We start from the raw sequence: 58187 nt of genomic DNA on the forward strand, positions 1-58187 counted from the left end.
GCTGGGCGCCCACTAAGGACACTGGTTCTGACTGGTGGCGTTGTGGGAGCTGTATGTCCCGGGTAGGAGAAAGGCCGGAGCCCCGCTGCGCCTGAGCAGGGAGACACCGAGCAGGGGACCACGAGCAGGGGGCATTGAGCTGGGGGACGCCCGGTAGGAGGACCCTGCGGCGCCGCCCCCAAAAGCAGCTCCTTCAAGGGAGAGTGCACGTCGCCCCTCGTCGGTCCTCAGTGCGGGGAGCGGGGTCCCCAACCCCGAATGGACGCGGCCCGGGAAGTGGGGCGGGGGCAGCAGGGGGCCCGGCCGGGCCTGGGGAGGGCCTCTGGCTTCGCCTGCCCCGCACAGTTTCCGGAGAGGTGGCTGCGCCCCACCCTCGTCGCATAGGGTAGGGGGAGGTTTCCCGCTGCCACTCCCTTTCGGCGCTCCCGGGCTCCCCCTTCGGTCCCCCACCCGCCCATCCGCGGGGCCGCAGCGCCCCCCGGTGGCCTCGCTGCGGAGGGGGCCGGTATAAAGCCCGCGGCCCCTCCCGCCGCCCCTCCCTCCTGCCCGCTCGGCGTCGGCTCTCGTCGGTCAAGACCCGGAGCCTCCTCGGGACGTGAACGGCGAGGGCGCCCAGCGCGCGCTCTCGGGGCCAGGTAAGCGCCCCTCGACCCCGGGACGGGGACCCACTAAGTGGGGGACCTGTGGTCCGGCCCTAGGACCCGGGGAGCCTGCCTGGAGCCGGGTTTGCTCGTTGGCAAGTCCGCGGGACGGGACCGAGCCGGAGCGCAGAGGACCCGGGTCCGCGGACCCCCGGGTGCGCTCCCCGGGCCGGCGCCCCGACGGGCTCCCCGGGCGGTAACCGGCCCTCGTTCGCCGCCCCCCTCCAGCCGCTCAGCCCGAGACCACAGCTCCTCCCGGCGGGGGGCCGGGGGGGCGAGTTGTGCACTGCCCCCACTTTGGCTGCCTCTGGGACAGAGTTGGGAGCAGGAGGCTTCCGCCCGACTCCTGGCTCAGCGCTAAGATGCCGCAGTTCGGTTGTCTGTTGGGGCCTCACCACCTCCCCAAGTCACCAAATAGCTGGAGGGGTGAGCGTTTGCAGTCAGACCCATGCGGGGTCCTGGTGTTATCTGTGGCCTGGAGGACACCTTCAGGGGTATGACGGCCTAAGTGACCCCTGGGAAGAGTCGTGTCCGTCCGTCGTTGTCGTCGTCGTCCCCTGTCCCCCCCCCCCTTTGATGTGGAAATGGGCACAGGTCTCCAGTGATGCTGGCCCCTGTCCCCTGGGCTGAGGGGGAGGGTGTTCCTCCTCCTGGAAAGAGTAGCCAGGATAGAATGAGCTTCTGGGGGAAACAGAGGAAGAGGGGGTCTTTGATACCCCAAGGGTAGAAACGGAGTGGGGAGTGGGGAGTGGGGATGGCTCACACACCCCTACCCTGAGGATCAACAACAACCCAGCCTTCCCGCAATTCCTCCGAGGCCGAGGCCGGAGGCACCCTTCACACCCCAGCTTCCCCTCTCAAAGTCTGCTGGGGAGACTAAGCAGGGGGCTGAGTGGTCCTAGCAGGGAATGAGGTGGGAGCCCAGCTGATCTCACCTGTGGTGGCTTCTCTGCTGGGCCCAGCCCCGCCCCACCCAGGACTCCTCACTTATCCCAGCAGAGCTGCAAGAGCCCAGCACTCTTAGGGCATGGGGAGGGGGGGTCAACCTCTGAGAGGCCTACTGACCCTAGTAACACAGTAACAACACACAAAACAGCAGAGTGTGGTGGCTCAGGTGTTCCCACCACTCCACCCGGTGCCCACCTGGAATATGGCCCCTGTCCCAGAAGAGCGGAACTTCACTTTTAGATGGATGCTCAAAAAGAATAGGGCTTGAGATTCATAGACTTCCCTCGTTTTTTCCTTTCAATATCGTTCTGACCATAAGACCATTTTACATTTGCTTAACATCGGAGGCCAGGAGGCCAGACAGGCATTTGGGGTTCCAGGAGGAAAGTTGTCTGCCTTGTTTCAGTCATTCAGAGGAAGGAGAGTGGGACCCGGGAGAGAGCCTGGGCCTCCATGCATAGGTGACTCAGAATCTCCTGGCCATACTGGAGGGGCTGGGTACCCGGGGCCCAGGTGTGTTCCCTTGGCTGGACATGGGTTTCAGTAGGCTTCTGGGCCACTCTGGCTGCTTTGAAGCTACCATGCTGTGCTGTTGAAAGTGACCTGGGAGGCCTGTGAAGACCACAGTTGGTGGGGGCAATTGTTGGCCTTGTCTGCAGAGGAAGCCACAGGGAAGGCAATATCCAGGGGGAAAGTAAGGCTTGATCCACTCACTGAGCCACCTGGTCTTGGTGGAGTGCAGGCCCCTGCCCTGGGCAGTGCACACCCACGCCAGTGGCGACTACATTGCCAGCCAGCACAGTTGGCTCTCTTGTGGAGGGAGTGGTGCCCACTGTCCTCTTTAGCCTCTGGTTTCTCATCTGTAGAATGAGGTCAGGATTAATGCAGGGCTGCTAGAGGTCTCCAGGTGCATGGAGTGTAGGTAGATCATATTTGCAGCCACAAAAGACTTTATCATGCTGGGAAAACCTCGCTCTTGTGATTGTTTTTAGAAAAACACAAATAGTTTGATTCCTTTTAAACAAGGCTCACATTTCCAATGGGTCAGTCCCTCCTTTGGCTTCTTTTGCAAAACCAGGGGGACCCTGGTATGGGGCACACCTGCAAAGAAGCAGGGTTTGTGGGATACAGCTCAGCGAACAGGCCCTGGGGGGCTGGCCCCCACCCGAGGGGCACACATTGGATTTAGGCCATATCATAGAGCAACATTCTCCACAGACAGGCTGGGAACCTAAAACATGTCAACACCCACGCCACACCAGTAGGTCAGCCTCATGGCAGCCCATTGTAGATACTGTGATGAGCAGAGGGAGGGTGGGGACCCCAGCTGTGAGGAGCCCCTACTCCCAGTAGAGCAGGATCTGGGTCAAAACTTCTGAAAAGTGTCAAGGCCTTCAAGGCTGTTGTCAGATGCCCACCAGAGAAGTGGAGAAGGACCCGGGTGTCTGTCACCAGGGACAGACAAAGGGCAGTGTTGCTGTCTTTTTTCTTCTTTGCCAGTTTCATAGATGAGGAATGGAACCTTCTTGGTTTGTGTGAATGTTCTTGGTTTTTGTGTGGTTCAACATTTTTGATCACTGACTGTAGTGTTGTTACTTGCCAGGTTATGATTTCCCCATTTGCTTCATGGGTGCTGATTTTTACTAATATGTATGTAAGAGTTTTTCCCCCTCAATTTTTAAAAATTGTGGTAAAATACACAATATAAAATTATATTCACCATTGTAAGTGTATAGTTCAATGGTATTAAGTACATTCATATTGTTGTGCCCATCACCACATCAGTCTTCACAATTCTTTTCATTTCACAAAGCTGAAATCTATCCCCATTAAACACTTAACTTCCCATTCTCTACCCAGCCGCTGGCAGCCACCATTCTACCTCCTAGCTCTATGATTTTTGAGTTACTAAATATCTCATGTAATTAGAATCTTACAGTATTTGTCTTTTTGTGACTGGTTTATTTTATAAATATAATTTCCTTAAGGTTCATCCATGTTGTAGCATGTGTCAGAATTTCTTTCCCTTTTAAGGCTGAATAATATTCCATTGTATGTATGTACCATATTATACTTATCCATTCATTCATCAATGGACACTTAGATTGCTTCCATGTTTTTCCCATTGTGAATAAAGCTGCTATGAATATGGGCATACAGATATCTCTTTGAGACCCTACTCTGAATTCTTTTGAGTGTATACCCAGAAGTGGGATTGCTGGATCATGTGGTAAATCCACTTTTATTTATTTAAGGTACCACCATACTGTTACCCACAGCAGTTCTACCATTTTACATTCCCACCAAACAACTCCAGTTTCCCCACATTCTTCTCAACACTTTTTATTTTCTGGGGTGTTTTTTTATAGTAACCATATTAATGAGTGTGATGTGGTATCTCATAATTTTGATTTGCATTTCCCTAATTAATATGTTGAGCATCTGTTTGTGTACTTATTGCCATTTGTGATTCTTCTTTAGGAAAATGTCTATTCAAGTCCTTAGCCCATTTTTTAATTGGGATGTTTGGGGGGGTTTTGTTTTTGATTTTTAGTTCTCTATATATTATGGATATTAATTCCTTACCAGAAAAATGATTTGCAAATATTGTCTCCTATTCTGTAGGTTGCTTTTTGACCCAAAATTTTCTTTTTAATTTTTATGAAATCCAGTTTGTGTATTTTTTTTTAGTTGCTTGTGCTCTTGGTGTCATATCCTAGAATTGTTGAATCTGATGCTGTGAAGATTTTGCCCTGTTCTACATTTTTATAGATTTAGATCTTACATTAGGTTGTGGGTCCATTTTTAGTTCATTTTTTATGTATGATGTTAGGTAAAGTTTCAACTTCATTCTTTCGCATATGGATATCCAGTTTTCCCAGCACTATTTGTTGAAAACTGTCTTTTCCTCCATTGAATAATCATGACACCCTTGTTGAAAATCATTTCCCTATATGTACGAGAGTTATTTCTGGACTCTCTATTCTATTCCATTGGTCTAGGTTATCTATCTTTATGTCATTACCACACTGTTTTGATTATTGTAGCTTTGTAGTATGTTTTGAAATCAGAAAGTATAAATTCTGCAGCTTTGTTCCTATCTTTTAGGATTATTTATGCTATTTGGGGTCTTTTGAGGCCCTTTATGAATTTTAGAGTGGATTTTTCTATTTCTGTAAAAATCAACATTGAAATTTTGGTAAATCTGTAAATCACTTTGGTAGTATTGACATCTTAATATTACATCTAATCCATGAACATTGGAATATGGTCCCATTTATTTATATCTTTAATGTCTCTCAGAAATGTTTTATAGTTTTCTGTTAATAAGTATTTCGCATCCTTGGTAAAGGTAATTCCTAAATATTTTATTCTTTTGATGCTAATGTAAATGGAATTATTTTCTTAATTTACGTTTTGCATTGTTCATTGTTAGTGTACAAAACTGCAACTGATTTTTGAGTGTTGACTTTGTATCCTTCTACTTTGCTGAATTTATTTATTCTAAGTTTCTTTTTGTGGGATCTTTAGGGTTTTCTACATGTAGGATCATAACATCTGTAAACAGATCATTTTAATTTATCCTGCCAATTTGAATGCCTTTCATTTCTTTTTCTTGACTAATTGCTCTGGCTAGGACTTCTAATACTATGTTGAGTAGAAGTGACAAAAGTGAGCATCTTTGCCTTGTTCCTGATCTTAGAGGAAAAGCTTTCAGTCTCTCACCATTGAGTATGGCGTATGTTATGGAATTTTCATATATGGCTTTTATTATATTGAGGTAGTTTCGTTCTACTTTTAGTTTGTTGAGTGTTTTTTATCATGAAAGGGTGTTGAATTTTATCAAAAGGTTTTTTCAGTATCAATTGACATGATTATGAGGGTTTTTTCCTTCATTCTGTTAATGTGGTATATTACATTGATAGGTTTTTATATGTTGAACCATCCTTGCATTCCAGAAATAAACCCCGCTTGGTAGTGATGTTTAACACTTTTGCTATCCTGCTGAATTCTGTTTGCTAATATTTTATTGAGGACTTCAGTACCAAAGTTCATAAGGGATATTACTTTGTAGTTTCCTTTTCTTGTAGTGTCTTTGTCTGGCTTTGGTATAAGGGTAATGTTGGCCTCCTAGAATGACTTGGGGAGTATTCCCTCCTCTTTGATTGAAGTTTGATGAATTGAAATGGAAAAGCTTGAGAAATATTGGTGTTAGTTTTTCTTTAAATGTTTGGTCAAATTCGCCAGTGAAGCCATCATGTTCAGGGCTTTTCTTTGTCAGGAGATTTTCATTTGCTGATTCAATCTCCTTACTACTTATAGGTCAGTTCAGAATTTCTATCTCTTCATGGTTTGATCTTTGTGGGTTTTGTGTTTCTAGGAATATGTCCATTTATCTAGGTTACTTGATTTGTTGGCTTACAATTATTTATAATACTCTTTTATAATCCTTTTCATTTCTGTAGAATCTGTAATAAAGCCCCTGCTGGGTTAGTGCCTCAGCTATTAGCTGAACACTGTGGACAAGTTACCTACACTTACTCTCAGTTCTCTCGTCTATGAAATGGTATTATAATAGTACCTATATCCAAGGACTGTTGTGAGTGCTAAATGATGTAGCATAGTGTCTGGTGGAGAGTAATCATAGAAGATATTTCATTGTCATTTCATCCTTTCTATTTTCTTCAAAGACTTTTGGGTCCATGTTTTGCACTCAGTTACTTCTCCTGAGATTTGATTTTTTGGGTTCCCTGAGTGAGGTAGGATTACCTTTATTTCTACTCATATTGTGAACCCTTGTCCTAGTCCTGCCACCATCTCATTTCCTCAATTTGTGTATGTTGCTATGCCTGTTACTGTGTGGTCCATTGCTCTATTCCAGAACCAAAACCACAAATGCTTAATTACTGTAATTTTATTGAATCATTTCACTTGATAGCATGTTTCCACATCACCCTTTATTTTTATTTTTCTGAGCTACATGTACTATGTGCTCTTAAAAAACAAATAGCCACAACAACCTTTCTCATATATTATTTTTTTATTCTTAAATTTGTGCATTTCTGTATTTGTACTTATTGATTGGACTTGCTAAAAATATTTCCATTTTATTGGCCTTTTAAAAGAATCAGCTCTTAGATATGTTTATTATTATACTCTGGGAATTTTTTTAATCAATTGGTTTATTTTTTTAATGTTTTTCTCTCTTGCTTTCCTGAGAGTCATCTTGTTGATTTTCTTTGTCCCTAGTTACTTCAACTACATGCCTAATTTGTCACTAATTTCTTATTTTATAAAAAGTATTTAAGGCTATATATTTTCCTCTGATTATAGCTTTGGTCTTCTCATGTTTGTTTTTATGTGTAACAATCTCATTGTCACTAATTCCTATGTAGTTTTTGCAAGAGAAAGTTTTTTAATCTAGAGTTTTGAAGGGCTTTGATAATTTTTTGTGTGTTTTATTAGTGACAAGGTTTTCACTGTGGCCCAGAGAATTTGATCTGTATACTTTCCAAATTAAAAAACATACACTAAATTTAAGCTTTCTTTGTGGCTTACTCTAGGGTTAAATTTTGTAAAAAAAAAAAAAAAAAAGTTAAAAAAAAAAATTTGAACAATATATATTCCCTACTTGTAGGTTTCAGAGACATAAATATATAATATGTATGTGTTTTATTCACATTATCCAAATCCTATTTCCTACTTGTTACTATCAAATTTTATAAAACATGACATTCAGATTCTCTTTTTTTGTTTGTGTAATCTGTCAATAACTTTAAAAGATGAGTTACTTTTCTACCATGATTTGAGTTTGTCGGTTTTTTATTCATTTTTTCAGATTTTGCTTTATACAATTTTATGTTGTGAAATTTAGTACATAAATTTATAACTAGGCTGCAGCCTTTATCTATTCTTTGGCCCCATCCTCATTCTTCTGTCTTAAATTCTACCTACTCTCATACAACACCGCCCCTCTCTTTTCATTTGCATCCCCCTCTCCCCAGTTCATTTTCTTTGCACCATCTGTGACATGTTTAAAGTCTGACTCTCATAAACCTCATTGAGATAGGTTTCATTTTTTGACCCAACTTAGGAATGTTTGTCTTTAACAGGAGAGTTTAAACTATTCACGTTTATTGTCACAACTGATCTGTGTAATATTTCTGGCATTTAATTTTATGCTTCCTGACTCTTTTTCCCTTCATTTTCTATATTTTATGGTATTTCTCAAGTTTCTTTGCTTTTTTATTTATTTCTCTGTTAAAATTCCTTGCTGAATTTTTTTAAGTAATGGTATGTAAGTGGCATAGATCTGAACCCCTTTTCACCCCGAGACTTTTATTCTTGTACATGACAGATAAGTTGACTGGAAGATATTGTTGGTTCATTTTATTTTTCTCAGAATTCCAAGGTTATTATCTCACTGTTTTCTGTCTGCAATACTGTGGAGAAAAGTTTGATGCCTTTACTAATTACCTATTGCCAGATAATAAATTACCTCAAAACTTAGAGATTTAAAACAATAAGCATTTACTAACTCATAATTTATTCTGTTCAGGAATTTAGGAGTGGTTTGACTGGGTGATTCTAGCTCAGGGGCCCTCATCAGGTACAGTCACGATAGGTACAGGGTCATAGTCATCCAAAGTCTTGACTGGGACGGAGGGTCTGCTTCTAAGAAGGGTCACTTGCCCCAGCCGTTGGCTGGAGGCCTCATTTCCTCCACTTAAGGGCATCTGCAAAGGCTGCTTGAGAGTATTCATATTTAGCTGGCTTCCCCTTTAGCAAGCAATTCAAGAGAGCCAGGCAAAAGCCACAGTATCTTTCATGACTTACTCTTGGATGTCACACACCATCACTTCCAGGTTATTCTGTTGGTCATATAGGCCAGCGACGATTCAGTGTGTGAGAAGATTTCATAAGGACACGGATACCAGAAGCCAAGAATAATTGGGGGCCTCCTTGGGAGCTGTCTACCACAATGCCAAAACTATTTTTCCCTTTAGGTGTTTCTTGTCTTTTGTTGTTACTATTGTGTTATTCCCTAAGTAGATATTTTTGAAATTTTTCATTATCATGACACTGTAATGAAAAATTCTTTTTTTAATTCCTTTTTTGAATTAGAGCAAAGAGTACTATTTTCCACCAGTATACTTTATTATGTGGGCCACTTTTAACTCATTAAGTGTGCATTGTGTATGTGGGGGGGGTGTGGTTCGTGTGGGGGTGCACATGCACACACACGGAGAGCAGGGCCAATTGGGGGGCAGTCTTTCTGGCCTTTTGGTCCTCTTCTTTCCCCACCTGGAGCAGATGGGTCAGGGTGGGACCCACGGCACCCCCATTGGGGTCTCTCCACCATGGGGGCAGCAGGGTGAAGGGTAGTGGAGGACAGCTGTGCCCACATCCCGGTGTTCAGCCCTGAATGGCCCCCCTGACAAAGATCCCACAGTGGCCATTACCAGTGGCTGATGGATCCATTGGCTCTGACTGTCGCAGCCCAACTCCCTGTGGCCTCCAGTTTCTTCAGGGTCCTGGCATGCCCCTCACTCTACCTTCTCAGCCCCCACCTGAACTGGGTTGTCTCCAGCCCTCCTCTTAGAACCAGCTTCTGCCCAGCCAGTAGCCCCCTTTCTCCGGTTTTCTCAGCCTGGCACGTCTGGCACCTCCTGCAACCCTCCTGGATTCCCTGGTGCTTCCACTGAGCTGCTTTGATCTCGGCACCTGTCAAAGCCTACGACAGGGTCACAGCCATTACTTGCAGGATCATGGCCTCTCGTCCTAAACATGTCCCCGTGTCAGGGAGGCAGGATCATGTCCTGTTTACCCCCAACTGTGCCAGGACTAGCCCCTCTCACTGTAAACCCAGGTGTAATAACACCTGCCCCCGCAAAAGAGGTTTCCACAGCATTTAGGAGCATCACCAGGAAAACTGCACTAAAGTGCCCCTGATGCCTCTGCTTCCCCCAAAGCTCTCCAAGCACCACCTCTCACCCCCAGGCCTGCAAGGGCCTAGCCAGCTAGTGCTGCTCCCCACCAGCAGGGCCCCAAGTTCCTGGCAGGGCCGCATCTTCTTTGGTTCTGCCCTGTGTTCTGGAGCTTTGAAAGGTGGCAGGGTGGTGGTGAATTGTGTGAACCAGGTTGCAGGGGTCCCCACCAGAATAGCTGAGCCAAGCCCCTTCCTCACCTTCCCACAGAAAGTCCTCGTTCCTCTCACATCTGGTCCCCAAAGCCCAGCCAGCCAGCCCCAGCCTCCAGGTCCTCTCCCTGTCTGTGTGGCTACAGGGTGGGCCTGGGCACAGGGAGCAGCAAGTGGCAAAGAAACCTCAGATTTATGGAAATAGGGCAGAGCACAGTAACTGGCTCTGGGAAAGGTCCCCAACCCTGAACACCTACTCTCTGCCGGCCCCGCAGGCCTATCTGCACCTTGGCCCCTATATTCCACCCCCAGGCCATTCTTCCTAATCGATTGATGTGGGGCCATTTAGACAGCTGGAATCAAGGACCAAGGCCTATCCCCACCCCATCCTGGACCTCACTTCTCCCCTGATGCCCCTCCTCTCAGTCACCCCCAGCTGACCCCTCTGCCCTGCTCCCAGCACCCTCTCCATGATGTTTTGTCCTCAGGAATGGGTCACTGGCAGTTCAGTTCCTAAGGATCTGCCTGTCTTCCAGACCCAGGCTCCAGGGCAGGGACAGCGGTGAAAGTGCTCATCTTACCACCCAGAACTGAGCCCAAAACTCATGCCCACTAAATGTCTGTGGCCCCCACCCAGAGTCCCTGAGCCCAGATGCTGGCTGACGCATAGTGTGTGCCACCCCCACCATGGGAGGTGAGAACTATGGGGACCAGAGGGGCTCCTAGACACTCTCAGTGGAGTGTTGTCTGCAGCAGCTGCTCTTCCCTGTTGCAGGATGTCAGGGACCATGGGTACTGCCAAGATACTCCGAGGCTCCTGCTCCACCCTCCTGCTCTGGGGCCTCCTGGGGACCCTGCATGCCCAACAGCAGGAGGTCATCGCACCCGACACCTCTGAGCGAAATAGCTGCCCAGGTACAACCACGGGGTCTGGAGCTCCTGGGGTGAACAAAGGGGGCAGCAAGGACAGCTGGTTGGGAGCCAGGGCCCCTTGCGCAGGTGAGGCCAGTGTGGGGCAGAGCCCAGGACCACCCACGTGACGGGGCCCCAGGATGGCTTACCACAGGCCCTCCATGTGCAGCCCCGTGACTCCTCCTGTGTCCCCTAGAGAAAGCCGACTGCCCGGTCCATGTGTACTTTGTGCTGGACACCTCGGAGAGCGTCACCATGCAGTCCCCTACCGACAGCCTGCTCTATCACATGCAGCAGTTTGTGCCGCAGTTCATCAGCCAGCTGCAGGACGAGCTGTACCTGGACCAGGTGGCCCTGAGCTGGCGCTACGGCGGCCTGCACTTCTCCGACCAGGTGGAGGTGTTCAGCCCACCGGACAGTGACCGGGCCTCCTTCATCAAGGGCCTGCAGGGCATCCGCTCCTTCCGCCGCGGCACCTTCACCGACTGCGCGCTGGGCAACATGACCAGGGAGATCCGGAAGCTCGGGGCCAAAGATGTGGTCAACTTCGCAGTGGTCATCACCGACGGCCATGTCACTGGCAGCCCGTGCGGTGGCATCAAGCTGCAGGCTGAGCGGGCCCGGGAGGAAGGCATCCGGCTCTTCGCGGTGGCCCCCAACCGGAACCTGAATGAGCAGGGCCTGCGCGAAATCGCGAGCACACCCCAGGAGCTCTACCGCAGCAACTATGCCACCATGCGGCCAGACTCCACCGAGATTGACCAGGACACCATCAACCGCATCATCAAGGTCATGGTGAGCAGCCACAGTGCCCCATCCTCCTAGGGCTACCGTCCACCCATTTGGTGTGGGGCGGAGGGTGAGGTCTAGAGCCCTGGGATCACTGGGCATCAGCCTCAGTTTACCCCTCTGTGAATGAGGTGACTGAAGGGGGTAAGCTCTGGTCAGGGTCCTGCCTGCTCCAATGTCCTGAGTTCTCTTCTGCCAGATGCGAAGCTGCTCTGATTTCCAGCTCATGGCTAACCAGGGTTTCTCTCTGTCTTTTTCTGCAGAAACATGAGGCCTATGGAGAGGTGAGAGGCATTTCTGTCCATGCCAGCCCCGTCAGGTGTGCCCTGCAGCCTCTGAGGCGCTGACCCAGCAAAGATTACGCGCCTCGCCTTGCCAGCTCCCTGGCACTCCCTGGAGGCAAAGGAGAGAGACCCCTCTGCTCCATGTAGGGCCTGAGATTCTTGAGTTTGGGACAGAGGACTTCTGACCCAAACCAGACTGTTTAAACCCAGGAGGGCCCAGCCGGGCGTGGCTCAGCAGTTGAGCGTTGACCTAGAATCCAGGCAATCAGGGTTTGATTCCCAGTCAGGGCACATGCCCGGGTTGTAGGCTTGATCCCCAGTCGGGGGCATGCAGGAGGCAGCCGATCAGTGACTTTCATCATTGATGTTTCTGTCTCTCTCTCGCCCTCTCCTTTTCTCTCTCTGAAACCAATAAAGATACATTTTTTTAAAATAATTAAATAAATAAATAAATAAACCCAGGAGATTGGCATTAGGGTCATCCACTTTGCATAAGCCAAGTGGATGAGCATTGAGTCTGAGGGTGGCCCTCTGGACTGATAGACTCCGTCCACCTGAGCCAGGCCAAGAGAAGATGGACGGCCAGTTAGGTGTCCAGTGTAGAATCTGTAGCCCTTGGTCCCTGACATTTCCTTGTCACTGTGTATCCCAGCACCAGCTCACAGCCCAGGAGGGAGTGCTTTACACTCGGCTAGGCTCCTGCAAGCACACCCTCCCCAGAAAGGTGCTCACAACATAGTGATGTAAAAATGCAAGCACAAGGATGCCTAGCCAGCTGCTGTTTAATCCTTGCTTACTGTCAGTCATTGCTCAACCCAGCCTCGGTTTCCAAAAGTTGACTAGAACCTACGTAGAGCCCTGCCCTGGTGGGTGGCTCCTGAGTTTGGTCCTATCTCCAGCCCCGTGCTCAGGATGACCCACCCCCAGCAGGCCAGGGGCTTGGACAGCACCCTCCCTCCCTCTCAGCTGGGACTCATCATTCTGGCCTCATGCTGCACTTGCTTCTTGTTTCAGTGCTACAAGGTGAGCTGTCTGGAGATCCCCGGGCCCCCTGGCCCCAAGGGCTACCGCGGACAGAAGGTAAGATACGCAGGCCACCCTGGGCTCTGCCCTGCCAGGAAGGCCCCGACCCCTCTTGAACTATGAATCTAGGACCAACTAAACCTCAGTGGGCTCAACGCTTCTGACCCTGAAGGAACTCAAATTCCATTTTTATCTACTTCCTTTTAAATGGCATTTTGAGAAAAGTAGGGACACTTTTTAAATTAAGATTTGCCATTAAAATACTCATGAAGTAAACAAGTTGGTGTCATGGGCAGTGTGAGGGTGGGTGCCACCCAGGCCGGCGGGATCGGAGCCGCCCCTGCAGAGAGACCTGGCAGCCTCTCCACCTGGGGCTGTCTGTCAGAGCTCAGAGAAATGGTCAAAATGGACCCTGATCTGACAGAGGCCAGGATTCTCCGGGGCAGCTGACCCTACTCTAGGACATTCCCATGTGGTGTTGCCCTTGTCACCTAGGTGGGACCAGCAGCCAAACGATGCTGGCCCCAAAACTCTTACTCTCCCACCTCCCAGAAGCTAGTGACAGGGTCCCTGGTGGCCTACTCTACTCCTCTGTGCCTCAATTTACCCTTTTTCTATTGTCTGCTTTTAGGGAGCCAAGGGCAACATGGGTGAGCCTGGAGAGCCTGGACAAAAGGGACGACAGGTAAGTGTCCCCCCACCCCCTCTGGCAGCTCCTGCTCTCCAGGCTGAGATTCCATCAATGGCCCTTTGTTGTTCTTCCACAGGGGGATCCAGGTATTGAAGGTCCCATCGGATTCCCAGGACCCAAGGCAAGTTGCCCCTGGCCCTGGCGCAGTGGCTGGGGACTTGGGACAAGCCAAGAGCTGCGTGGTTCCAGGATGCCCACCGGATCAGGATGTCTCTGGCCCAGCCAGCCCTCCTTCCCCTCCCCTGACCCAAGGAAGTGAAGCACCTCAGTATCTTGAGTGTTGTCCCCAAACCAAGCGTCTAGCCTGAGCCCCGTTCATGCCTCTCCACCCGAGGCTGGTGACCCCACCCACTCTGGTGGGCTGCTGGGTCCCATGCATAGGCCCCACCATAATGCTGCTTTTCTTTCCTTCCAACCTCAGGGTGTTCCTGGTTTCAAAGGAGAGAAGGTGAGAATCCAACTCTGGGCAGCCAGACTCCACACAGCCTGAGTCTCGGCTCCTACTCCCCAGTGTCCTCAGCAAGCCTGTGGTTCCTGCTGGGGGCATGATGCGGCTTCATGCTGGTGGTGGCTTTGTTCTGAGGTCCTTCTGGCCTCGTGTTTGGCCGAAGGCAGACTTGGGCCCCTATGGCAGTGGGTCTGTGATGCTGGAGACCTGAGCTAACGGTTTCACTTTCCTTCTGCGCAGGGAGAATTTGGAGCTGACGGGCGTAAGGTAAGCCAGGTGGTGGGCTGGGTGAGCAGGGCACCCCACCTTCCTGCTGCTCCAAGGAGATGGCGATCGGGGCTAATGAGAATCCCTTCTTCCCTCTCCCTCCAGGGTGCCTCTGGCCTCGCCGGCAAGAACGGGACCGACGGACAGAAGGTAGTGCTCCTCAGACTGCATCATGGGCTGGGCATGAGGGTCATACACAGCAGCATCTCGAATATCGTAGGAATGAGCAGAACCTCCTCAGACCCTCAGATCCTTCCCTGGGGCCGCTGCCCACAATTTGAGGCTTCAGCAGTCCCAGTGTGTAGCTGTCCAGGAGATGTAGGACCAATAAGGGCACTCCAAGAGCAGGAATGGACATTTGCTTCTGAAAACCAAGGCCCAACCTTGCAGGAACTTCCCAGTCTGTTCTGCAGAACCCCAGATTGGCCTGAGTAGCGGTTCACACATGTACACACATGTACACAAACATTATGTGCACTCACACATGCAAATATCACACATGCACACACATACATGTGGCACACGTCACATGTGCACACAGGCATGCACACATGTGGAGGGAGCACTGTGGACACTCATGCTCACAGCCGCAGCCAGAGACTCTCCCACCTCCACAGAGATGCTACCTAACAGCCAATCCATTAAAACACATAGTCACATTTACACCTGTCATTGGTGCATTGTCCCCTAAATCTCGACCCTGACATATCTTCTGCTCCCCTATCCTCTTTCAGGGCAAGCTGGGGCGCATTGGACCTCCTGGCTGCAAGGGAGACCCCGGGAGTCGGGTAAGCATGGCCTTGACTCCTCCTCACATTAACGTTACACCCCTGTGGAGGCACCAGGCGCCAGACAGCGGTGGGGAAGCTGGGAGTCCCTGAACTTGGATTCTTCGTTCAGCCCTGCCCTACCTGTCCCTGACACCCCACCCAGCGATCAGCCTGGGTCCCTGACCACAGCTGGATGAAATGGCCTCTGGGGCAGCTGCTTCCCAGCGTCCTGATGGGCTCATCTCTGAGGTTTGTCTGATTGGCCTGTCCAGCTCTGTTGGATTCCAGCCACTGAGACCCAGGCAGAGCATCAAGTCCATACACTGGGGAGGCTGATCACCTCCCCCATGTGAGCTGGCCCTGGGCTAATGGGGAAACCCCAAGTGCAGCTCCCAGTAAGAGACCCAGGACAGCCTCTCTCCCCCTTCTCTCACAGGGCCTCGATGGCTACCCAGGGGACGCAGGCAGCCCTGGGGAACCCGGAGACCAAGGTGCCAAGGTAGGTAGCCTAGCCAAGGTGGTGGTGGCCAGACCAGACCAGTGTCACTGCCCTCCAAGCGGCCTTCTCCCTGCTGCAGTTCCTGGCCTCTGGCGGAGGCAACTGGGCCAAGAAGCACAGCAGAGGGGACCTGTCCCTGCAGACCAGGCAGTCAGGGGCAGGAGGCTTAGGGGTATCCTGCCTGGGAAGTTGTAGGGTGCCCTCATGGGGCTTCACCAGCTCGTGTCTAACTCAGGACCATGTGTCCTGGTTCAGGCAACTGTGAGGGGCCTAAATGGCCACAGAAACAAGCCCACCCTTTTTCCAGGCCTCCAGGGGACTCCTGTGGAAGGCTCTCAGGTGCCTGTGGGGGTTCTGCCTCTTAGGCCACCTGAGGTGTCACTTTACCTGCCTGCATCCCCTCCCCTGGCTGCCTAGGACACTGGAGGACCAGGAAGGGCAACCTTCTCCCAAGAAGCCAGCACCCTCAGACAAGGGCCGTGTCTGTGGGGCTGCATAGGGGCCCTGCCCCCCAAGAGTGTGCTCCACTGACATGGGAGGGGGAAGGCCGTTCTCCCAGCCCCTCCAGAGTCCTGTCCCAAGGCTGGCATCCAGGGGATATGAAGCTAATTTCTCCAAACCCTTCCAGGGGGACCCTGGCCGCCCAGGACGCAGAGGGCCTCCAGGAGATGACGGGGCCAAGGGAAGCAAGGCAAGTGCCCCTGAGGGTCCCTGTTGTCCTGCCCCAGCCACACACCAGCAGTGCCCACTGAACTCACAGAGTGGGAGGCAGGAGGGACAGCAGATGCCCTCATCAGCCCTGTGCCCTGAGCAGGCCCCCAGCCTGTCTTTTCCACTACCAGGTGACGGTACACCCACTCCCCAAGGCAAACATGGTCCCACCTGACCAAGTAAGGCCGAAACTGCTTAGGTGGCCCAGTTCATCCCACCTGGCTGAGCTGTTACCTCTCCACAGGGCTATCAAGGCAACAATGGAGCCCCAGGAAGTTCTGGAGTGAAAGGAGCCAAAGGCGGGCCTGGGCCCCGAGGACCCAAAGGCGAGGCTGTGAGTTCACACCCCTCAGACCCAAGTCCAGGGTCTAGAGCATTGTCTCCTCTGGCCCACCTGCCCAGCCCCTCCTGGCAGGTCACCCCTGAAGGCTGAACATAAGCCTGGGCACACACTCCATGGGTCCCAAACCTGGGCACACACTCCATGGATCCCATACAGCATCCTCAGCCTCCCCCCAAGACAACCCCGAGTGTCCTGCCTCGGGGCGGGAAGGGCCCAGTCCCAGGGCTGATCCTCCAGGGGGTGTATCCTCAGGCCTGACCTGGCCCACAAGTGAGCTGAGTGAGACCTCACCCACAGTGAGTCCAAGCCAGGGCCCAGTCATGTCACCTGAAACTCAGCCTGGACTGACAGCTGCCCAGGAGTCCTCCTTGGCTGGGACCAGACCGACCCAGCAGAGGATGAGGGTCTAGGCCAAGGTCCTCTTGAGGGGCCTCCAGACTCCAAAGCCAGAGTCCTCATGGGTAGAGTGAGCACCCTCAGGGCCCCCACCCACACACCCACTCTCTGCAGGGACGCAGGGGAGACCCTGGAACCAAGGGCAGCCCAGGAAGCGAGGGCCCCAAAGGCGAGAAGGTGAGTGTCCGTGTTGGGAAATGGGGCGCGGTCTCCATGTCTGACTCTGCACTGGGTTCTCACCCTGGTGCTGATGGTACCCGTGACAAGAGAGAACAGAAGTGACCCCAGGCGCTCTGTCAGTGGGGGCACTCCCTGCGCGGTCTGAGAAAGCACGAGGCAGCAGGTCACCCCACCTGCACTACCTGCTGAGGAACCTGGGTGGGGCTCGGCCGAGCCCACACGTGGCAGGCAAGCTGTGCAGCCTGCGAGCCGCTCCACCGCAGCATCCCGCCACAGACACGTGCTCCGGGAGCTGGTGCAGGATGTTTTGTCTTTGTGGCAGAATCAGAGTTTCCTGAAAGTGAAGGTGTGGGTGAAGGCCTGAAGGAGGGGCCTCCTCCTCTGGGAATGGGGTGATCCCTACCCATGCTGCTAAAGGCTAAGCCGGCAGGGCTGCTGTTTCAGGGTCACCCTCCACAATCTGGGGTCCTCTCCAGGGAATTTAATGCTCCCCTCCCTCACCTCCTCCCACACATGCACCAGATAATTGGGCCTCTCTTCTCACAGGGGGATCCTGGCCCTGAGGGGCCCCGGGGCCTGGCTGGGGAGGTTGGCGGCAAAGGAGCCAAGGTAAGTGAGTGGCAGGCGGCACCCAGCACCCTGGCTGGAGGGGGCTGAGCCTGGTTCCCCTTGCCCCCCCTGCCCTTCCCTCCCTGCAGACCCTGGCAGGGCCGTTGTTGTGGTCAGGGCTGAGGAACAAGGCCATGCCCAGGACCTCCTGGAGGGCACCAGTGCCCCCTCCCCACCCTTCAACTTCTGCAGTGCTGATGACAGGGTCTCTGAGGTGCCCTTTCTTTTCAGGGAGACCGAGGCCTGCCTGGACCCAGAGGCCCCCCTGGGGCTCTCGGGGAGCCCGGGAAGCAGGTCAGTGGCAAGACACCTGGGAGGGGCTTGCAGTTCTAGGACTCAGGCCCCTGTCAGCTCTTCAACCTCACTGTCTCACTCCCTTGCTCTATAGTGCCACTTGGGTCCTCTTGACCTCAGCAGGACACTGTCCCCATGGCAAATTCAGGCAGTAGAACAGGGGTTGAGTCCCTGTGCACCTCACATCCTGGTGGGGTGGTGAGCAGGAGGCAAGGGTAGAGCCTGGGAGCCCTAAAGGGGGTACATGGAAGAGGAGGAGCCTGGCAATGACCCTCAGGGCAGCAGGGGAGAAGCTCAGTGTTGCCTGGTAGTCAGAGCTGGACGCAGTCAGTCTCTGTGCCAACTCCCTGCTTTCTCTCTGCCCTCAGGGATCTCGGGGAGACCCCGGTGACGCTGGTCCCCGAGGAGACTCAGGACAGCCTGGCCCAAAGGTAGGCCCCCTCCCTCCTGGCTGGACTGGAGCGGAAAGGAGGGGGTTAGATTGTTTCCAGCTCAACAGTGAGGCTGCCTGGAGTGTGCCTGCCAGCCCGTGGTGTGGGAGGACGACAGGGGCCCAGGCAGCCCCTCCTGTCCTCACCCTGGGTTGTAACAGCCCTCCCCAAGACCCCGCCCCACCAGCCCAGCCACCCAGCCCCACTGGGCCTCTGTCCACGCTGACTGTTCACGTTTCCCACTGCACCTTCCCTGACCAGCCTTCCCTCTCCTCCAGGGAGACCCCGGCAGACCTGGATTCAGCTACCCAGGACCCCGAGGAGAGCCTGTAAGCCCTGGCATGGGATGGGAGCTCCCAGGGAGGGGCAGGAATGCCTGCAGAGTCTCACTGATTCCTTGGAGGGCGTCCATCCTGGGGCTAGGGTGCGGAGGGGGCTCAGGGTTCACAGGTCGGGTGCGGACACAGGTCCCCAGGAATTGTGTGGGATGCAGCACAGGCAGCATTCACCCAGACTGTGACAATTGAGACCATCATGAGGGAAGGGAGGGGGCAGCAGAAAACCTCCAGGTCCCCATCTATGTCCCAGGGTCAGCACATCAGCCCTCCGGGATCTGTGCTGAGTAACCCCCACCCGCGCTTTCTTCCAGGGGGAAAAAGGCGAGCCAGGCCCACGTGGCCCCGAGGTACGTAGGGGCCCCTCTGCAGCTGCCTTGGGTGGTCTGTGCCCTGTTCCCGTGGCTGGAGCGCCACGCCCCTCACCCCACGCGTGGCCGCCAGCAGCTGCCCCATGCTGCGTGCTGAGTGCGGTAGCCAGCCCGCCGAGTACTAGTCTCTCTCAAACCGAAAACCTCGATCCCCTGAAATGCCCTGTCCTGTTGCCATGCCACTGACCCCCAGAGCCAGGCACAGGTGTTTCTGGACAAAGTACATCCAGTGTCTCCCGCACACCCACTGGGGGTCTGGAGAAACTGGGAGGGGGCAAGCAGAGCTCTCCCACAGATATTCCCTCCACGGGGACTAACGTGTGTGTGTCCTGTGTCCCAGGGGGGTAGAGGCGACTTTGGAGTGAAAGGAGCACCTGGCCGGAAAGGAGAAAAGGGGGAGCCTGTAAGTGTCCTCCCCCCTCCTCCTCCCTCTCCCTCCTCCCTCTCCCACCCTCTTTATTTCCCCTCACCCTGGAAGGAAGGGAGGTGTGCAGGTGTCTGCTGAGCCAACCTGTGGGTTTTTTTCCGCAGGCAGATCCGGGTCCCCCTGGTGAGCCGGGCCCTCGAGGGCCAAGAGGATCCCCAGGACCCGAGGTAGGTCAGTGGACGGTCCATTCGGCCCTCGGGCCATATCCTCTGGGCCAGGCAGGCCAACACACACCCTGCACCACAGGGCTCTGCCCATGGTGGAAGCACGGGATCAGTGTGCAGGGACCCTGCCCAGCCTCACCCGTGACTGTGGTCACCTCTCACTGTCATCCTTCCTCCTCCAGGGAGAGCCCGGCCCCCCTGGAGACCCCGGCCTCACGGTAGGTGTCAGTTGGGGATGGAATCAGTGTCCTCCCTCCTAAAAGCGAAAAGCAAGGGCAACAAGGACAGTCAGGGGACGAGGTCAGCAGGAGTGGGGTCAGTGCAAGGTCAGGAGGCAAAGTCAGCAGGGGTGAGTTAGCATGAGGTGAGCAGGACCAGGTCAGAGGCAAGGGGAGCAGGGCCACAGACTCTCCCTACAGCAGCACCCTTAGGTCCCTCTTGGGTTTGCTGTCGTGGCTGGGCTGACCCACTGTGTTGCAGGAGTGCGACGTCATGACCTACGTGCGGGAGACATGCGGGTGCTGTGGTGAGTCTCAGGCCCCACACAGTGGCATTGCTGGGCTGTCCCAGGCTCTTGTCCAATGCTGGGGGCAGGGGGCGATCATCGTCAAAGTGATCATTTCCCACCGTGTGCCTGGCTTCGGGCCCCTGTGTTGCGGTGATCATTTCCCACTGTGCGCCTGGCTTCGGGCCCCTGTGGTGCGGTGATCATTTCCCACTGTGCGCCTGGCTTTGGGCCCCTGTGGTCTGGGGTGTATTCCTGGCTGGGGTCAGTGCACGCAGCCATCGCCCCTCTGCCCGCCCACAGACTGTGAGAAGCGGTGTGGCGCCCTGGACGTGGTGTTCGTCATCGACAGTTCTGAGAGCATCGGCTACACCAACTTCACCCTGGAGAAGAACTTCGTCATCAATGTGGTCAACAGGCTCGGGGCCATCGCCAAGGACCCCAAGTCCGAGACAGGTCAGCTACGCCGACCACAGGCAGGACGCCCTGAGATCCAGTTCTGGGAGGGATATTAGCTTGGCTGAGGGTCCCCAGGCCCCCACCTGAGGGTAGCGAGTGCGAGTGGTGACGGCCAGCCCCTCACCCCCACGCCTGGGCCCGCAGGGACCCGAGTCGGCGTCGTGCAGTACAGCCATGAGGGCACCTTCGAGGCCATCCAGCTGGACGATGAGCGCATCAACTCACTGTCCAGCTTCAAGGAGGCTGTCAAGAACCTCGAGTGGATTGCGGGCGGCACCTGGACGCCCTCAGCCCTCAAGTTCGCCTACAACCAGCTGATCAAGGAGAGCCGGCGCAAAAAGACCCGCGTGTTCGCAGTGGTCATCACGGATGGCCGACACGACCCCCGGGATGACGACCTCAACCTGCGGGCGCTGTGCAACCACGAGGTCACGGTGACAGCCATCGGCATCGGGGACATGTTTAATGAGAAACACGAGAGCGAGAACCTCAACTCCATTGCATGCGACAAGCCCCAGCAGGTGCGCAACATGACACTCTTCTCCGACCTAGTGGCCGAGAAGTTCATCGACGACATGGAGGACGTCCTGTGCCCAGGTGAGTGGCTACTGGGCCTCCCTCCTCCCCCTGCCTTCCCAGCCTTTGTCCCTGCAGGAGGAAAGAGGACATCGGGAGGGAATGGGCTGGGCATCAGTGGGCCATTGAGGGAGCCTGACCAGTACCCCTGGCCTTTTTTCCTCTCTCCTAGACCCCCAGATCGTGTGCCCGGACCTTCCTTGCCAAACAGGTAACACGGGGAGCCGCTAAGCAACCCCCCAGACTAGCAGTGACCAAGGCCCAGAGGAATTCGCAAGGAAGTGCACTGTGGGGGCCCCTCCTTAGTTAGACCATGGGTTTCTCTGCCCCGTAGGCCTCAGCATGTCTGAGAAGAGGGCTGGGAGGGGCCAGCCACCCCACCCACCTGGCACATGTAGGGAGGGAGTGCTATGGCCTGGCCCCGCGCTTGATGCCTAGGTGCTCGGGCCTTGTGGTTCCCCCTGCTGGCTCATCCATCTTCCCTCTGGGAGCAGGCTTCAGCTGTGTCTAGGGCACTGGCCCAATGTGGTGCGTTGTGTGCGAGACTAGGGCCCTGGGGGCACGCAGAGGCTGTCCCCCAGGGGTCCCAAAGAGACCCGGGAAAGGGTCAAAGGAGCATTGTCACTCCATGGGCATCATGCTGTTACCTCTGTAGCTACACAGTGACTAGGGCCACAGAGCCCAGGCAGGTGCCCAGGGGTTACAGGAGCTGAGGCCCCATTGGCAATCCATGCGTCCTGCCCACCTGGGTCTTGGAGCCATTGCTGGCCCCTCACACTGGGATGTGGGCACCTGCCTATCCACTCCAGGGAGTTCTGAGGTGGGGACTGGAGCTGGTTCTGGAAGGTGGGGCTGCCGTCGAGGGGGCAGGGCCGTGTTGGAGGTCAACAGAGGACACCCACATCTGCATGTGAAGTCAGTGTTCCTGGGCTTGTGCACAGGCTCTTCTCAGGGCAGCCAGGACCCACCTGGCAGATTCAAAGGTGCTGAAGTGCCTGAGGGAAGGAATGTGTTGAGTTGGGGGTCAGGGTTCCCACTTGTTCCGAAGAACTTCCAAGGAAATGTTTGTTGAAGTCCTTCCTGTGACCAAGTTTTGGGGTCATCCCAGATACTGCCTGGGCCTGGGGTCCCCATGGGGACGACTGTTTGTGGTGATCAGAACCAACCTGAAACCTGAGGTATTGCCCAAAAGTTCCCTCCCTCCCAGGATGAGGGGCTGGGGTCTGCACTGAGACCCAGCCAGCCCACAGACTGTGCCCCTGCCCCCAGGACACCCTAGTCCTCCTGGGGTAGGTCCCATAGTAAACGTGATCCTTCTAGGGTAGAAACCAGATGCCAGGCCCTGGTGCCCAGGCCCAGCAGTGGCCCAGCATCCCAGTGGTCCATGGAACAACTGTTGTTCCACGTTAGCTGAGGTTCTTTATAGCTGCTCCTGACCAAGCTGAGGGAGGTCTCTGCACTCCTAGTTGTGGAAGTCCTCTGTGAATGAATGGGCTTTGTCAGATGATCTGTCTGGGTCTGTTGATATGATCGTGAGGTTCTTCTTCAGCCTGTTGATGTGACAGATGCGATAATTGATTTTCGAATGTTGAACTAGCCTTGCAGACCAGGGGCAAACCTCACTTAGACATGGAGTACCTGATTGGATTGGATTTGCTAATATTCCGTTGATTTTTGCATCTTTGCTTATGAAAGATCTCGGGCTGCAGCTCCCTTTCTTGTGATGTCTTTGTCTGGTATCGGCGTTAGAGTAACACTGGCGCCTAGGAAGGTGCCTCACTTTCCCTGAGCCTCCAGGACCTGGCAGAGAAAAGAAATGGGCCCCTTGAAGTCCGTGTTCCCTCCCTGCCCTCTTTTGACTACCTCCCTACTACTAAACTCACAAACTCATCCTCCTCTAAAGTGATTAGAAATTTCCAAGTAAAACAGACATTGTGACCAGAGAAAAGAAAGCAGACGTGACTGTAGAATGTGCCGTGACACGCGGGAACTCCGACCTGCCACAGGCTGGACTGTGTCCTCGGCATTTCGGGGTGGCAAACAGGAGCTGGGTGGGGGGATGCTGCCACTTATGGCATGGCCTTGACCTTCTGGGCCAAACTGCCCTGTCCACCCAGAGGCCCAGCCTGATTGTGTCAGAACCACGAGTATGTCAAAGAGAAACAAAGATGGGCTCAGGGCAAAGGCAGGAAAAACAGATTTCATTCTGAGATTGTTACTGCAAGAGTGAGGAGGTCCAGGGCAACCTGAGCTCAACTTACCCCGGACAGAGGCAGGGACTGACTAAAGGCTGGTTGGTGCACAGAGGGCAAGGGGGCAGCAAGGAAGGGGAGGTCCACGTGACCAGGCCACCTGGCTGTGTTGACTGGCACGTACCCAGAGGAGGAACAGACTTCTCAGACCTTCAGGACAGGAAGCAGTGACACACGTTGAAGTCAGGTGCCCAGGAGAGAGAGCGAGAGTGCCCCTGCGTGTTTGCTGCTCCTGGGTCCCTGAGGGGACAGTCCTGGGAGGGGGAAAATTTGTGTCTCAAAGGACAGAGAAGGTTTTGTAACTGAAAGCTTTCTAAAGTAACTGTTCTGAGAGGGGTCTGGTCACCAGGTTTGGGCCGTAACAGACAGTAAATACTCGTGGCAGCGGGGAGGGTTTTAAAGAGCTAGGGTCATCCCAGGGCACGGCCTTGAGCGGTCAGCAGCCGTACTAGCGTCTGGTCAGGCCTCAGTGCAGCTGTTTGAGCTGAGAGTCTTGTAGTTCTTAAGGTCTGTGGGGACCAGAAGGCCTTCTGCTCCCATCTCCTCGGCATGTGCCCTGCTGGCCTCCAATGCTCCTGTTTAGCTCTGGCACTGTGGCGTCCCTGTCTCCTCGTTCCACCCTCCGCTGAGCTTCAGCCCCATTCCTGGCTTTGGTCCTAACTCATCTCTGAGGAGAGGCCCGAGGAGAGCAACTGGAGGCCCACTCACACTGATCAAGTCCCTTAAAGCCTTCTCTGGATGCCCCGCAGATGGACCGCGGCCTGGCGATGCGCCCCCGGTCACCTTCCTCCGCACGGAAGAGGGCCCGGACGCCTCCTTCCCCACGACCATCCCCCAGATCCAACAGTTGCTAAACGCCACGGAGCTCACGCAAGACCCGGCCGCCTACTCCAGGCTGGTGGCCGTGATGGTCTACACCGCTGAGCGGGCCAAGTTTGCCACGGGAGGCGAGCGGCAGGACTGGATGGAGCTGTTCATTGACACTTTTAAGCTGGTGCACAGGGACATTGTGGGCGACCCCGAGACTGTACTAGCGCTCTGCTGAAGCCATAGGGCTGCCAATGCTCAGGCCAGAGCTTCTCCAGCTGGGCCGCATTCGCTCCCTGGGCTGCCTGCCATGCACTGGGGGCTTATGACAGCAGGAATCTCTCAGTCTGGAGGTTAGACACCAAAATCAAGGTGTCAACAGAGCCACACTCCCTCCAGGGAGGGTCCTTCCTGCCTCTCCCAGCCTCTAGCTGCCTGCATGGTTACATGGCCTCTACTCTGTAGACTAAGCTCCCTCTGCCTCCCTTATAAGGACACAGGTGGCATTTAGGGCCAACCAAATAGCCCCAGGCGATCTTCCATCTCAAAGTCTGTCATTTAGGCCCATCTGCAAAGTCCTGTTTCACCGCATAAGGTCATATTCGCAGGCTTCGAGATTAGGACATAGGCATCTTTGGGGAGACAATATTCAGCGGACCCCTATCACCCTTCATCTAGCTGAGCTGTCTCACACATTTAGGGGAAGTAAGAGTCACCCGTTAGGGCAAACCTGCCAAAGCCGCTGGCCGACAGTCTGGGGAGGGACCACAGACACCACCTCCTCCTTTTGCCCAAGCCCTCAGGGAGCATCAAGGGCTCCCCATCTAAGACTGTGGAAGCATGCTCAGACACACACGTGCCTGCTCCCCCAGCAGCCAGATTAATTGGGCCCCTGTCACTGGTCCTGTCTGCACCCCCACCTGGTTCCCGGGAGCGGGGACTCACCTCCCTGCTGCCCAGGCTCCCTGACATGGGTGGGGGTCAGCGGAGGGAAGAAAGGGAAGAGCAGAGCCCCCTAAAAACCTCAACACTCCTGGTTCAGTTTCTGCCCTTGTGTCCAGTCATCCCTTATTGAGAAAAACACCCCCAAAACAGCCTCCTCCCCGCATGTCTGTCTGCTTGTAGGACTTGAGGTCAGGGTACTCAAAGAACTTGTGTGCATTTAAAGAAGAAGCTGCTCTTCATTTGCACTGCTACCAAAATAAGCTACATCATTAATAAGCTCCTTAAAGCACCCTGTCTGCTGGCTCCTGGCACCTCGTAGTGACACACCCGGCGAGGGGGGGAGTGTCCTTCAGATGCTGTGAGCACATCTTAAACATCCTATAAAAGCTGAAAAACAAAGAACGTGAATGCCTTGCTGTGGTTGAGTGATGTGCTGGGGTGGCTGCTGCTGGCTGGGGGCTGGTCCACAGCAGTCGCCTACCTGTGCAAGTGGGAGATGCTCCAGAGCCAAGTCCTGGGCTGAGGCCTTCAGGCATTGATGCTGCGAGTCAGGACTTCCTTCCTAATGAGATCCCCAAGCAGCCAGCCCCACGGGTGGGCAAACCTGGGCTGTGAACAGAGTCCTTTCTGGCCCATGTTGAGGAGGGGTGCCCATGGGGCTGAGGAGCTGGACGAGAGGGAGAGGATCAGCCCCATCCCCGCCCAGCCCCAGTGGCGCCTAGAGTTGAGGAAGGAGCCTGGCTGCATGTCTGTGGCAGGTGGTCCCACGTGTGTGGGGAGTAGGTTTTCAGGCTGTGTGTGGTGCCCATATCCCCCAGAGGCCCTGCCTCAGTCCTGGTTGTAGCCTTGCCCCCATGTTGTCCAGCATGTCCAGGGCTGGTCACTGCCCAGAAGAGGGCAAGGGTCTCAGGCAACAGTGAGTCAGCTAGGCTACTGTAGGGGTCTGGCCACAACTGTGCCCACTGCCCACCAAAGCCTTGTCCAGTCAGAGGGGACATGGGCTCATTCTCTTTCCAATGTTCTAAGGGCCAAGAGAGATGTGGCCTGGCCAGTGCCAAGCAGCCCTGGGACAGGGAACTGAGGGGGTCACAGCTGTAGGTGGGTCCTTGTGTCCAGGGGTCTTCAGGGCCAGGGTCTTCATGAGGTCTTTTTACATAATTACAAACATGATGACAGCCTCTGCACCCCTCTCTCCCACCCTCACTCCCCATGGACTGCCTTCTAGGGGCCTCCAATTCTTGGGCCAAGTGAAGGGGCTTTGCTGACCCCTTCCTGCCTGGGGGGCCTGGAGGAGGCACTGGGCAGAGGTAGGGTGGAAAAGGCCTTCCGTCCTCAGGTTTGGGGGCATTTCCTGGTGGGGGCACAACCAAGGGAGATAGTGAGGATCCGAGGATACAGTATGGGACTCTGGACCCCTGCTTAGGGGTTGTGGGGGTTCCCAACAATGGGTGACTTTAGGTATAGCCCCCCAAGCTCCAGCTGTCCGTGTTGCTCCAGTGGGCGGGCGCGTGAAAAGATTTGGTGCAGGGTATGGCAGAGTGGGCTCACCCCGAGAGGAGATACCACCCGGGTAGATTGTGGCACAGAGGGGCTTGGCCAGGGTGGGGCCAGGGTGGGGCCAGCGAGGGCCTCACCTGGGTCGCCCCTGCCCACCACCCCTATTTCCCCCCAGAGCTGTATGTGGCCCAGTGCACCCAGCGGCCCGTGGACATCGTGTTCCTGCTGGACGGCTCGGAGCGACTAGGTGAGCAGAACTTCCTCAAGGCCCGGCGCTTCGTGGAGGAGGTGTCCCGGCGGCTGACGCTGGCACGCAGGGACGATGACCCACTCAACGCACGTGTGGCCCTGCTGCAGTTCGGGGGCCCTCGCGAGCAGCAGGTGGCCTTCCCGCTGACCTCCAACCTGACGGTCATCCATGAGGCGCTGGAGAGTGCGCGCTACCTCAACTCCTTCTCACATGTGAGCTCAGGCATCGTGCACGCCATCAACCAGGTGGTGCTCGGCGCTCGGGCCGGGGCACGCCGCCACGCGGAGCTGTCCTTCGTGTTCCTCACGGACGGCGTCACAGGCAACGACAGCCTGGACGAGGCGGTGCACTCCATGCGCAAGCAGAACGTGGTGCCCACCGTGGTGGCTGTGGGCGACGATGTGGACATGGACATGCTCTCCAAGATCAGCCTGGGCGACACGGCTGCCATCTTCCGTGAGAAGAACTATGACAGCCTGGCCCAGCCCGGCTTCTTCGACAGGTTCATCCGCTGGATCTGCTAGCGCCCCCCACCCCACCCCGGCTCGCACCCCGAGCCCTGCAGGCTCTGTCCTCCTGTCCGTGGTGCTACTCACATCCCACCAAGAGAGATCCAGAGCGCTGCAGACTCGATCTCGCCAGGTGTGGGTTTAAAGTCAGGAGCGGAGCTCCCCCTCCCATCCCCAGCTCTTCCCAGGCGCCTGCAGCCCTGGGCACTGCTACCCTCTACCCCTCCTCTCTCTCCAGCTACGCCCTGCTCTCAACACCCTCCCTGGCCCCCAGAGGCATCCCAGGGCGTGCTCCAGACCCTCCTCAACAGGCCGTTTCCCCCTCAGCCCAGCGTCATCCCTGGACTCTCATCCACCTTCCAGCACCCTCCAAAGGCTCTCTGCCAGCCCTCCTGGCTATGCTGCCAGGTCCCCAGCCCCCATCAAACAGAGCTGTGATAGCAAGCCCTACATGTCCCTGTATACACAGACCCCAGTCCAATAAAGGCTTTGAACCACGTCCTGCTCCCCAGCTTCCATGTGTCTATACCCACCAGGGACCTGAGAGGCCAACTGGACTCTCAGACCGTTCATATGCCCGCCAGCATTTATCATACCCCCCCCACCCCCCACCCCACCCCTCCACACACACACACACACTTGCTCTGTGCATGGAGATGGTGCCTGGCCTGGCTGCCTCTCGTAAGAACAGGTGCTGTGTCCAGCACTGACTGTCCACATCATCCGCAAGTGCATAGACTGGACGGTCTTAACAACCTTAAAATAATCATTTTACCAGCAAAAATGGGTTTATTTGGGAATAGCAGCTTGGGACATGCAAACTGTGATAAACCCATAGGCAAATCCGGAGAACAAAGGAGGGGAGGGTTTCTTTGTAGAGGAAAAGGAAGAATTGGGAGGGGCAGTGAGGAGCAGAAGTCCGCTGGAGTAGGGTGAGAGTTCAAGTTGGAGGTAGCTTCGCATTGGCTGAGTGTGGTGGTCCCTCACTGGCTGGGCTGTTGCTGGACAAAGAGAAAACCTTCCTCCTTCCTGGGTAATAAATGGTCTTCCTGTTGGGTGCAGGACTTTGGTGGTTCCAGAACCAGGTACTTGGTGTACAGAGCACTTTCTTCTTGCAAGGAGCCGATCACCCAAAACCCAGCAGATGGGACCTGCATCCGCAGGGCTGAGAAACAGCCAGATGCGGAGGTGGGTCACAGGCATGGTCCCATTTATTCAAACAAGGAGAACTGGAATGTCATGTCCAGGGCTTGCTGGTGCCGGACAGGTCTACAGGAAAGCAGGGCTGTGGGGTCAGGGGTCAGGAAGATCTGTAACAGGCAGATGGCCACTTGGACATGCTTTGTGACAAATTGTTGAGCTGCTGGTCATTGTTTTGAGTACCTTTCTGAATGTATCTTGTATTTCACAATAGAACATTAAGAAAACATGAGAAAGAATCAGTGAATAAAACACATTGTGAGTGGTATCTCTCCAAATGCTGATGAGGATATTCGGGCTGTCTTGTTAAGTAGAAACTAGGCGTCAAACATGGCCTGCTCTCTGCGTGGTGAAGAGAGAGCTAATACGTAATGATGTGTGTTTGTGACAGAGATTATAGAGACAAACTAACTCAATGATTTCCAGAAGAGGCTAGGAAGGGGCCTGGCAGGGACCGGGGCAAGGCTTCTCCGCAGAACCTCTTCATGTAGCCCTGCTTTTTGAATTACGTAGCACAAGCTCCCCGTGCAGCAAGCCGGGTGGGTGCGGTCCTCCCGAGGCAGAGCTGGCCCTTACTCGCTCACTGCTGGAGGGGCCGCATGGCCGCCTTCCCTGGCCTCTCTTCTCCAGGAATCCCACAGTGCCCCACTGCCCAACTGTCCTCCTCCTGGAGACCCCGATTTAGGACTCTGCAACCCCTCCTTCTGGCCCCATCATCAGCTTGGCCCAGGGGACATCTGGATCTGAGCCCTTAGGTGGGACTGGGTCTTGTCTTGTTGCCCCCAGTCCCAGGGGTTCTCTACCACATCCCCTCCCTGGGTGTGGCTGCCCAGTCCCTGCAGGGGACACAGAAGAATACAGATGGGCTGTGGGCTTGGAGGTGGGGAGCCGCCTTCCCAGGACCCCAGTCACCTGGCCTCATCCCCAAGCCTCTATGTGAGAGAAGTCAGCACCTGGTACCTTGTTTTCCTGGGACCCTGGGCCCAATGCTTCACCCCTCATGGCCAGGACATGGGAAACTGGGCACATCACCGTTACCTCCCCAGGAACTCTGACACATCTGCTTCTCCTAACCCTCACCTGCCTTGCATGTCACTGGGACCCAGCCTGCAGATGCCTTCCTGCCACTCCCCACATCAGGAGTGATGCAACTGGAGGGGACCTGCTACTCCATGAGGGCTGTGCCCCATGCACAATCCCAAGGCCACTTCGTCGGGCACTCTGCACCAAGGCCCAGATGCTCTGAGTGACCAGTGACGGGGCTCAGGCCCTATCACATCTCACATGTGGGACTCTGAAGCCGGCATACCCCCTGATGCTGCCCCCATTTCCTCCCATCTCCCCAGCTCAGTCCCTTCCCACTCAATTCAGCCCTTTCCCCCAAACCCCAAACATACTACACAGGCAGTGATGTGATGTGACTTTACTAGAGGCCACAGGTGACAGTGGGTGGCACTGCCAACCTCAGGCTCCACCCCCAGTGCCCACTATCTGGGCCTCATGAGGACCACCTCCAGAGCCCATCCTGTCCTGTTGGGCAAGCCGGGCCCTCCTAGAAAGGGAGAGGGGGCACTGGGGGTGCTGAGTCCAGTAAGTTCCCCTCCCAGGCATCACTCCTGCCGCTGTTCCAGGCGGTCCAGCACCAGCGCGGCCTGGGTCTTGGCTTCCTGCAGGAGGCTGGAGATGCGCTGGTGGATCTGACAGACAAAAGGCTAGGTCAGCAACCTGCAACTTTGCCCATCCCTGCCGGCCCAGGCCCTCCTTGCCACCTCCCTGGGCCACCTCTGGCCCAAGCTCCCTGGCCTGTTCATGCAGATGATTGGGCCATCCTGGGCTTCCTCAGAGACCTCCTGGTGGAGATGGTAGAGGCTAGCTGTCTGTCCTGAGATTTTGGGACAGGCAGGCTCCAGGCCCCCCACCTTCCTGATCTTCCCACTTTAGCCATGACTGCCAAGGGTAGGGCTGTGTCCCCAAGGCCCAGAAGGGCAGTGTTCATGTGGTCAGTCTTTTAACTCAATACCCATGTGATGGACAGCGACTTCCCTGAGGATGACCAACCTCAGCCTGGCTGGACCAGGTAGATGGGGACAGGGCCTGGTCCCTGAAAAGGCCATAGGGCCCCCATTCTCAGCTGTGAAATCACTTTTTAACAATTATCACAAAATCACAGAAAGAAATCGTGCAGCTTAGTGGTAGCTGGGGCTGGGGCAGGGGAATGGGGTGTTAAGAGATGTTGGGGTTTTCTTTGGAGTGACAAGAATATTCCAGAGCAAGATAGAGGTGGTGATTACACAACATTGTAAGTATACTAAAGCCCTGAAATTTATATTTTAAAATAGTAAATTATATATTCTGTAAATTTTACTCAATAACAATGAAAGTATCCTGAATACTAAAACTAAGATAATTTCATAGGTGGGCAGCTGTTCTTTGAGGCTCAGTGTTGCTGGTGCCCAATGTCTGGCCTGCCAGTCTAGGGTAGCCCAGCCCTGGCAGCCCCACTGGGCAAGTAGGCACAGTGGACAGGCTCAGGGTGGCCAGGTCACAGCTCAATCAAGGGTGCAGGGGCTCCAATCCCTGCAGCTTTCTGGTCCCCAGCCAGGACTGGCCCAGATCCTGCCAGAACCCCATGGTAAGGGAAAAGGAAGTGCCGCCTGTCCCACAGAAGCCAGAGGACAACAGCTGCCCTCCAGTCAGGCCTCGTCCACCGGCAGGACGCTGAACAGACACTTCCCTTGAGGGCCTGCTGCCGGAGGCTCTAGCCTGAGTCTACAAACCATGGTCCTGAGGGCCACCTGTAGGCCCCTCCATGGGGCCCGGCCCTGAGTGCCTGCTGCTCACCTGGTCCTTGAACTTGTCATCACTGATGTCCTTCAGGTTGATGAGCACGTTGAAATACGCACCAAACATGCCTGTCTCCAGGGCCTTGGCCGCCACCTGCAAGGTCACAGGGACAGGGCTGTGGGACAGCCAGGCTCCCCCGTCCACTCTCAGTAAGGGGCCGAGAGTTGGGCAGCAGCAACTGGGATCCCAGCAAGTGCCTGCCCCTCTGAGCCCTTGCACCTCATCAAAAATGATGGCAAACTGATCGCCAAGGGTCCCGCAGAGGCAGCTGGGCAGCCCGTCTGAGGAGCCCAACCTCGTCCCACAGCAGGGAGTGGGCTCCGGCCTTGTCCACCCAGAGAACAGAGGTAACACCACAGCCTGACTCTCCACCTTCGCGCTTAGAAACCGACGCCCCTCTTATCTGAGCAAGACCCAGCCTCCTAGCACACCAGCTTCAGGGCAGGCTGGGCCCACTCCTGGGTCAAAACCCCAGTGTGGAGGTGACTGAGAATGGAGAGAACACAGTGGCCGGTCACTTGGTAGGAGCATGGCCCTCCCTGGGGGTTCCTGCCCCTGTGTCATCAGTGTGCACAGGCTCACCCTCAGCTGACCTGTTCAACAGCCCAGGCCCACATCTCACTGGCCTCACGGCTCCCTGACCACAAGCACCAAACACTGCTTGATGCCCAGGCCTGAGAGGAGCTGCCTGTAGGTGGGGCTCTTAACGAGTCCCAACAGGGTAGATGTTCACAGAATCCCAAAGGACAAGGGGATACTGGAGCATGGGCCGTGGCCCAAGAGGAAACCAGAATTGGTGGGAGCCACAGCCTTTGTGCCCAGGCAGCTCCCATTCTTGACAACTCATACTCAGCAGCTTTCCCAGCGAAGGAGGGGACACTTCTCTGCAGTCTCAAGACCAGACACTGAACACAGGTGTCTCTCTTATAAAGACCCTCTACACTGTGGGGTCTGAATTCAAGCTGCAGAAATCACAGACCCAAGCCTTCCACACGCGAGCTGTGGACCGCATGGTGTGTGCACACCTGTGAGCTGTCTTCAGCGTTTTCTAGAACCAGGAGGCCAGGAGGAGGGAGTGGGGAGAGGCCCCGAGAGGGAAGGAGGAGGAGACGGCACCAGGAGGGTCAGGGGTGGGTGGGCTCTGGAGACTCATGTGATTTTCTGCTTGTCTGCCCTGCAACCTTGAACAAGATCCTGAAGTCTCCATCTTCAAACGAGATGAACACACCAGCCCTGCTGGCTGAGGCTGGCCAAGACCACCTGGGTTGTGATCATGTCCAGGCCTCTCCCAGTAAACACCCATGAATCGCTGTGATCACCCAGTGACCCACCACCCGCCACATAGCCGCATCCCCAACAGCAGGAGGCCGGGGTCCACCATGTACCTGCAAGTCCGACCGGCAGGCCAAGTTCACATACAGGGCCAGCTCCTGCAGCGCCGGCCACAGGGAGGCCACCGTCTCAGCCAGGTCCAGGGGCACAGTCACCGCCTGTCTCAGCCCATTCTGCAGGGCGGCTGCTCTCCTGAAACCAAGGGGGTTCCAATGGTCAAAGTCCAGGTCATCCAGGAACCCTACCCTGGACCCCACCCCGACAGCTCCAAGCAGACAGGCCAGGGTGAGGACAACAGGAAGGTGATTCTTTAATCACAAACATATGCTCAGAGGGTAGATTAATTGTAAATGAGGCCCTTTCAAGGCTCCTGGATGTGCTCCCGCACCACACAGCCACACTGCACCCACCTGTCCTTCTCCTCAGGTGTGCTCCTAGGCAGCTTCATTGCTTCCTGCCGGAGCAAAGCGCAGAGACACTCAGGGTGAGGGCAGCGTGTCTGGGCCACACGGGAGCTGGGCAGGGCAGGGCAGGGCAGCCTTGTGGCAGCACCCATGTCACCATCCAGGTTGGCATTTCCACACAGCACAGACGTTACTTTGGGAATAGCACTTCCGCTGGGTTCACAGTTTAAAGTCCTCAGTGTTGGGGCCCCGCAGAGGAAGGTGACCTGGCTCAGGGACCCCACAGCAGGTACTAAGGGATGGGAGAGGAAGGGCTGGCAGTGCCCTCAGGAGTCAAAGGGGTCCGTGAGGTCTCTGGGCCCCACCCCTTGTTCGTGCACCCCTATGCTGTGTGCACCCCTATGCTGTGAGCCTGGCCATGCCCAGGCCCTGCCCTCCTGCAGAATTTCTGGACACGTTCAAGAACACACAGCTTTCTCTCCTGCGGAACCCTCTATCCCCTGACCCCATTCTGGACCCTCTGGGCACTCACCAGGCAGGCCCTGAAGGCCTGGGCATCCGCATCCACCAGCGCTGTCAGCTTGGCTGAGGCCGCGTGGAAGGGCGGGATCAGGCGCCGCATGGTCGCATCCATGTGCTCGAACTGGCGCCGCCCGTAAGTCATCAGGCCTGCCATGCAGGCTAGTGAGGCACCCTGCGGAGGGGCAAGCTGAGGGACTGGGCCCCCTGTCATCACCCCGTCCTTGTCTACAACCCGCACCGCCCCTGTCCCTACCCCTGTCCCTTCCTCCTACTGGAGCTCACCATGGCTGCACTGGCTGCTGCCACTGAGCCGCCCCCTGGGGTGGCCGAGCGGGCGCCCACCTCTCGGACAAAGGCATGCAGGGATTTGTCCACCAAGCTCTGCTCAGGCTCGCTGTCGGGGACCAGGTATCTGTGGGACTCAGAAGGGACAGGGATGGAGTCCTGGGTCATGTGGGGACAGGGACAGGGGTCCTGGGTCATAACTACAGACTGGCTCAGAAGGAAGGTCTGGCTCAGACCATGGTCCCTAACTCCACTTTGTCCCCCTTTGCCCTAACCTCACCAACACGAGAAAGAGGGCACAGTCCCAGTTTGCAGAGCAGCCACAGCCTGGGAGGAGCTGTGACCACCCTGGAGCCCCCTGAGGACAGAGAAGGACCTTGTTGGGGCCTCACTGCACCCCCCAACCAGCACCCAATACTAGCCTGGAACAGGCACCCTGGCATATGCTGATGAATAAGTGACCAAACAGAAGGATTGAGGCTGGGACAGCAGGAGGGTGCCAAAGGGATGGACTAGGGGAAGGGAGGCTTCTCACTCGATGATCCGCTCCTTAGGATTGAAGGGGGACAGGGAGTCTAGGCCCAGCCTGTTCACCACCTGGAAAAGAAGGGGCTGGTGACTGACAAGTCACCTCAGCCCATCCCCATGCATAAGGAAGGCCACCAAAGGGTCAGTCCCACTTCAGCTCTTGGCAGCATTCCCACCCTGATCCAGCCTTTGTGTGGGGAGTGAGGCTGGGGTGCAGCCAACCACACTCTCACCCACTAGGAGCCCTGCTGACTGCTGGCTCCCTGTCCAAGCTGGGCCCACCTGGGAAAGCACCTAGCCCAGAGCAGCACCTCGCCCATACAGACTTTCTCACACATCCACCCACCCGTGTTACTCACAGAGAAGCTGAGGCCCAGAGAGAGAAGCTGCCTCAGCAGGTGGCCCTCATTCCAAACCACACAGGCCTTCTCATTTGTCCCTCAGATGACACCACGTGCAAGAGCTCGTTGCTGAAAGGGGCCCACAACACTGCCTCCCTGGACAAGGTTTTATTGCCTCAGGTGTCCACAACTAACTAGTTCTTAAAGCCCAGGAGCTGCCTGATTTGCCCAAATGTAAGACTTGTTATGCAATGAAAAGTGTATTTTACCTAAACTCAAAATAAAGTTGGAACATTTAAGATTAGAATTCTTTCCACCAAAAAACATTCAAAACACTTTATGGTGCCATATGCCAGTGACAGAGGCCCCGCTCTTTCTGGGCCAAATAGACTGATGCTTCTACAAAATAGGTGACAAGTGCTCTTAAAAGAACAAGCCAGCAGGGCCCAGGGGTGAAAGACTTATACAATGAAAACTACAAAACACTGCTGAAAGAATTTAAAGAAGACATAAATAAATAGAAACACATCTCACACGCATGGATGGAAGACATGATATAGTTAAGATGGACTGCTACCCAGAGCGACCTACAGGTTCAATGACATCATCAAAATCCCAATGAGTGTTTTGCAGATACAGAAAAACCCATCCTGAGCGGTGGTGATTGGCTGCACAGCATCATGAGTATATTTAATATTACTGAACTATACACCTAAAAATGTTTATGATGGCAAATCTTATGTTCTGTGTATTTTACCACAATGAAAAAAATTAACCACCGAAAGAACCCCTCCTAAAAAATACTATAACTCTAAAAAGTCAGGAAATAGAGAAAGAAGAAAAAGGGGGAGTAAATACTGTGTGTTTATTTTCCCATTTTCATAGAAGGCAGTCAATGCACTGATAAAAATCAATACATTTGAAAATTTGGATATATTTTAAAATTGAAAAAATCAATAAAAGAGGTAAGTATATTAAGTTATAACAGTAATTACCAGAATACCTAAAAAATAAACTAATTTCCATGTACAATAACCAGAAGGAACCACACCCACACCCCACATCCACATGCCTGAAAATGGACAAAAATGAGTCCAGGCACATCTGCTAAATTGGCAAATTCTCAGAGATAACAACTACCAAACATAAACTGTCAGAGAGATCCAATCATTGCTCAATGTAAGAAATATACTCAAAACGGTAGGAATTCCAGGTCAGTGGAACTCAAGGCAAAGGTGTCACATAGAACAAATGGAACCATATAAATCTATGGACCCAGGTGTCAGAGATTCAGTCCCACATCTGGAAGGAAGGGAGTGACTCCAGGACAGACACCAGAGGGAAGAAAGAGGTTGGAGGACAGTCCTCCCGCCAGAGTTTTTACAAGACTGAACACATTTTAGGTCATAAAGAAAACCTCAATATTGTCCCCAAAATGAAAATAGTATGATCCCATCTTCTAAGCACAGGCAATAAAACAGGAGGAATGAGTCCTGGCCCCATAGACAGGGCTGTAGGCCCTCCTGTGGGCACCTCCAGCACCCTGACCTGCTCCTGGGAACCTGGAGTTCACTCTCGGCTCCCACTGGGCCCACAGCCTTCTCCCCGGCCCCCGAGCCCCCTCCCCCAGGGGCACCACCCACCAGCCTGATCCGGTGCTCCTCCTCCAGGATGAAGAGGTTCTCCTTTTCGCAGTAGAAGGCAGCGGCGTCCAGGAGGGCTTGCAGGGGCACCAGGCCCACCAGCTGGGAGCCCACCACTGGGAGGCTCAGCTCCTGCAGAAGTGGAGCAGCATTAGCCTCCAGGGGCTGGGCTTGAGAACACCAAGGAGGGTGGTGGGGACACCTCCCTGCTCTCTTGGAGGGATCCCGCACCCAGAAGGGGGCACCCACCCTGCTCAACTGAAAGGATCTCCCAGCTGGGGGCAGGGCACCACTCTGCTCACCTGGGCTTCTCTGCAGGTCTCCTCATAGACCGTATGCAGTGCCGTGACCTCAAAGTCCAGGAGGTTTGTGGATACCTGAGCCAGGTTCTTTTCATCCAGGTACCAGCCAATGCCCTGAACCTTTTTCAGACGTCCTGGCTGCAAAGGAAAAGCCTTCCCCAGCCCAGGCCTTGTCCAGCCTCTCCTGGTTCCTGGTGCTGAGAGTCACTTGCCCCTGCATCCCCCAGCGGGCCCGGGGACCCCCTTCCTCCCCAGAGGCCTGGACGAGGCAGGTGAGGGGTTAGCAGGTGTGTTGGCCAACCATGGCCTGCAGATGTATGGTGTTCCCAGATGGCCGGGTGCACATGACCCCCCTCCTCACTCTCCTGCTCTCTCATCGGAGCCAGCAGGAAGAGGACTGCCCACCACAGGGAAACTGAGGCCTCATAGGGCCAGGCTCCAGGATGCCCACCCCCACAGGAACCAGGCTCAGATTAGGCCCTGGGTCTCGGCCAGCACTCCACCCACACTGTGTTCCAGGGACTAGCCTGGGGCCACCCCCACCCAATTCCAAACTCTTATGTTTGGTCCCTTCCTTCCATTGCACCCCTTACCCCAGAGGCCGGCTCTCAGCCCCCAATCCTTGGGGTGACTCAGCCCATCTGAGGAGGGACCTCTGACCTCTGCCTTGAGCCAGAGCAAAAAGGATTTGGGGTTCCCCCTGCTTTTGTGTTGTGCTTACACAACGGCATCTTCGGGCTGGGGACCTGGGATCTCTACAGGCCAGGGGCTGACAGGTGGGCAGGGCGATGCCCTTCACCTCCTTCACCAGGTGCTCCTGTGTCTGCCCCTGTCCAACTCAGACTTTCCACAGCAGTGATGCTCAATCTAGGTGACAGCTGCTGTGGCAGACCAGGTGGTTAGGGTACCTGAGAGTATCTGGGGGTACCTGGGAGTATCTGGGGTAACTGGGGCTCAGGAGCCAGCTGTCTTCCTTTAAGTATAGACATGCTGCAGTATTTTAACAATAGACATAGCCCTGCCTGCTTCCACGGAAAATGTCCTTTAAAGCAAGTGCTCCCCCATTTCAAACACTGGAACCCCACCCTGCCTCTTCCCACATGGCATGGACACAGAGGCTGGGCTGGTGAACAGGTCCACACCATGGTGCCACACAACCGCTGACCCTCTCCCTGGGCCCCTGGTGATCCATGGGACATGCCCAGCCCATGGGGATGGCGGGCGAGCCTGGCTGCCTCTCACCTGGTCCTTCCCACGACCCTGCTCCCGGAGGTTGAGGGCGATGCGGTGTGCCTGCTCCTTGGTGCTGAGCAAGTTGATGTTGAAGGCGATGAGGAACTTCCGCGCCCCTGTGACAGTGGCCCCCCAGCTGGGGACGAAGGTGCTGGGGCCAAAGTCAGGTGCCCACTCTACCTGCTTGAGCTGTAGGGAGATTCACCTTGGGGTGTTGTACCCCATGGAAGGGGTGTCCTGCTGGGGTTGGGGAAGGGCAAAGGAAGAGGGAACATACCCTACAGGGTTTACCCCAGGCCCACCCACCATTGGGGGAACACACCTTCTCAGGCAGGGCCTCATACTCCCCGGCCCGGATGGCCGGCAGGGTCCGGCGACTGGCTGTCCGCGCCGCCTCGCCATAGAGGTACACTGCAAGGGGAGCCCAGCTGGTCAGGCCCTGGTAGGTGGGCAGTTCAGAACCCCCATCCCAGCGGAGAACCGAAGCAGGCCACTCCTGCCAGCCTCAGCTCCCGTCTCTACAGGAGCATCCTTTCTTTGTGGGTGGTCACTGATGGACACTCAGTATGGGCCAGGACCGATCCTCTGCCCACCCAGGGGCAGGGCAGTCCCCCACCCTTGCTGCTCCCCCTGTACAGATGGCCTTGAAAAAACCATCAGCCGACCAGGAGAGTTAGGGCATGCTACTGGGAGGACGTTCACATTTCTTTCTAAAATGTATTTTCATTGTGCAATAAGTAGGACCACAAATTAAGGAAATTCACCACAAACTCCCGACACCTGCACACGCTCAATGACACGTGTGTGCTAACTCCTCAAATCTGCATGGGGCGGGACGTGCACCCCTTGCTCACATGTCCTATCCACCATGCACTTTGCTTCCAACTTGTCCCTATTTGTTCTAGATCATTCTCTTGATGTGGTTAATCTCCCAAAGTGAAACGATTCCATTAGGAGGCAGGACTTTTAGGGCTGTCCACTCGTCTTGCTAAATTACATTACAAAGTGGCTGCTCCTCTCCTACTGCCTCAATGCATGAGAGCCCGGGGCCTCCACTGAATTTATCTCCTTATGGAAGAAACAGGAATATTCTTGCCTGTCAGTTTGCTGGTGGCAGACATTTTTATGGGGGTTTTTTGCTGTTGTTGTTTTAATAATCTGCATTTTTAAGGAGTCAGGAGCAGAAACTGGTGAGTGATGCTGATGGGAACTGAAAGTGAGGAGGGGTTGGCTGGGGGAGCCTCTGAGATCAGGGTGGGGGGCACTCACCTGGCACGCCCAGCTCCTCTGCCAGCCGCTGGCCAAAGGCCTGGGCACAGAGCACACACTCGTCCATGCTGACACCCCTCACCGGAATGAAGGGGCACACATCCAGGGCTCCCATCCGAGGGTGCTCCCCTGCGGAGAAATGGGGGCTGAGGACCAGGAGACCCAGCTGTGGGCATGGGCAGGGACTCAGTGGGCTCCTTGGAACCTGCCCCTCTCACGCTCCCATCTGACCCACCATCCACACACCCAACCAATCACACCAACCACAGGGACCCTGGGAGAGGCAGGCCCCCAGTATTTTGGCATCTGTGTTGTGTAAAAAATAACATAAACGGAGCCACTTCAAAATGGAGCCTGAGCTGCCATCCCAGAGGAACTGTCTTGCGCATTTTATTCCTCAAACCTTCAGAATGTTAAAATAGGGTAAAATAACTTTTGGACTGGGCCTAAAGCAACACTGTGTCCCAAAGAACTGCTTGCAAGGATAACAGAAAAGCAGATATTATGACTACAGCACTGAAAATTAAAGACATTCTTTAGAATCAGCGTCACCGTGTTATCTGCACGATAGGACTGGACTGTCTTCATTTTATTGGTGGAATTGTTCCCCTCCCCCTTCTCATAAATGCCCATGGCCTTTGTCTTCTAATCTGGACACTATTTGGGCTTCTGCCTGGAAGCTAGTGCTTCCCCAATAGCTATTCTTTGATCTCAAATAAATGCTTGTTGTCTCTGACTTTGCCCTTTTATTTTTGGGTTAATAGTGTAAACCCCTCCCTCTCCTAAAAACCACAAAGAAAACACCAAAGAGCTTCGAGTCTGTACTCTTGAAACTGTGCACTCGGAGAGGCCTGGCCAGGCTGGACTGGCCAGCACTATCCAACCAGCCCTCCCTCCCCCGGCAGCTGGGAGTCCATGCCAAGTACCCTGCTGCCCGCCAGCAGCCCCTCCAAAGACGGCAAACCCCTTTCCTCTCCCCAGCACTTCTCCCCTCTCCCCAGTCAGCTTCTCAATCTGAGATGAGCCCCCATTTCCTCACCAGTTGGAGTGACTTGTGAATTCCCTGCCTCTGGGCCTGGCCTCCCTGCTGCGAGCAGCCAGACCTTTGACCCTGCCTGCCACCTGACGTGTTTGGCTTTGTAGGCTGTTGACAGGTCTGTTTCCAAGCAGGGCCATGTCTTCACCTTGCCCTCCACCCTCACCCAGGGCCTGCTCAGAGTGCTCCGGCCTCACTGCCAGTGGCCCCCGAAATGCAGACGGGAGTCGTTACCATGCTCCTCCGCCTGGCACAGTGGGTTCTATAGGCTGCAGACCCCTCAAGGGCTGTAGGAGTCCTCCAAGGAGAAGCCCCCACACCCAGTGCCATGCCCTGTGGGCGAGAACAGCCCCTCACCTTTGTGCTTGCTCATGTCGATGAGCCGGAAGGCAGCCAGGGCAGCATTGAGGGCCCCCTCCACCACATCCTCGGGCCGCCCCACGAAGGTGTAGACGGTGCGGTTGGTGGAGGGCCCAGCATCCACATCCAGCAGCACGCAGCCTGGGGTCTGCACCACAGCTTGGGAGATGGCATCAATCACCTGGGGGAGGAGAGCCCGGCCCACGCCTCAGTTTCCCCACTTGGAAGCGGGAATAGCAACTTCAGAGGTGGCTGCATCTCTTCCGTCCCCCACCCAACCAAAAGTGTACCTAGCAAGTTGGCACTGAGCATTTGGGAACTCCCCAAAGGGCAGTAGCCTGGGGAGACCCACTGCCAGCTACGGCCACCAAGAAGGGGGCAACGAGTGGCACCCTCTAGGAGAAACTGAGGCAGGAAGCAGAACCTGGGCAGAGGAACAGGCCAAGGTCACGGGGGTCAGGGTTCCAGCCCCTCCAAGAGGCCTCCAGTGGGAGTAGCTGCATTGGGGGAGGATCATGGAAGACCCAGAACCTTCTGAGGTGACAGAAGTAGGTTAGAAGTAGGTTAGAAGTAGGTACGCAGGGCCCAAACTGCTCTGTAGCCCGCGGTAGCCTGCCCCAACTCTCTGTGCCTCAGTTTCCTCATAGGTGATGTGAGGATAACAGCAGTGCTCACCTGATAAGCTGTGGAGCTGGGGAAACAGAGGAACCATGGCCGGGACCCTAAAACAGCCCTGCGGGTTGGGAGCCCCATTTTCACAAGAGGTCAGGTGATTTGTCTAAACCTGAGTCAGAACCCCTGCCTAACCACTCCTCTTCACCCCCTGGGTCGGTCACGTCGAAGTTTCCCACACTCACAGGGCATGCATGTCACTGTGGCTGATAGGAGGTGGCCTCTTTTGAGAGAAGACAGTCCCAACCCCACACCAAGCAGACCCCTTGTTCCTTGCCCTGAGCCCTTTGCTCTGCCTAGTCTGCCCCACTGGCTCCTCACCTCCTGGTTGTTCCCCTCTGAGAAGTTGGGGACACATTCCACCAGGCGAGACATGGTCTGGGCCTTAATCCTTGATTGGGACGCTGCTCTCACAAAGCAGGAGGAGGGAAGGATGGACGGGGCTCTCCAGTGCCCGGCAGGGCCTTTATACCCCCCACCAGGCTGCTTATTAACCATCAGTTATGACGAGGAGAGAGGCACAGGCTGGGCCTTATGCAAACACCAAGCGGTCCAGGGAGGGGAAGAACCAGGATCCCTGTGAGGCTATGATGTTGGAGGAGGTGGAGGGATTGCCCTGCCCAGGGTAGGCACTCCTGAAAGAAGCTCTTGTGACTGGGACCCTCAGTGGGGAAAAGTCTTCACCAGACCATGACCTCAGGTCATCTGGGACTCCACTCCCAACTTGGCCCATGGCCATCTGGTGGCCATCCATGTGACCTCCTTCATGACCCTCCAGGTGACCCTCTGGGCTTCCATTTATTCATGTAAAAGCCCAAGTCTCAGAGCATCCAAGGGACAAGAAGGGCCCTGTGAGGCCCCAGCACTGACCTGGCTCTGGGCAGAGGTCAGCTCAGCCTGTCAGGCAGGAGAGTGGGGGCAGTGAGTGTGTGCAGGTGTGGGGGTGTCCCCGTGAGGCAGGCAGGACAGCTGAGGCCCCAGCTCTCCCCAGATGTGACTGCTGCCCCTCAAGACTGGGGGCTCCCCACAAAGGGCCAACATGTCCCTGGTCAGCAGCACAAGGCCCTGCACTCAGAGGGCCACGCTCAGGTCAATGCTGTCTTGAAGTTCTTAATGATCTTATTTATTTATTTTAAATATTACAGATGTCCCTTTTTCTCCCCAGTGACCCATTCCACTCCGTCCCATCCCTCTCCCCAGTCCCTCTCCCCACCATTGTCCATGTCCTTGGGTTGTGCATATATGCATATAAATTCTTTGGTTATTCTCTCCCCCTCCACCCACCCATTTAATGATCTTTAGTCAAGGTGGGCATTTCACTCTGCAAAAGCCCACCAATCACGTGGCCACCTTGACAGCATGTCAACACCCCACAGACTGTACCCCATCTGTCATCCTCCCAGGCACAGGTGCCCCACACAGCGTTTAGGGTGGTCAGTGTCTGAGGCTACCTCACCCCTCAGCAGTCACCATGGGGCCAGGGCAAGGAGGTGATCTTCAAATCCCCAGCTGCTGGCTCAAGGGAACTCAGAGGAAGAGGGGCCCCACCACCCTGGAGCAGACAGGAGAACCCAAGGACCTTCCAAGGCTGGGGACTGGCCAGGTCCTCCCAGCCACGCTCCCCTGTGTGAATGCGGGTGACTACCATACCACCTCTGGGCCCCACGGAGAGGTTATGGAAGCCTCAGCCACACCTGGCAGGCGCCAAAGGCCCAGAAAGGGCAGCTCTCCAAACCCACCCTGGTGCCAGGCCTCACATGGAGAGCCCCCAGCCCAGTGGGCACCCAGAAGTGCCAACCAGCCCCTCTTCTGGCAGTGGCCCCTGGTGCTGCATTCACGCATCTGCTAGGCCCCCAAGAGTCAGGGAGTTCCTCAGCCAGAAGTCGGTATTACATGGGTGGGAGGAGGGGGATGGGGTCTGTTACGGAATGAATTGTGACCCTAAATTCACACATTGAAGCCCTAACCCCTAAAGTGACTGTATTTAGAGAGAGGATCTTTCCAGAGGTAATTGGGTTAAAATGAGGTCACTAGTGTGGGCCCTAATCCAACAAGACTGGTGTCCCTATAAGGAGAGGAGATTAGGACACAGACACACAGAGGGACAGCCATGTGAGGACACAGGAGACAAAGGTGTCTACATGCCAAGGACAGAGGCCTCAGGAACAACCAGCCCTGTGACGTCTAGACCTTGGTCATCCAGCCTCCAGGACTGAGACAACAAATGTCTGTTGTTTAAGCCACCTGTTCTGTGGTATTTGTTGCAGCCTGAACTGACCAAGACAGGGGCCTAAGGTCCAGGGCATCCAGGACACACTAGTCTGTGAGGACCGAGGGACAGGTAGCCTCACACTAGGGCTGGCCCAGAAACCCCAACGCCTTCATCCTGGTTCCCACAACAGAGAAGTGACTGGAGACACTTGAAGCCAAACCCCAGGAAACAGGCAACGCCAGGCCCTGGTCCTGACTGCAGGGCCCAGGAGGTCCCCTACCCTCTCTAGACCTTTAGGAGAGACTGACAGAGGGCTCCAGCAGGAGCAGTGATGCATCTCCTATGGAGACAGTCCTGGGCCGGGCTTGGTCATGGCTGGAACACAAGATACTGGGACTGGGACTAGACCTGGCGTGACGAGGGGTTTTGAGACATTAAAAATTCTACTAGATGCTATAAATAGTTCCTGAATAGGGAACTCCAGAAAGATCCGCCATTTATAGGGAAAAGTGATCTTACCTGGCTCCCAGATCCTGGTTCCTATCCCCATTCTCCAATAAAAGGGACCAGCACTCCTAATTCCAGACCCAGGCAGGAAACAGACGAAATTAGCCTATTAGCACACCAGGTGCCGGCCCGGCTTTCCCAGGACCTCCTACTTCCTTGAATTATCTCCCAGATAAACCGCCTCCCCTGAGCCAGCTTCATGGGCAACTGACCACACTGTTGCCTGGCCCACTCCCAAGTTAACTCTCTGCTGTAGCTTTCTTGACATTCCTAACTTTTGAACAAGGAGCCTGCGTTTTGGGGGTGGTTTTGGTTTTTTTTAAATATATCTTTATTAAAATACAAAGGAACCCCACAGTCTGGGAAAACATATTTGCCAAGGATGTATCTGATAAGGGGCTAATTTCCAAAGTGTACAAAGAACTGATATTACTCAACAAGAGGAAGACAAACAACCCAATTAAGAAATGGGCAAAGGACTTGAATACACACTTCTCCAAAGAGGACATACAGATGGCCAAGAGACACAGGAGAAAATGCTCAACGTGGCTAATCATCAGAGAGATGCCAATTAAAACCACAATGAGGTGTCACTTCACACCTGTCAGAATGGCTCCATCAACAAATCGACAAACAACATGTGCTGGTGAGGGTGTGGAGAAAGGGGAACCCTAGTGCACTGCTGGTGGGAATGCAGACTGTGCAGCCACTATGGAAAACAGTATGGAGGTTTCTCAAAAAATTAAAAATGGAGCTGCCTCTTGATCCAGTGATTCCACTCCTAGGAATGTATCCTAAGAATCCTGAAACACTAATCAGAAAGAATATATGCACCCCGATGTTCATAGCAGCACAGTTTACAATAGCTAAGATCTGGAAACAGCCCAAGTGCCCATCAGTAGATGAGTGGATTAAAAAGCTGTGGGACATTCACACCATGGAATACTACGCAGCTGTAAAGAAGGATCTCGTACCCTTTGGGACAGTATGGATGGACCTGGAGAAAATTATGCTAAGTGAAATAAGCCAGGCAGAGAAAGACAAACATCACATGATCTCGCTTAAATGTGGAATCTAAAGAACTTAATAAACTGATGAACAGAATAGATTCAATGACATGAAAACATGGATGAGACTGACGAATGTCAGAGGGATGGAATAGGGCGGGTGGGTGGAGGGGGAGAGATTAACCAAAGAATTTATATGCATATATGCACAAGCCAAGGACACTGACAATGGTGGGGAGAGTGACTGGGGAGGGGGATGGGATGGGGTGGAAAGGATCATTGGGGAGAAAAAGGAACATCTGTAATATTTTAAACAAAAATAAAATTTAAAAATAAAAAAAATTAAAAATTAAAATAAATAAATATATCTTTATTGATTTCAGAGAAAGGAAGGGAGAGGGGGAGAGAGAGAGATAGAAACATTAATGATGAGAGAGTCATCATTGATCGGCTGCCTCCTGCATGCCCCCGAATGGGGATCGTGCCCGAAACCCAGGCATGTTCTCTGATCGGGAGTAGAACCACGGTCTCCTGGATCCTAGGTCAATGCTCAACCGCTGAGCCATGCCGGCTGGGCAGGAGCCTATGTTTTCATTTTGCACGAGGCCCCACAGATTCTGCAGCCATCCTGCCTGCCTCTGAATCCTTGCCTCAGACTCTCCTTTTGGAAAACCCAAACTGTGACACAACCCTCTGCCCCTTTCAAGGGGAAGGTCCTTGAGGTCGGAGGCTGGGGTCCCTGCCTGAGCCTTAGGCCTTTTTCCTCAGGGCTCTGTCTGGGCCTCATTCCTCAAATACCAGGGGCACCTCCTGTGGCCCCAGTGGTGACCAAGGCGCTCTCCAAGCCCTCAAAGAGCCAAAGGTAAAGATAAACAAGTAAACAGATGATTTTAATAAAGTGAGACAAGTGCCACGCAGATGTGGGCGGCTGGCGGGGCTGTGGGCATTGGGTTCTCCCTGCCGGTCCATGAAGGCGCCTGCTCTGGTGCAGCGTGCCTACCTGTGGCCCTGGGCTCTCCCTCGGCGAACATGGACCTTCCCCTGGCTGGAGGGGACCCACAGGAGGCACGTCGGCCCCTGGGTTTGGAACAAACACATTTATTGCAGTAAAGGCGTGGCAGGTGCTGGGGCGCGGGTTCACCAGGCGAAGAGTGGCTTGCTGTCCTCCTTGGAGAGCTCGCACAGGCAGTTGAGCAGCAGGAGCGAGTCGCCCAGGAACTTGGGGGGCACGATGTCGATGACCAGCTTGCGCAGGGCGGCCGGGCTGCTGTGCAGTGGGTTAGCACGCAGGTCAGGCCGCTGCTTCAGGATGCCATAGGTGTTGATGAGGAACTCACTGAACACGGGGTGCACATCGCGGTTGTAACCCAGCTTCTCCAGGCGCGCCATCAGCACCAGATAGCGGTGTGTCAGCTCCCGAAGCTTCTTCTCGTCCACGGCTCCATCCAGGGACTTGGTGGATGTCTGGGGACACAGTGCATGGGGAAGGTGAGGCTGGGCCAAGAACCGGCCACGTGAGGCCCTGGTGGGCACAGTGACCAGATTTCCATTAAGGAAGCTTCATGGATGAGGGAAAAGGCCGAGCCAAGCCCCTCACCACGGCAAGCCAGGTCTCCCACTCTCCACTCCAGCAGACAGTATCAGGGACAAAAGCAGGGCCCCATCCTGGGTGAGGAGGAAGCGGACGTTCTCTGTGACCCTGGGAGCCACTCCTGAGACTGTCCCAGGCCACAAAGCAGAGATGTTCATGGCAGAGACTTAGCATACCCCACGGTGTGTGTACCACGGGTGAGAGGGCAGGGAGGGTACTGGGGCAGGGAGGGGATCCCAGGGCAGGAAGGTGACTCCCATGGGGCAAGGAGGCATACCTGCTTGATCTTCTCAGGGATGTTGGACACAGTAAAGCCATACAGCCGGGTTACCCCAGGGAAGACATAGGCCAGGATGCGCCGGTCCAGCTGGAAGGCGATCTCCCCAACAATGCGCCCGTCCTTCTCTGCATTGGTGAAGCTGTGGATCTCTGCAGGGCGGGGGTGGGGAGGATGGGGAGCACAGGGTCAAAAGCCACCCACCTTCCTCCTGCCTGTGCTCCAGTATCCATTTTAGGGAAAAGATCTCTTTGAATGTGGCTGCTGCAGGTTCTGGGTGAAGACTGTGGGGCCACCAGCAGGAGCTCCCCAAGGGCCCTGGTACGGCCCTATCAAGGATGTAAGGGCACCTTCCTCCAGCCCCTACCGTGAGGGTAAAAGAAAACTGAATTTCCTGTTGCCAAAAAGGGAAAGGACCCTTTCTCTCTTCCCTTTTCTTAACATGTTCCCTGGGAGACTTGGGAGACTGTCCTTGCTCCATCCCTTTGGGATGTTTTACAACCCAGAATTGTTTTTCTTGTCCTCCTATTACTAGGGAGTCTGCCCAGCCACCTGGGTCAAGCGTGACCAGTTTGTCACAGAGACCCCAGCCCTATGACCAGGTGAATATGGGATGCCCAGGCCTGTCTGATCACCTGAGCGCAGGGTGCTGAGTAACATGAGAAACATATGTAAAGCATGTAATGGGTCCAGTCTGCCTGGCTGGTGAAAGGAGAGATTCTGTCAGTCCTGGCAACCTCTGTGCCTCGCCAGTGGCTTAATGTTTATTCGATAAGAAGACTCCTTTTGTACATTTGTGCAGAGGATTTCTGGGTTGGCAAAAGATTCTATTTTTAGTAATTTCCTGGATGTTACTGGGCACATGGACCACCCTTCCTCTCCAAGTCTCCCCTCTTATATCCTTCACAGACAGCAAAAATTCTTAACAAAAATTTAGCAAATTGAATTCAATGATACAGGAAAGTATAATATATCATGACTAAGTAGGATTTATCTCGGCAATGCAGGGGTGGTTTTCAAATTCAAAAATTAATGTAATTTACTATATCAACAGACTACAAATGAAAAACAAATGATCATCTTAAGGATCATCTCAATAAATGCAGAAAAGGTGTTCAACAAAGTCCAATAACCATTCATGATAACTAAGCAAACTAAAAATTAAAGGGCAGTTCTTCAACCAGATGAAGGCATATACAAAAACCTTAGCTAACATCATACTTAATGGTGACAGAATGAATGCTTTCCCCTAAATCAAGAAAAGAAATAACTGTTCACTGTCACCATTTCTATTTGACATTATTCTAGGGGTTCTAGCCAATGCAATAAGACAAGAAAAAAAGCCATACAGATTAGAAATGAAAAAAATAACCTCGTCTTTATTTGCAATTGACATGATCATCTATCTTAAGGAATCTTTTTTTAAAAGCTGCCAGAACAAATAATTGAGTTCAGTAAGGTTGCAGGACACAAAGTTGCATTTTCCAGGATTCTCCAGAGAAACAGAAACAGAACCATTGGGGTTTTGGGGGTGTATGTATGTGTTTGTTATGAGGAATTGGCTCACATGATTATGAAGACTGATGAGTCCCAAGCTCTGCAGGGTGAGTCAGCAAGCTGGAGCCCAAGAAGGCTGATAATATAGCTCCAGTCTGAGCTCAAAGGTCTGAGAATCAATAGAACCAGTTGAGAGGCAGCAAGCATGAGACCCAAGATGTTTCCGTTGGAGTCCAAAGGCAGTCAGGCAGGAATAATTCTCTCTTCATTGGAAGGGGTCAGCCTTTTTGTCCTATTCAGGCCTTCAACTGATTGGATAAGGCCCACCTACATTAAGAAGAGCTATCTGCTTTATTTAGGCTATTGATTTAAATATTGAACTCATCCAAAAACACCTTCACAGAAACACTCAGAATACCCAGGATAATGCTTGACCAAATATCTGGACACCTAAATAACTGGAAAGATATAAACTGTTCATGGATCTGAAAACTCAACATTGTTAAGGTATCATTTCACTGGAAACTGATCTAATTGATCTGTAGATCCAGGACAATCCCAATCAAAATCCCAGCAAGCTTTCTTGCAGAAATGAACAAGTTGGTTCTAAAGTTCATATGGAAATGCAAAGGACCTAGAATAGCCAGGACACCTTTCCAAAAAGAGAGCAAAGTGGAAGAACGTATACAGTCTGGTTTACGGTCTTATTATAAAGCTACAGTAACTGACACAGTATATATTGGAATCAATATAAACACTGACAAATAGAATAGCCTGGAGAATCAAGAAATAGACTCATACATATATACAATTGATTTTTGAAAAAAGTGTCAAATAAATTCAATGAGGAAAAGCTTTTTTTTTTAATTCTCACCCAAAGATATGTTTCTATTGATTTTAGAGAGAGGGGAAGAGAGAAAGAAAGATTTATGTGAGATAAAAACATCAATCAGTTGCCTTCTGTATGCACCCCAAACCCAATCTGGGTATGTGCCCTGATTGTGATTCAAGCCCATGACCTTTCAATATACTGGATGACACTCCAACCAACTGAACCACACTGGCCAGGTCAAGATAATCTTTTTAAATATTGGTGCAGGAAGAAGTGGACATCTAATGCAAGCCTCATACTATATACAACAATTAGCTTGTAATTGACTAGGAACCTAAATGTAAAACATAAAACTATACAACTTCTGGAAGAATATTTGTGATCTTGAGTTTGGCAAAGATTTCTTAAATAGGACAGAAAAAGCATGAAGTATATAAAAGAAAAAAATTCAATAAACCAGACTTCATGAAATTAAATTATTTTGCTCTTTAAAAAACAGTTATGAAGATGGAAAAGCCACAGACTGGGAGACCATATTTGCAAAACATACACCCCAAAAGAACTTGTATCCAGAGTATATGAAGAACTCTTACAGCACAGTGACAAGCAACTCAATTTTCTTTAAATGGGCAAAAGATTTGGACAGATGCCCTAGATCCTGGCCTCCCAGCTACACTCTTCTCCCTGTGCTAGATGGATGGAGAAGTTGTGCCCAGCTAGCGTCCCAGACCCACCCTACCCAACTGCCGACCACTGCACCATGTGCCCACCTAGTGCTCCCCCCTCACTGTACCATTAAGGTAGTAGCTCCTCCTGGTCCTGTCCCCCGAGGGCAGGCTGCTCTCAGAGAAGCACACCTTCTTGGGCCGGACCATCTCCCTGGGCTCCAGCAGTGTCTTGTCTACCAGTGGATCCTGCAAGGAGTTCAGGAGTGGGTACAGCTTCCTGTCAGCACTACGGGGGGGGTGCAGTTCCTGGGGGCTGAGGAAAGCCTTGAAGGGCCCCTGGGACGAGGCTGCACAGCCTGGAGAAGCATTATCCTCATTGGAGAGGGGGGCGTGTGAGCACAGCAGGTCGTCCAGGGAGGATGTCTGCAGCTGGGAGGGCGCCTCAGGGATGCTGGTGAACCTTCCAATATCTGGAACTGGGACAGGGAGGAAAGAGAGGAGAGGTCAAGCTGATGTTCCTAAAACATCCCCAGAAGTGTAGAGGACACTTTAAGAACACTCCTACACCCCACCCCAAGCTCTGACACGTGCTCACATCCCCCATCTTCAGAGCCCTTTCCATTTCCCTCTGGAGGAGGTGAAGGAGGTGAGTGCAGCGACTGTGGGCCGCGCCCCTGCCTGAGGAAGCCACCAGCCTGGAATTTCTGGGCCCAGCAAGCATTCGTGCCTCCTCCGTAGCTTCTACCCACCTGTGCATCCACACCTAAGGCAGAGTGACCTTGACATGCTTTTCTAATTTTATGTAAATGGTATTAACCTACGCCCCTTTTATTTTACAAAATACCTTTTTGCTGCAGCATTATCATTTTTGAGATGTATCCATGTCGAGTCACTTGGAAGCTACCTGGTTCATCTAACCATTTCCTGGCACACGTGCAAATGCACACACACAGGCACAGTGATATTTTTATCCATTGTCTTATTGATGCATGAGGGGCTATTTCCAGGTTTTCTTGTAAAAGTAAAGCTGTGATCAGTATCCCTTGACACACCTCCTTGCTCAAAGGGAGCACCTTCTGCTGTCTACACCTGGGCTCAGGTGTGTGCATGTTTAGCTTTGTTTTCTACAACAGCAGTGGAGGTTCCGTGCACACCAACAGCTTCTGATCCCACCCCCTCATCACTCCTTGGTACAGGAAGACCAAGCTGATGATGACACTTAGCTCTTCCCTAAGCCGTGGTGATGCTGAACATCTCGTGAGTCCATGGGCCTCTCAGGTTTCCATTCTGTGAATTATCTATGCCTCTTCTTTGCTCATTTTTTTATTTATTTTTTATTTTTTGGTCAGGCAGTTGTTTTAAATTATTTGTAGCAGTTCCTTTTGTACTCTGCATCCTAATTCCTTGTGGAGAAAATATCTTCTCCCAGAGGCTGCCTTGCTGATATCTTAACCCTTTTATAGTGATTCTTATCATACACAATTTTTAAAATTTTAACCTGTCAAATTTAACCTATCAATTCTTCTTTGATTTATGAAATCTTTTTCTACCCCTGTATCATGACTTTTCTCCTAGTAATAAAGTGAGTATATATATTTGAAAAAACAGTTTGAGCTATATTACAAAATTAAACGCTAAAATGTGCCTACTCAGAAACCAACTAATCTATCCCCAGCAATGCTTACCTCCAAAAACTGTTCTACAGAAAGAAAATAATCAGTATGAGTCCTGCCTCCTGCCTGCCCACACAGCCAGCACAGCGAGTCCTGGCAGCCAGCTGAGGGCCTCCCAGCCCCTGCCCCAGCCAACTGCATGGCCCAGAAACTGTCGACGAACATCTTCCAAGAATTCACCCAGCATGAGACAGCAAAACCCTTCAGTCCTGGGTCCTTCCCCAGAGGAGAGTAGAGCCCTGTGCTCAGAAAGGGGGTTCTGTCCCAGTAGTGGGGCAGGGGCAGGACCACCTCACCTCAGAAACCTGCAGAAGAGTGCCTTCTATTGCCAGCTTTAAAGAGATTTTTGTTGTGGTCAGGTGGGTTTGGGCTTTGCTTTTCACTTATATTTAGTAAATAGTAATTCCCTCCTATTATTCCCAAGACCTCAATAAAGTCGTGTTAAACATTTTAAAAAATTTAATCGTCAGTCAAGTACTAAATGTAAGTATAATTTTAAGCCACATTATAATAAAACTATTACAGGAATAGTAAGAGTCAACAGAAAACTGTCTCCTCAGAATTAAAAGGATTCTCCTGAGTAATGATCACGTCAAAAATAAAATAAAAATAGAAAAACACAACCATTGAGAAAGAATGAAAATCAGAACATTATAGTAAAACATCAGTACATTTAAAACTGTATTTATCATGAAATTAGTAATGTAGGTGCTTTAATTACTTCTTAAAAATCACCAAAAGAAATTAAACATTCAAATAAAAATATGGGAGGAGCTCCAAAAGTTTAAAAATATAAAAATGATAGCAGAAATAAGCTGGAAACAGCTCTATGGAAAGCCTGATAAGATAGCAAAACTGTGGAAAGCTACTTTAGAGAAACAGAAAACATATAGGAATAAAGCTGGAAATGAGAAAAGCGATATAAGAACGACTAGGAAGGAAATGTTTAAATTATAGATGATTATATACAATTGTATATTAACTAAAAACTTTGATAAGCGATCTTCTGGGAAATTATTTTTAAGTGACTCAATAAGAAGTAGAAAACCTAAAGGGACCAATAAGGAAAGAAGAAAAATCTAGAATAATTACACTCTAAAGGGCTGCAGAGCTGGGTGGTTGGCAGGTGCGTTCTTGCAAGTTCCCAAACAATGCATAATCCCTACGTCATATAAGTGGGGTCAGAACACTGAAAAATTAGAAGACGCTTGATTGAAGTTATAATTTGTCATAACTTTGCTATCAAATCCCTGCAAAGAACCCACAGAAAGAAAACACAGCCTAGAGTCTCACAGAAACAGAGCCCAAGGTCCTGAGCTAAGCTCCACCCCAGACACAGCAGCCACCAGGACCCTGGGTCGCCCAAGGGGTCTAAACAATGAGACCCCCAAGGACAGGCCAAGAGAAGCCAGTGAGGGCACCTCCACCTATGCCAAAACAAGGTCATCAAAATTGAGCACAACGAGCCATTTCTCAAGTTTTTGTTTTTTGAAAATAAGGACTGGAAAGAAAGACTCCTCCCCACCACCCAACCTGCATGTCCCCCGCCCCTGGGCAGACAGGGCCGTCACTGCCTACTGCCTACCAAAAGGACAGGGGACAGGCTGCCGGAGCTAGGGTTCTTAGAGTTTGAGAAATAAGACAAGAACAAAAATAACAAGTGTACATGCTGTCAATCTCATTTAAAATGGTCATTTGTAAGTACTGCAGTTGTAGATGTAGAAAACGGGAATGAATTGAAAAACATCCAATTCATTAAGTAAAACAGCTTATGAAGTGGCTGGACGTAGGATGGGTATATTTTCCAGTCAACAGCTTTCCAAATACATCAACTCCCATGACTCCAAAAATGCAATGGAAGAAGAAATCCATAACTGTAAGAAAGAGCATGACGTGCTCCAGGAATAAAGTTAGTGATAGGTGTGGAAGATTTACATGTGAGAAAAAGATGAGTCTTGGGAGGACCCGCGAGCTGGCATAGTTTAGTGCGCTGCAATCAGGGAAGTCATCCTTTGGGTGCACGGAAGAATAAATAGATTAAAATGTGAGAAAAAGAAATAATGGGGGGGAAATTACCCCTGCCTTCTGAGCCAGTGACTACTTTAGGAAAGCATACCCTAAGGAAATAACCCTAAATATAAAAGTCTTTTTTGCTGTGTTGTTTCTCTCAGGATACGAAAGAAGTGTAATTTCAGACATGAAGAGTTCATTAAATTGTAGTTCATCTGATTTTTTAATATCACACAGTCATTTAAAAATATTCTGATAGCAACACAGAAATGACCGTGTCACGATGTTAAAGGGAAAGGAGGCAGAGGATCGTACAGAATATTTAGAAACTACTAAAAATCATCTTCACCCTGAACAATGAGAAATTGAGTGAACATCAGAAGGACCCCTGAGAACTGGGGTGGGGGTATTGGGGGGGGTTGAGAGGACCTGCCACCCCCTCTGGTCCCCTTTAAACCCCAGGGAAAGGGCCAGGCAGGGAGCTGTGCACACCCTTCCCCAAAAGCAAGCATGCCTGCTTCACATGGGTGCTGGGAAGGTGCTGGAAGGCAGGCACCTGCTCCTCCGTCGCAGAGTCCACAGGCCGCAGCATTCTGGAGCGCATTCGTCAGTGTTTATGTCAACATGTCAACCGCTCACAGCCTTTGACCCAAGGATTTCCAGGGCAGTCACCCCTTCAGTAGGTCATAGAGGCGCATGTCAGGCTGTCAGCGGTCACAGAGCTCTAGAGGGACGCTGCCTGTAGTGGCATCAGGCTGAGAAGCAATGTGAACCCCACACAGAACAGCCTGCTCTCCAGTGCTAGGTGCATTTAGATCTACAGAAGAGATCTGTGGGTTATGGTAGTGAGATGGATGGTTGCGGGAAAATCAAAGTGAAAGCAAAAAGACTTCTAGATATACACATCAAAAACTTCAGGGAGAAGGCCAGGCAAACGCCGACAGGCTGCCTTTGCGAGCAGGGCAAGGAGCACGGGTACAGCCGTAAATGTTATGTCCTCTCAGTATTTATCTTGTTGATAAATTTAAAGCACATCCCGTTTTGAAGGCAGAGGCTGAGGGACTGTGGGGCATGTGAGCCCCTGCTATGAGTTTCCCTCTGTGACAAATGCTGCTGCTTGTGCAGAAACTCCTTCTGGTTCTTCAGTCCCCAGGGCCCAGGCTCCTCCTGCAGAAGCTGAGGGTCGGGCCAGGCCTGGACTCAGCTGCCAGAGTCCCAGCCGTGGGGATGGCCCAACCAGAGGTGAAGCCTCTCCCTGAGGATGGTGGGGCCCACGATGACTAGGCCAATGTCCTGTGCTGGGCTCCAAGGCCTCTGTGGAACCTTGGTGGCCTCAGCTGACCAAGGACTAGGGCTCCTCCTAAGGTTGATGTCCAGCAAGATCTGGACTTGCCCAGGGGGAAGGGTGCTGGCTGCAATCCAGGAAACTCAGCTCTTAGACACTAGGAACAGGCTGGCCTGAGTGAAGGTACGCTCTCCCAAAGCCCACCTTCCGACCAGGCAGGGCAGGGAGTGAGGGAGGGCCCCAGAGTGCCTGCCCTCTGCTGACAACACTGCTGGCCTGAGCCCCGAGGGTTGGCCCGGCCTGACTCAATTCTCAGGATGAAGAACAAAGAAGCAGCAGAAGGCACATGACAGCAACTGTCACAGGCAGGCGAGCCTTGAGGACAAGTCCTTTTCGTAGCCACCGCACACTAGGTATCCCTAGTGGCCTACGGCAGCATTGACCCTTAGCAGGTTGTCACACCCAGGGCATGGCACTGTGAGGCCAGTCCCTCCTCAGCAAGTGCTGGTGACAAGCATGCACCTTGGCCACTGGTAGGAGCTCAGAACATGGGGCTGTAGCTGGCTCGGTCCTGGGGTCTCAGGGTTTCTCCAGCGGCCCCTTCTGGTGCATCACTCTCTTCCCCCTCCTCAAGGACCCCATGCTTGTCCAAGCTCCCTCTTTAAGGTTCCCCTTGAGGCTCCAAGGGGTCCAGATGCCAGGAAAGACCCTTGCACCCAAGGGCTTTGGGTCCACAAGCTCCATGCAGCCACCACAGCCTTTCATACATGCTGAGCTTGCTCAGGGGAGGTTGCAGGAGTCAGATGGACTCCAGGAAGTGACCACACTTGATGCAGGGCCCAGCAGTCAGACCCTGGAGCATCCCGCTGGGGGATTGGTGGCAGCTTTGGAAATAGCCAGTGGAAGGGCTCATCCTGTGACAGCAGGTCCACAGGGCAGGGGCGAGGCTGTTCCATCCAGCTTGGCAATCAAGCAGGCTGGGTGTGTCCTCCAGTCCCTGCCTGGCGGTTGAGTGGGCCCATTTCTAAAAGAGCTCGCTTGGTCACAGGACTCTGTCCATGAGCCACATCCAAGCCACTCATGTCCATCAACCACTCCCTAAATCATACTTTCCATGTATGAGAGGTAATTTTTCACAAAAATGTTTAAATCAGAACCAACTACTTTTGCAGCAAATGATCAAAGCCTATTTTTTCTGTAAAAAGTAATAGAATGTTGGAGGGGATGCTATGTGCTAAGCGGATTACAGCACCCAACTCATTTCCTCCCAGGGACTTGCACTACCCCGCTAGGTCTTCCCTCTGGGGGGTCGCTTCCCGCCCTGGGTGCTGGGCTCCACCAGGGACTCCTTTGGTTAATGGGGTGCAAGGAGAGGAGATAGAGCAAAGGCTCCAAGCTGGTGTGGTTGGCACACCTGCCCTTGCTGTGAAGCCCAAACCCAGGCGAGTCCGCAGCCTCAGGAGAGGGGATGCAGGCAGCAGAGTGAAGTGCCCGGCCTGGGCCGCCTGACCCAGCAGCCGGGAGGTCCTGAGATCACACGCATCCTGTTTTAAGCCACCGTGGCAGCACTTGTGTGCTTGTCACTGACTGACACACTTACCAGCTCAAGTGGCTAAGCCACCACACCTCGTTTTTCAGGTGTGGACTTACAGGCTCAGAGAGAAGGGCCTCACCTGAGGACACACAGCAGAATGAGCATCTGGGTGGGACCTGAGGGAAGGAAGGGTGGCCGGGACCACCTGCAGGAGCAGCCCCCCACTCCCAGGTCAGCCTGGGGCCTCACCTGCAGTCCCAGGGGAGCAGTCCTCGGGGTAGGCGGGTGCCTTGGGGAAGAGGAGGTCCCGGCTGCCACGGCCACAGCTCTCAGGGCAGCTCTCACTGAGCAGGCGCTTCAGCATCTGGTTCTCCTTGAGGAGCCGCACCTGCTTCTTCAGGTCAGCGTTCTCGCTCATGAGCCTGTTCATCAGCTCGTTCCCCTCAGCCATGGCCATGACTTCTTGCTCACGTGTGGGCCTGTGGCCCCATGGAGATGGAAATCCAGAGCCACGACACCCCAGAAACAGCCCAGACTGGAGTTCCACGACTGCCCCACCTTCCACAGCCTTGTGATGTCACCTTAAAGAGGCAGCGCCCTGCCCATCCCCACCCACAGACTTCCGGGTGGTACCCAGACCAGGTGCAAGGCAGATACCTCATGCCAGGGAGGGATGAGGGAGGTGGGGCCAGGCCAAGTCTAGATGGAATGCCTGAGATGCTCATGGGGAGGCCAGCCCCGCCAAGGGAATACACAGGACCAGGCCCGAGACAGGGTGGTTCTGGTACCTTCTAGGAACAGCCAGAATATTAGGCTAAGGGGATGTTGGGCCATTCACACCTGGGAGTCCGCAGGTCCAGTGGGGGATGCCTTCACTCTGAGTGACTGGTGCAGACAACCTCACAACCACCCCTCACGCTAAGCCTCAGGCCCAGCAGCTTCCCGACTCCAGGTTCACTCAGGCTCTCACAAGCTGGCCGGTCAGCCCAAACCTGGGCAGGTGTCTGGTGCCCCTGGGACACACACTTCAGGAAGGAAGGGGCAGTCAGGACAGAGGGAGCCCAGCTTGGGGCCCTATGATGGCCCCAGCCCCAGAAGCTCCATTGGCTCCAAAGGTCTGGCAGTTGGAGGCCGCCTCCTGACCACAATGCCCTGATGGAAAGGGCCCAGGTGGCACAGTGCTGTCCCCACATAGAGAGTGCTGAGTGTCTGGACACTGACCGTTACTGGACCTAACTGAAGATCCCCCACCAGAGCACAGGAGCCATCTGGACCAATCCCAGGCAGACCTGTGGTTCACGGAGTCCTGCCAGAGCCAGATTCCCTTCTCACACAGTGAGCTGGACCTCCATGAAGTCCACCCCAACAGGCCCGCCCCGTGGCACTCTTCCCATAACTGCTCCTCAGGTAACTAAGTTCTGTGCTATTTCCTGGTTCCAAAGGCCTTGGTCCTGCTTTTCCAAAGCCACAAAGCAACAGATGGGTCACCTACTAACCCTCCAGAGAAGGGATATAGCCTGAAAAGTGAACATGTGTCCACCTCCATCCCTTTAGCTCCAATGCTGGGTCCCCAGTTCAGCATGAAGGCACTCAGGGGGCAAGCAACAAGTGGGGTGTCTCCAGGTAGAACAAGGCCTTTGTTCCCCAGAC

At 53.3% G+C, this 58187-nt stretch overlaps 3 protein-coding genes across 3 annotated transcripts; 1 reads left to right on the forward strand and 2 right to left on the reverse strand.

Annotated features, from left to right (window-relative positions):
• Positions 1 to 551: 551 nt before the first annotated feature.
• COL6A2 (collagen type VI alpha 2 chain) lies at positions 552 to 27971 on the forward strand. The gene is made up of 28 exons (XM_081139023.1): positions 552 to 635; positions 10505 to 10644; positions 10838 to 11436; positions 11694 to 11714; positions 12729 to 12794; positions 13369 to 13422; positions 13505 to 13549; positions 13850 to 13876; positions 14117 to 14143; positions 14249 to 14293; positions 14878 to 14931; positions 15350 to 15412; positions 16041 to 16103; positions 16368 to 16457; positions 16977 to 17039; positions 17589 to 17651; positions 17883 to 17945; positions 18314 to 18376; positions 18655 to 18705; positions 19026 to 19061; positions 19423 to 19485; positions 19614 to 19676; positions 19856 to 19891; positions 20154 to 20199; positions 20482 to 20634; positions 20782 to 21234; positions 21386 to 21424; positions 26890 to 27971. Exons 2-28 carry the CDS (start codon positions 10506 to 10508, stop codon positions 27486 to 27488), a joined length of 3084 nt encoding a protein of 1027 aa, XP_080995149.1. The 5' UTR covers positions 552 to 635; position 10505; the 3' UTR covers positions 27489 to 27971.
• Positions 27972 to 30080: 2109 nt separating this feature from the next.
• FTCD (formimidoyltransferase cyclodeaminase) lies at positions 30081 to 41893 on the reverse strand. Its single transcript, XM_081138523.1, has 14 exons — positions 41766 to 41893; positions 40770 to 40953; positions 39377 to 39505; positions 38430 to 38518; positions 38117 to 38296; positions 36875 to 37012; positions 36573 to 36704; positions 34596 to 34657; positions 34058 to 34187; positions 33786 to 33947; positions 33260 to 33303; positions 32903 to 33041; positions 31515 to 31610; positions 30081 to 30370 (listed from the first exon to the last, which is right to left on the reverse strand). The coding sequence occupies exons 1-14, from the start codon at positions 41817 to 41819 to the stop codon at positions 30284 to 30286; spliced, it is 1626 nt and encodes a 541-aa protein (XP_080994649.1). The 5' UTR covers positions 41820 to 41893; the 3' UTR covers positions 30081 to 30283.
• Positions 41894 to 45521: 3628 nt separating this feature from the next.
• Positions 45522 to 57054, reverse strand: SPATC1L (spermatogenesis and centriole associated 1 like). The gene is made up of 4 exons (XM_081138379.1): positions 56787 to 57054; positions 50161 to 50511; positions 47039 to 47190; positions 45522 to 46634 (listed from the first exon to the last, which is right to left on the reverse strand). Exons 1-4 carry the CDS (start codon positions 56992 to 56994, stop codon positions 46308 to 46310), a joined length of 1038 nt encoding a protein of 345 aa, XP_080994505.1. The 5' UTR covers positions 56995 to 57054; the 3' UTR covers positions 45522 to 46307.
• Between the last annotated feature and the right edge of the window lie 1133 nt (positions 57055 to 58187).

Source organism: Miniopterus schreibersii (genome assembly GCF_964146895.1).
Source record: "Miniopterus schreibersii genome assembly, chromosome: 5".
NCBI classification, from domain to species: domain Eukaryota; kingdom Metazoa; phylum Chordata; class Mammalia; order Chiroptera; family Miniopteridae; genus Miniopterus; species Miniopterus schreibersii.

Coding starts and splice junctions, on each gene's coding strand:
- SPATC1L (XM_081138379.1), bottom strand. CDS start 56,994: ATGGCCATGGCTGAGGGGAACGAGCTGATGAACAGGCTCATGAGCGAG. Junction 47,191..50,160: donor GAGGAGCTACTACCTTAATG/GTACAGTGAGGG, acceptor CCCGCCCTGCAG/AGATCCACAGCTTCACCAAT. Junction 46,635..47,038: donor TCCCTGAGAAGATCAAGCAG/GTATGCCTCCTT, acceptor CTGTGTCCCCAG/ACATCCACCAAGTCCCTGGA.
- COL6A2 (XM_081139023.1), top strand. CDS start 10,506: ATGTCAGGGACCATGGGTACTGCCAAGATACTCCGAGGCTCCTGCTCC. Junction 11,437..11,693: donor ACCGCATCATCAAGGTCATG/GTGAGCAGCCAC, acceptor CTTTTTCTGCAG/AAACATGAGGCCTATGGAGA. Junction 18,377..18,654: donor CAGGACAGCCTGGCCCAAAG/GTAGGCCCCCTC, acceptor CCTCTCCTCCAG/GGAGACCCCGGCAGACCTGG.
- FTCD (XM_081138523.1), bottom strand. CDS start 41,819: ATGTCTCGCCTGGTGGAATGTGTCCCCAACTTCTCAGAGGGGAACAAC. Junction 37,013..38,116: donor AGGGTCGTGGGAAGGACCAG/GTGAGAGGCAGC, acceptor TTTCCTTTGCAG/CCAGGACGTCTGAAAAAGGT. Junction 33,042..33,259: donor ACACCTGAGGAGAAGGACAG/GTGGGTGCAGTG, acceptor CCTTGGTTTCAG/GAGAGCAGCCGCCCTGCAGA.